General features: G+C 46.8%; 1 long non-coding RNA gene across 2 annotated transcripts; it reads right to left on the bottom strand.

The window, feature by feature from the left end:
* Positions 1-41931: 41931 nt before the first annotated feature.
* Positions 41932-55228, bottom strand: LOC144768076 (uncharacterized). 2 transcript variants are annotated; one of them, XR_013598466.1, is made up of 3 exons: positions 55108-55228; positions 42420-42581; positions 41932-42324 (listed from the first exon to the last, which is right to left on the bottom strand). It is a non-coding gene; the product is annotated as an uncharacterized LOC144768076 (long non-coding RNA). The 2 variants fall into 2 exon arrangements; XR_013598465.1 differs by having other exon boundaries at positions 41932-42581.
* Between the last annotated feature and the right edge of the window lie 16861 nt (positions 55229-72089).

A 72089-nucleotide genomic window follows, 5' to 3' on the forward strand; every position in this document is an offset into this window, starting at 1 on the left:
TCCTCAAAGGGAGCGGAAGAGAATTCCAGAGCCTGGCAGCGGAAAAGCTAAAAGAGCGACCTCCCATCCTTAACCTCTGAAATCTGGGAACCTTTACCAGACATCCAGAAGAAGAGCGCAGGGGTCAAGATGTAGAGTACCAGGAAAAAATATTCTGCAACAGAACAGGTCCCTGCCCATGCAAGGCTTTGAAAACCAAACATGATGCCTTAAAAAGAATACGTTGGTGAACAGGCAGCCAATGAAGATCAAGCAACGCTGAGGTAGAGGAGGCAGTACGTGGACGGGAAAGAGCCAACTTGGCTGCCATGTTTTGTATGCGTTGAAGCTTACCAACCAAGGTTTTAGGTGCTCCCAAGAGCAATTCGTTGCAATAATCCAACCTGCTTAAAATAATCCCCCGCACGACTTCAGGTCTAGCCTGTGCTGGGAGCATAGGAAGGACTTTGCGTAGCATCCAAAGCAGTAACATACATGTAGCCACGCTCTTTTTGGCGAATGCATCAAGTTGTAAATTTGGACCAAACATGACCCCCAAGTTGCGAGCAGACTCCGCTGCCGTCACTGCCCCCGAGAAGGTGGAGGGCCAGAAGCCCTCTGGCAGGGAACGTGGGACACGATCGTTCGAGCAGTATAGCACCTCAGTTTTGGACCCATTAAACTGGAGTGAGTTGGAACGCAACCAGTCCGCTGTTGCTGTCATGCAGCGGTGAAAGGTCTCTAAGGAAACGGCCTCTTTACCTTCCAAGGAGAAGACTAGCTGGGTATCATCGGCATAATTAAATACCGAGATACCAAAAGAGCTATCAATTGAATTAAGGGGCGGAGGTACAGGTTGAATAGTATTGGGCTGATGGCAGAGCCCTGGGGCACCCCCTGCCCTACCTTCCGAACACCAGATCTAAAAGGCGGCAGTGCCACCACCTGCTACCTATTGTAAAGGTACGAGACTAACCAGTCCCGTGTCAGCCCTGTTACCCCAGCCTCCTCCAGTCTCCTTATGAGGGTCGAGTGGCTGACCGTGTCGAACGCGGCCGACATGTCGAGCAGCACCAGAAAAGCTGCCCGACCAGTGTCGACCTGCGAACGAAGTTTGGCCAACACGACCACCAGAGCCGATTCCGTGCCGTGTGCTGGCCGGAAACCGAACTGGGCCACATCCAACCAGTTGTTATCTTCCAGGAATCTGGACAGAGACTGGGTAACCAACTTCTCCATGATTTTAACCGGAAAAGGGAGCAAAGAAATAGGCCTGTAGTTCGCCGAGCAGGTGGGATCTAGTGTAGATTTCTTCAGAAGGGGGGACACCACTGCTAGCTTCCAACACTCAGGAACCATCGTGGTTTCAAAGGACTGCAGACAGATGGAATACAGTGGGCGGAAGAGTTCCTTATGGAAATGTTTCCAGAACTTGTGAGGAAGAGGGTCCATAGGAGAGCCCGAAGACACAGTCTGTGCCAGTCTACAGAAATCATCGAAGTGCGGGACAGAGAAGCAGCTCAACTGAGGTCGATCAGATAGATCTTCCGGGTCACCCGGGATAGGTGGAAAAGCCGGGGGCACCAAGGACTGAGAGTCAGGCATGATAAGACCACTCAAGATGGTAGCTATCTTTTCTTCAAATGCAGCAGCCAAAGAGTCGCATAAAGGGTGAGAGGCCAGGATGTTATTCATGGTGCATGCAGGCCGAGAGAGGTCACTGACAATCCTAAACAAAGTCTGTGACTTGTTAGTCGCTCGATTCAGTGTTTCCTCAAGATAGATAGCCTTCGCACACTTAATCTGTGCTTTATATTCCATCAGAGCGAGCTTAAAGATGTTTTTTTCCGGGTCTAAATAATGCCTCCTCCAGGCCCTTTCCGCCCGCTTGCATCGCTGCTTCAATTGCCGGAGATCGTTGGAGTACCAAGGCTTGGCTCGTTTCTGTCTATCCCTTGACCTACAGAATGGAGCTACCTTGTCCAAGGAGTTCGAGATTTGCTGGCACAGACTGGCGTAGCTTTCTTCCGCATTAGCCCCTAATTCATAGTCGCCGGAAAGAAGAGTTGGCAACGCCGGGGTTTTTAAAAGTTTAGACCATGGTCTGCCCACTTTAGTAGGCTTTGACCCTAAAACTTTTAAAAAGTCCGCCGGTAGATAAAGAGAGAAGAAGACAAGTGCATGATCCGTCCGACACTGGGGGATTATATCCTTCACCGACACCTGCGTGGTATCTGCAAAGACTAAATCCAAAATATGGCCCCTCAGGTGGGTTGTAGAAAGTACCAGCTGTTGCAGCTGAATATTGCTACAGGCCTGGCATAGGTCATTATAGGCACTATGCAAAGGGCCATTCGGCCACAGGTTAAAATCTCCCAAAATTAGTAACTTAGTATGGGAATTAGAGAGATCATAGAAGAGATCAATCAGTTCTGACAGAGAAGATACTGTGTTACCCGGTGGTCTGTAACAAAGCACCCCTGATTGTAATACACCTTTCTGTCCTTTGAAGGAGAAGCCCATCAATTCAAAGCCCTGCACCTCCTTAATCTCCAACCGGGTAAGGACTAGAGTCTCTCTAAAAATGAAGCCTATTCCTCCACCTCTGTTCTTCAGGCGAGGAATGTGTGCCTAATTTTATAGCCCGATGGACATGCCAATCCCAGTTCTACATCGCTATCTGCCCGCGTCCAAGTCTCCGTCAGAAAGAGCACATCCAGTCCAAGAGACTCAATAAGTAGGGAAATCTCGGTATGATGCTTACAAAGGGACCGCGCGTTAAGTAGGCCGCAGGCAAGCACATCCGGCTTGCGGATAGCAATGTTCTGCTGTCCACCGAGCGATTGGTCCGACCTGAGCTGCATCAGTTCTAAACTGGAATAGACAGAGCGGTGGGAGGTGGAAAAGGCAGCATTCCCGGCGCCCGGCGCAACCATTTGCGCGAACGGGCGCAAACGGGCTTACCTCTGGCGCACCTTCGGCGCGCCTACGATGCGCCCGCTGCGCGCCAACGCTGTGCGCTTGGCCGACGTCAATCTTAAACATCGAATATCGAGAGAGTCCTGTGAGGGCAAGCCGCTGGCCCCACACCCAAGATGGCGCCTAGGAAAGATCACCACCTCGATGCCCAACCCAATATGGTGGCCAAAAACGGCGCGAAGCGCTCCAAGTGAGCCCCCGGTGTCCCTCTGTCCCGCAAAATGCGGGTGCCAAACAATTACAGTGCAGGTAAGCTGTGCCTAATGTTCCCACAGTTAAACTATCGATCTAAGGCGCCTGCATCCAATACTCGCGCAGCGCGATGTTTGTGAAAGCAAATTATATTTAAAAGAGTTTAAAATCAGGCAAAGTAGAAAAGCAGTAGCGGGTCACGCAGCGCGCAGCCAGCAAGTAAGTCTGCCTGGCGGAAGAGTACCTGCTTAAGTAGTCTCCTTCTTCTGGCGCGAGAGTCCTGTGAGGGCAAGCCGCTGGCCCCTCACCCAAGAGGGCGCCTAGGAAAGATCACCACCTCGATGCCCAACCCAATATGGTGGCCAAAAACGGCGCGAAGCGCTCCAAGTGAGCCCCCGGTGTCCCTCTGTCCCGCAAAATGCGGGTGCCAAACAATTACAGTGCAGGTAAGCTCTGCCTAATGTTCTCACAGTTAAACTATCGATCTAAGGCGCCTGCGTCCAATACTCGCGCAGCGCGATGTTTGTGAAAGCAAATTATATTTAAAAGAGTTTAAAATCAGGCAAAGTAGAAAAGCAGTAGCAGGTCACGCAGCGCGCAGCCAGCAAGTGATGTCATTACATTGTTATATTTTACCTGCCCCCTTGTTTTTGGTTTTCCTTTCCCTTTGAGACCTGGTCCTTGTCTATCTGTTCCTGTTTTCCTTGGTCACCTAGCTCTGGTTTCCATGGTCCTCTGGTCCCTTTTCTCCTCCTAGCCCTTGTCATCCTTTCCCTTACCCCGAGGATTTGCCCCCAAGCCTGTCACCAAAGTATTTTTTTGGGTTCCAGGTTTTAGCAGTCTACTACACAAAAAGAGGGACCGGCAGAGACCTCTCTCAATGCCTGTTCTTTCGCTTTTGGCAGTGGTCTACACCGGCATGGCCTGGTCCACTGCTAGGCTGTGATGTGGTGGTCACAAGGCCAACCAAACCAACATGCCTGATATCCTAATGAGATAACCAGGCTTCAGTCTATTGGCTGCCACCTCTTTTGTCTCTGTACATCTTCCAGCTAAATAAACATGACCTGCACGAAGTTGCAGTACCATGAGATCTGCATCTCATTAGCGATCTCCAAACACTGACTGAAATCAATAAACGTACATAATGAAACACATCAACTCAGCAAGCTGTCCTCTTACCCGACTGCTGGATTATCTAGCACAAGCCAGGATACAGATGTTTGTGCCAAGTCTGCCAGCATACCGCAATTTCCAAATATGAAGCTGGCATCAGACTACGGATTGGCATATATTTTCGTTTGGTTACAATTTTGTATTTGTTTCATTTGCTTGCATTTTACATTATTTGCATTTTTGCTTCATCGCTTGCTCCTCCCTACGTTGACACTAAGGAATAGCTTTCTTTATTGCAGCATGTTCAGTGGTACCAGGGCCGAGGCTGTGAGGGACCCACTGCTACCCACCTGTGGCCATCTTTTACTACCATACACTCTGGCAGCAGTTTCTAATTTACTTGCTTGCTTTAAGCTCATAATATGCAGCGGCCGCTTGAACTGCTGACTGACGGGAGATAAGTGCCTTCACGTCCACCTTGGATGTAAACCAACTCCTGAATGGGCTACCCTTTGCCCCAGAGGCTCCTGACTTGGTTGTTTGCTGTTTCCTCAGAGTTTTGCCACTTTGATGTATTCTATGCAGCTCTGTAGACTTCTGTTTACTATTACCCCTGCCCATCAGAGCAGGCTGGTCCCCTTCCTCACAGCTGCCCATATAGGAGCCAACCCAAACCTCGGTGTCAGGGGAAACCACAAATAGATCAGGGGAGGGGCTCATGGCCACATATCTGCATATCTAGGTCGCCAGACTGCCGCCGAAGCTCTAGCCGTGACCCCTGGCTGTTTAAACCCCCAAACACCACATCCTGGTCTGCAAAGGAATCTGAAACTGTACTCACAGGTTTGGTGATACAGTCCAATGCCTGGTGATCTGCTATAAGAATAGCATTTTCGTTTATGTGCAGGGGGCTAGAACACATCATGCTGTGCGATCATGATGGGGCTGGGAGCTGTTAACTTGACAAACCGAGGATAACTCCACAGGCTCTGTCCCGTAACCACCACCTTTATTGATAACTAAGGGACTGGAAGAGGCTACAGCATTCCCTCCGGCCAAGGCTGCTGCCATCAATGCATCAACTAATAGGGAGTTGCCGACAGCTGGCTGTTCTTTGGTACATGCTGTAGATCGTATTTCGCTGCTCCAGATTGCAACACTATTAGAATTTGGCGCCCTACATGCGATTTCACATGACCTGTTACCTTGAGCAGACCTCTTCCTCCTTATTGCTCTCCTGCTCTGGGGCATCCATATTGCTCCCCTTAGTAGCTCCACTGGCTCATCGCCCCCCACACAGCACAGTTTCCTTTTTTGTGCCATAAAGTTAGATAAACTTGAGCCACTCTGGAGCTGAAGATAGCAGGCAGCAGATCCTCGTGAACAGCCAGTCAGTCAGTCTCCAACCGCGCGAGCTGGGCCTGCAAAGCAGCAGGTAGACAAAGGTTCTATCTGCAGCAGTCTGGAGCGCAGCGAAGTGCACACCCTCGCAGGATCATGCAGCCATCCATAATGGAGTAGATACAGAGAAGGGGCCGGGCACCCACACGAATTCACACGCTCACGTCTCCCAGCTGGATGACTAGGCTGAGCCGATGGCTGGTAAGAACAGCGGCGGTCAGGTGCACGGCAGAGAACACACCCCCATCGGTGCGGTTCAACGCGCCATCTTCCTCCTCACGCCCACCTTCTTCCACAACTACCAAACTCTCTGGCAGCAGTTTCTAATGTCCTTGCTTGCTTTAAGCTCATAATATGTAGCTACAACGGTTGTCAGAAGGAAGGAAATGTCGCATCCAACTATTTCTATTCTGCTTCACAACTTTGACCTATCACTAAATGATTTCAAACACACAGGAGTCTGGTTTCCTACATATATTGTTAATCATATGCAGAGGTTTACAGGAAAATAATTTATCAAGGCTGTCTTTGAAAGTGACATTGAAGGGAAGTAATCATGCAGTATGATCAATTGACTTTGAACACAACAAAAAAATATATTAAAACAATTCATTCGATATAGTGCCTATTTTGTTCCGTAAGTCTATGAATAACAACGGCTAGTTTTAGAGTGAATACTTTGTGTTGTGTTTAGAATAAATACGGGGCACAACATATGTATATAGTTGAAGTTTTGACCCTTGTTAGTAGTGTTTTCTTAAAACATCAGATTGGGTCTTCCTCAGTTCTAAGTGATCCAAATCATTCCAGGACAATGTGTATTCATGCACTTAACTTTTAACGAAGGTGAAAAAGTACCAATACCTTACAAATCACATTTGTACACACAAGCAGAAATGAAATTCACTTCTACAGAAAAAATTCTGACAGCTGTTCAAACTGCTGCAGCGAAAGAGAGAGCTCTCGCACAGGGTAAGCGCATTATGGTCATTACACCTGTACCTGCCTTAGAGGCAGTGACAAAAGCGAGCATTCCTAATGCTAAAGCTTTACATCCGAGATGGATACAATGGGTTAATTCTCTTGCTGTGACAGACGTTGACTATATTTTTGAGCCTTATTTGAAAACACAAGCATTTTTACAATACGAACAAGAATGTCCTCTGCCTACTGAAATTCTGCCTCTAGAACAGTATGAATGTTTCATTTAAAGTGACGGATCAGCTCAACCCGCTATGGAGGGTAAACAAGCCTGTAGTGCTGCGTGCGCAATCGTTAAAGGTTGTTGGCACGATGGCAAATTTCGACCAATTGTCACTAAAACTCAATCTCTAGGAGATTGTACAGCTCAGCGAGCTGAACTACAAGCATTCAAGATGGCAGTTGAGAATACGGACCGCAAATTCCCCACACTCATAGTGTGCGATTCGTATTATTGTGTTCAATCTTACAATGAATACTTCGAAAACTGGATTCAAAATGGTTACAAAGATTCAAAGGGTGGCACAATTAAGCATAAGTTGCTTTGGGAACAAGTAGTTCAGTTACGACAAGAACTACAAAACACTCACATGATACATAGGCTGAGTCATCAACGTGATGGCGTTCATGTTGCAGGGAATTCATTGGCTGATGAGGCTGCGAAAGCAGCTGTGCAAATGGCTTCCCTAGCTGCAATTACTCGTTTAAAAACAAAAATAAACGGCAAAATAATGTTGGCTGTCAATGCTTCAAGCAAAGACCGTGGTAAAACATTACCAAAAGGGTTTCCACTCAAATACTCATACATAACTGATGCGAACAATGTTCCGTTTGCTCGAATCCCTGGAGTGGGGGATAGAGTAATTTCAAACATGAAACATAGATTAGGACTAATCTTCAGAAGCACATGAAGGGCTCGCCTCTGCACATGCAGGTGTTTCCGCCACAGTGTCATTATTAAAGCAGAGATACTGGTGGCCGCGCATGAGGAAACAAACCAGAAACTATGTTTTGGAATGTGAAATATGCCAAAAGATGAAAGTATCTACTGTGAAACGTCCTGCGCAGACGCCCCTGTTAATTTCAGATAAACCATTAGCTTGTGTTTACCTGGACCACTGCGGTCTCTTACAGAGGGATGGCAACTATAAATATATCATGATCGCAGTGGATTCGTGTTCAAGATTCATTTGGGTGTGGCCTCAGCGCTCGGCTGATGCTTGAACCGTTATAAAAGATTTGCGAGTCTTTATCGGCACATACGCAGTCGGCACGCTACATTCTGACCAGGGTCCTGCGTTTAGCTCTCGAGCTTACAAGGAGGCCATGGCCAATCTGGGCGTTGCATTGCGGTACTCTAGTCCATTCCATCCCGAGGGAAATTCAGTAGTGGAGAGAAAAAAACCGGGACGTAAAGCAATCTATAACAGCTAGGGTATTAGGTTCGGGTGACAGGTGGGTCAAACATCCAATAAGTGTCCACCGTAGTCTTAACAATATGCCAAGAAGTTCTCTAGGGGGTATCACTCCATATGAAGTCCTTTTTGGGACCAGAATGTTTGTAGCGGACCTCGATTGTTAGACTTCAATGGTAGACCAAAAAATATTTGATATCAAAGATCGTTTGACTGTCTTACAGGACTTAAATGAAATAAGAACGAAACAAAGTAACGTGTTCCTGAAGCCAACCACCACTGAAACCGACCGTCCCAGCAACGCATGTCTGGATCCCAAAGCTTGGTGATCTGGTCAGAGAAAAGATCGCGGACACGAAGGAATTTGGGCCTTCTTACTGACAACCAGTACCTGTCCTAGCAATCCACGGATCAAGAACAGTATTACTGCTGCCCCTTGCTGGAAAAAAGGAGAACAGGTTTGTGTCTATCAACCTGGTCAAACCACATCATGTGGCCGATCATAAGCAGTAGGCTAAGTGGACTCCGCCAATGTAGCAGATACCCAGCTCTGGCTACTATACAAGAGGTTCAAACTGAGAGACTCATCACCTTTGAAGAATCTGCAGTGCGAAATGAAGGACTAAGCAACAAAGCTATGAAACTTGTACCTCTTGAAACCCAAATAACAGTTCGTCAAGAAACGCCTGTCTACAATGAAGTAGCATCTGACTACACAAATGTTACAAGTAATCCTGAGGTTCCAGCGATTTCAATGAATCCTTATGCAATCCCAACAATTTTCAGAACAGCCTCTGGCTATTTTATTAACTTTGATACGTTTTCCGAGGATCCAAGCGAACCTGAAATTGAGCCAGTAAAAAGAGCTTTGAAAGAACAAGCAACAGACCTTTTTCATCACCTGGAAAAGACTTATCTGGTTTCACTATAGATTGAACTTTGGATTGTGTTGGGTAAGCTTTTTCTTCTACTTTGGTTGACTCTGGTAATAACTTTGGGAATGCTGATAAATGGAAGATATGTAAAAATGGAAACAGCAAGTAAGAACATCAACTTACTTCTCAAGCCACACAAATCATCCCATCGTGAACAAAGAGACTTGTCATCAGTGAACATCACAGCAGTTCCAGGGAGTATAGCTGGGGACAGAACTAATTATGACATTTTTTGCCCGTGAAGATTCCACACCAGTTCAAGATTTCCTTTGAATGACTTTGTTTCATCTAGTACCTTTTCTGATGATTGGGACTTCGAGACTGTTAATAATATGATGTCAGACTTTACAAATCATCAATACTTAGAAGGTTCATCAGATTATGAACAAATGTATTGTTATAATCACTAAGGTCATCATTTCTTGCACAAATCTGCAAATCCTAGAAATGTATTAACCACTTCCATGCTAATGACAAGGTCAGCTCGTCATGCAGTACACTGGAGCTGTGCTTATGACGAGCTGACCTTGTCATGAACAATGGGAATCCAGGAAGTTCAGCACCCAGCGGGAATTGCCTTAGCAGGCAAGGTGTTAATTAATGTATAACCAATGGGAACATTGTCCCACGCCATCAAAGGGTAGCTCAAAAACATTTTTTGGATAATTTCTGTACTTTTCAGGGTTCAATGTATCCAATCTGCAATCATATTACTTTAAAAATGTAAACAAAAACTGGAATCAAAATTATGTTAACAAATACCAAGCAAATTTATTCTACATCCTTTTATGCTCAACTGTCTTCACTAGGTTTCGAATCTTGGAAAGACAACATTGAGACAAAAACTGTCTGGGGCACAAAAGATTGGCAAGTACAGGGGATAGAAGCTTTATTTAGAGCCTGCATCATCCCTGAGCAAATTATGTTTTTGAATGACGCTGTCCAACAGACGTCTTGTCTTGGGTTAGCCAAGATAAAAGACTTGAACAATCTGTCCATACCTACACCTACACTTGTTAGTGATAATACTTCAGAGGGGGGTCGACGTACATACTATTTTGCCTCACAACAGAACAGATCCAGATTGGAGTAAATGGTTGATCTGGCCCACAGACACAAACAACTGTCAAGGTAGATTCCTGAATAAAACAAAGGGGTTCACATTCATTAGGCCAGAACCAAGATATGTTCAAAGAGGGAAACTTTGCCTTGATTGGCTACATAGATCTACACTTAAGGATGTAAAGCAACACTTATCTTTACTTAAAGATGGCGCTGATCTTAGGGAATTGTTGCTAGGACCAAGAACATAAACGTTTTATATGCCAGTATCTTTGCTGCTTATAATGAAGCATGGAAAATTACGCAAGCAAATACTGCAGAACGAATACGAGAAATTGATCGTATTAATTTAGAGAAATCTCGCTCTGTGGTTGACAATGGGTTAACAACTCTGTGGTCCAGGATATATTCTTTAGACAGCATAGTGTCTTCTGCCATAGTCATCATTGAACAGGACTTGGTCATGTTGCAACATGGTCAGTCACAATTACGTTCTATCATGCTATTAGGCTGGACGTTGCAAAACCTTCATTCAGGCTATGTGCCTTGATGTTTAATCAATACTACGTCACTGTTTTCAGGACTCAATCTCACTGATAAACAGATCAAATTGGCACCAAGGGGAGAAGACAATATGGTGCTGAGCATTGAAAAACTGGGAAGATTGCCATTTACTGTCGCTGAAAAGCCAGTTACGGAATGGATTATACATTGAACAATCACTCTGCCATTTTCAATATTGCCTACAACATATACCAGCAAGCACATATAAAAGGTTGGGTAAAGAATACATCAAGACATCCTGGGAATTGGCTTACACATACTGATGTTGGAGTGGGGGTCGTGAAGTGTTTCTTAGCGGGGAAAATTGTGAAAACGCACCAAGCGGTTCTCTCCTATGTCAGGGTCCTACAAGGGGCCTGCGATAGTTCCTCTAAAAACTTATCCTGCCACCTGCAAGGTTCACCAGCCGCGGTGATTGATCCAATTTTTGGACAACTCTCGAATGAGAGTTACCTTATGTTGAATGATCGCAGCTGCTATGGCATGTTGCCACGAATACCATATCTAGTAACTGTGTCAGCCAGGGTCACTTGCTCTATGCAAGTATTGTGTCCTAAAACCAAGACAGCCGGGAGTCGCCATTTTGGCTTTCACTGAACATCTCTTCTATACGTATTGATACTTTAAGCAGAATGAAAGCCATTCTTTTGCAAAAAACTGTGCCACTGACCTCGGCCAAAGAAACCTATGATCTGCAAGTCGCAAGGACTTCTGCAGAGTTACATGCCCTCTTAACTACAAATTGCCCTATATATTTCTCAGAAATGTTAAGTCGTATCTTAAACATATCTGATACAAGTGGTATTGTACATGTATTTAAGACCGTATTTTCTGGACTGTTAGCACCTTTTGAAGCAGTCCTAGTAATATTTCCAAACTTTGTGCACTCTGTGTTCGGCGGATTACCTCTCATTTTGGGACTTGCTGCAGGAATACTATGTGTGCTCCTATTGCTGCGATATGGCAAGTCATTTCACAAACGACACCTAGTTTTCCATGGAGACGACTCTACTGGCGAAGAAATGTCGTGAGCGCCTCGTCCAAATTTTGGGACTTCCTCGTGTAAGAAAATTAAATACCACATGGTTTCTGTCATTCAGACCAATTTGGCAAGATTGCATCTTCCCTGTTCTATGCTCCCTGCTATGCGGAGAAGAATGCGTCTTAGACACATGTCTCACACTCCCATCAGTCATGCCAACGAATGTTGATACTTTGCTTGAACCAGTAACGGCCCATGCACTGTGTTGTCCCTAGCGGCTACCGATTCTGATGACGGCATTCATTGAGATCTCACAGACGCAAAATGCTACTGCTGTATTTCATGAATTTTTATCTTGTGTTCTGATTAACTTGGACATATTATATTTATCAATCTGTAACTTGGAAGATGTTTTTCTTTTATAAAACTGAATAAAGTTTGTTGATAATAATCACTAGGGGATTCATTTACAGGGTAGCATGGTACCCTCACAATAACTCCAGGAGTCACAGTCCACACAATGTAAATGCTTTGTTCACGCTACTTCCAAACGTACATGTACCCCTTATCACCTGCCCAAACCTCTCCCTGCTGATGCCAATGTGGTCCTCCGTCATCCCACAGACCATATTTTTGGCCCCTTTGAAACTGCCCATACAATAAAAATGCTGCAGTTGTAAATACATATCAACTACCATTTGTTGTGTTTGAAACATTTTATTCAATAATAAAACCTAATAAACATAAGCTGATTATTAAAGCAAAACAAAACATCAGTTACCATACACATAAGAGACAAAAGTAGTACATAAAAATCAACATACTCTAACACACCAAAGTTATGTAGAGCACAATTCCTAATTTCGGGCAATCTTTAAAGTTCAACAATGGAAACGTTTATAAAGAACAGGAAAGGAAACAAAGAAGGTGGGATACAGTGATTTCATTAATGTAATGCTTCCTACATATAGAAAAACAAATACTAATTATTTTCCTTAAGCAATAAAGTCCTCACATTAAAATACTAAGAGAAATATATTGAACAATGAACATTTCATGTGTAATTAGAATTCAATTTGAATATTTTAACCTCCTCAGCATTATTTGACTCATGATTACAACCTGAAGGCTTTCTGGAAAGGAACCACCTCATGGGGTTCAAAATCACATCTTTTCCAACAATAGGATTCAAATGATAAACTTGAATTTCAATTCAATTTATTGATTTAGGCCATTTTGGAGATCAACAATTTGAAATATATACAAAATCCATACACTTTTGTAAAATTGTCTCCTAAACTTGAATTACATCCATTTTTTGATTAAACACTTTCCATTCCAGCAAGCATCACAAGACCACTTGTTGTTATCGTCCAAATTAGTGATAATGTTTCGGCTGGCAACAACAATAAATATGTTTAGAATTTTACCTCCGAAAGCAAAAACATGCCATTTCTGAATCATGGTGCACAATAAAATGTAGGAACACAAGGGCATCTTTTGGTATAGCATTCATTAAAGTTTGACCAGGCTTGAAAATAGAATTCCTGATTTTTTGGACATTTAAATGTCATATTTTAAAAGAGTTCTAACAGACCAGCATGAGCTCCGCGAAAAATAGAAGATGACTGAATTGTACTTAGAGAAAATGTGCTGATAAGTAATCTATTGATTTAAAATACAGTGGTCGGGCAATGCTTGTGGATCTAATCTATTCAGATTTTAACTCCATAGTTTGTTCAATAAATTGACTGAGCATAATACTTGAAGGTCCAAGTCTCAGATCAGTTCTATTACAGTTTTAGTTGCGATAACACTAATAGAGAGCATTGATAAATAGGTTTTAAAAGCCATGGGTGGAATTGATCCTTGGTCTAAATCTATATTATTGTCTGCAATAGAAACCAGTATAAACAGATCAAATCTAAAAGCATTGAATATGTTTATTTTAGTGGTTTAGAGTAAACCCAGAAGACACACATTGTTCCTGAAAGTCAGAAAATGTATGTAAAGATTATGATTACATCCTATTTTATGTCCAGAGACTGCTTTAGCTGCTTTCCTGTTCAAGTGACAACATTTGCAAATATATTTAACAAAACATTAATGATGGATGTCAAAAATTCTGTAAAATTATTGTGTAAGAGTTATGTGTAATGGTTTTTATTTGATCTGAAGCAACACTAACACTAAATAGGTACATGCACCGGTTATCATTCAACTAACATTATTAGCAAACCTAATTTGGAGGGAATTGAGAAAAATGGCCTCATGTTTTATTGTTAAAACAATCCACTGGTTCAGTAATTCACAGAGTTTGCAAATGCTAAACCCCTTTTTGAAATGTACTAAGCTCATTTAACAATTCATAATTTGGAAGGGTAATGTTAATAGTTTCCCTTCTGAATATTTAATACGTTGTTAAGGTATGTATTGAGCTTTGAAAGCATATGTGGGCTGAAAAACAGTAACAGGAGGTAGTAACCCAAGGGGACATTTGTGAATCTGAAAGTAAAATGAGGTACATTAAAAAATGCCTTTATTTAAAAGCTTTTTTTACAACAAGGGGTGGTGATGGACAGAGTCTCTGAATTAAGCGGTGATGGATCAAGCCCTGATCTTTGGACTGGGTAAGAGTGGTCTGCTTAATTCAGACACTCTGTTCATCACCACCCCCCTTTTCTGTATCGTTTTTGGCCACTATAGGTGTGGCAGGGTATACTCAGACATGAGTCCCTTTCTCACTGCTCCATCAGGATTCAAGCAAGCCAGGCCGAAGAGGCTGAAATGCCAGAAACCGGTCCCCGGTAGCTTGTCTCCTTTCTGGCGAAGAATTGGCTTGGTAGTTTGGTCTGCCCTGTTCCCATGATGCACTGGGCCAGGGACAGACTAATTTGCATATAGCCAGGTTCTGAGCTGGGATGGGGCAGTGAGATAAATAACGGTGATGGATCAAGCCCTGATCTTTGGACTGGGTAAGAGTGGTCTGCTTAATTCAGACACTCTGTTCATCACCACCCCCCTTTTCTGTATCGTTTTTGGCCACTATAGGTGTGGCAGGGTATACTCAGACATGAGTTCCTTTCTCACTGCTCCATCAGGATTCAAGCAAGCCGGGCCGAAGAGGCTGAAATGCCAGAAACCGGTCCCCGGTAGCTTGTCTCCTTTCTGGCGAAGAATTGGCTTGGTAGTTTGGTCTGCCCTGTTCCCATGATGCACTGGGCCAGGGACAGACTAATTTGCATATAGCCAGGTTCTGAGCTGGGATGGGGCAGTGAGATAAATAACGGTGATGGATCAAGCCCTGATCTTTGGACTGGGTAAGAGTGGTCTGCTTAATTCAGACACTCTGTTCATCACCACCCCCCCTTTTCTGTATCGTTTATTTAAAAGCTATCACAGACAAAGTAGTGTGCTGACTCTACAAGCAACCACTTTTTACCAAATCGATTATTAGTACATGAACCTAAGTATTTCCTATATTGCTGAAATTTAGTCTCTAATATTTTTGTAATGTTGTGTAAATATTTGTTCCTGTTAGTTCCCCTTTCAATATTGTCATGAAATGTACCTATTCTTTTTGTCAAACATATTGAAATATCTTCATCACAATTTTTGGGGCATTATAAAAAGTGTTTTCGCTCTCTAACTTGAAGCTTCCTAAGAAAAATACTGACTCCAGTTCCTGGTTTCTCCTAGATCATTTAGCTTTCTCACTAAAACAAGCACAATATTGATTTGAGAGAGGTGGGTATTGTAGTCATACGCACTGGGGTTAGTTTAGAAAAGACCAATTCCTTAATCTTTAGAAATAATACTTGGAAAAGTTTATGTCCAATAATTTACTGATAAAGATATCAGATAAAGATCCCCTAATTTCTTATACCTTGTGGTATCAAAAATATGATAGGATTAACAGACTTCTCTTCTAGATAAATCCAGGTATGAGAAGTTATTTAATGCGATTATCAACTTTCTGTCTTTTTAACACATTTTGTCAGTGCACAGAGTATTTTCCCTACATAGATCACAACATTTCATGCAATGGTCTGTGCTTGAACGAACATTGAAGGTGTAAAAATGCATTTCTACCACAATCAAGAAACCCTTGGGTCTCGGAGGATTACTGTTGCAAATGAAGACCTAGCTAAGATGAAATATCCCTTTAAAAGGAAGATTTCCCTCGCACACCATAGTTGGCATGCTTCCTTATTGGGAATCTCTTTGCACCATGAAACAACCCACTCACTGAGAGGGAGGAGTTCAGGCATATTTTGTTATAGAGAAAGGTATACTAAATATCACAATAATGAGCTCAGGGTAGTGGGGGCAGCAGAGTGAAAGTTAAAACTTGCTAAAGGGTATGTGTTTTTCATTATTTGTACGCCCGTGGGCCAGGATTAAAAACAGGACACTGTGGGAGACATATATATGCACTGTTAGAGTCAATAAGAGGTCAACATGTTTCAGTCTATTAACCCTCCAAAGAGGTGTTTGCGGCCTTCTTCCTGACTTAATCAAAATTTCTGCCGCTCAATTTACTCAATCAATAACAAGCATTGTCATAGCCAATAGGTCTCGCCTTTGGGACTTTATAAGTGTTTAGCCATGCATATTCAGTAACAATATGAAATAATTACTATTAAAAAAAAGAAGACTATAAACGAACTAAGCTAGACATGACTTTATAACTGTTTTATCAAACGTTTCTGGAGGTTTAGTATATATAAACAACTCCTTTTTTCTATGGTGTGTCATATAAAATTGATGCTCTAAATTTTGGTAAGAGCACTACGTCAAAAAATTCAATACTGCTTTTATATCAATTTACCTTTGAAAGCTTGAAGTGAAAGACAATTCTAAGTGGCATTTGGTTATGAGTAGGCGCTAATGACTATTTCCGGATGACAATGTAATTAGCATTTTTTGTATAAGATGTGTTAAAAGTATGGGTAGGGAAAATGGCTATTTTGGCCAAAGGCTGCCCTTTCTATATGCATGCGAGTTTTAATTTGTAAACAGAATCACAATTTGTTATATGGTACACTGCAATGTTAGATGAATCTGTTTTACCCTTCTGATAAGCAAGGGATGACAATGAACCGTTTTTTCGTCCCTGGTTTTAAATGGATTCAGGTTGGAACAGAAGAGGTGTTGGTTGACTTTACCTCGGAAAATGGTTGTTTCCCGCATGCTGCTTTCATGCGACTTAAATCCCTTCAGTGGAAGAGGCGGCTGCATGCCTGCATATATGGCCAGATCAGTACTTGGCTGTTCGTTTCTCCAGTGGGGCTAGAATAGAAGCTGTTAAGGGCAGGGGCTTAGCTTCCCTTTGGTGCAGCAGGTGCAGTGGCACCAGGTCCCAGATGCCTTAAAGGCCCACTGAACCCTGATAACTGCTGTTTGTCACAGGTCAAACCGAGGCCTGAGGGACCCACAGAACAATGATTATTGCTGTTTTCCACAGTCCAAACAGAGGGCAGGTGTCACATTTCCTTTCTTGCCTTGGGGCCAGGGCACACTGGCTAGGCTACTGGTTAAGGTTGCAGTGGGGCAGAGGTGGCGAGACAGGTGGATTATTTAAACAGCTCGACAATGACTTCATGCCTGTGTATTAAAGTATTCATTGCAATTAAAGACTGCAGCAGGAATAGATCTCATAATATAGGAAGGCCTATGTACTAATGCAGCTCGATTAGCGGCTGCCTTTTAACTTCTCACTTCTCACCTCTCCTAATTTACAGTTTTATTTTAGATGCAGACATAATCGTGACCTATGAATATGTCTATCTATCTTTAGGCTCCAAATGACCCATCGTTTCCATATGCAAGTATCAGACAGGTCGGGAACGCCTAATCAATCAATCAATCAATCAATCACTGCATTTATAAAGCGCGCTACATACTGGAGAGGGTCTCAAGGCGCTGGGGGAGAGGAGGGGGGGCCCGCTACTGATCGAAGAGCCAGGTCTTGAGGAGTTTTCTGAAGCCCAGCAGGTCCTTAGTCTGTCATAGGCTGGTGGGGAGAGCGTTCCAGGTCTTGGCAACAAGGTAGGAGAAGGATCTGCCACCGGAGGTGGTTTTCCGGATACGAGGAACTGTGGCGAGGGCCTAATGGCTTTGAACTTGATAAAGCCACATTAATCACTGGTCTTGAAATGCAAATAACAGCATTAGGCACGCAGAGGTGTAATTTATGTAATCTCATTATGTTCAGGGTACGGGAGAATGTTTAGGGAATAAAGCACTTTGACAAAAACATTTCCACCACCTTAGAAATTCAATCTTCCTAGTCCTACCCTAGTATACAAGTAGTACCACATTCTTTGTATACCTGAATTGAATAGGCACACAAAATAGTACCGTATTTAAAGGACCAGTTCAGAATTAAATGGAAGGTGCACTGTCCCAGACTACACAAAGCTGCAGTTTTCAGTGGGTGCTATCATCCCACACAAGGGGAGTACACCAGATTATGCTGGAAAAAATATGTAGTGCACCAACATAGGCGCAGTTGTAAACCACCAGTCTGCTTGCATAGTAAAGCGTCTGGCAGCTATTAAATGAGGTGGCACATTTCCCCTGCAGGTGGTTGGGGTCTGTCACCACCCTGTCAGTTGGGGGGTGTACAATCAGTGCGCCTCCTGACTGCTTTTTTGCCTTTTGGCCCGTGTCAATAATACAGTGCAGTCCTTGTAGGAGTAGTCAATTTGTATTCATGAAAGACACTGGTGATTCTCGGATGTGTAATTCCCAGATGATGCCTGAACTGGTCCCCAATGGGCTATTAGTACATGGTATTGAATTGTAAGGTCTTATGAGCACTGCTAATAATAAAAAAGATTTCCTCAAAAAAATTAAATAATACAGTGCAGTCGCAAGACTAAAGGTTTTCCCACATTTGAATGTGGCCATGCCCAATACAAAGGAAAGCATTCACGCTTAGAATCTCTCCTACATGATCCACACTATATAAAGGGCTATCGAAGTGTCTGCAGCCTCTTCTGTAAAACAAAAGCCAGAATGCCCATAGAACGCAGAGAGGGTGCACCCCGACGCTTCACTATGTACGAGGGCCTTTGGTGCTCGTCTCTACTAAGCGAGTTACAGAGTTAGTGGAGTGTTTATTGCCCTCTATGTCACTCTACTTCTAAGCACTTAATACAGCTTGTACAGTGGTTACTGTCATCTGTTCACCTTCGTTATAGTTAATATAAATAGTGCACAATTTAGGCATTTATGTCCGCCTACAACGTGGACCTGATACGAATAGCAGTACCTACAAGGTGGATGGTATAATTCAACAAGAGTCTAAGATACTCCAGCACAACTGACTTTGCATCAACATTACAAGGGCATCAGTCTTGCTGGCAAGCCAACTTAAAACTTATCAGTATTGTATACATTATTATCAGAGACTATACTTGCCTCTTGGATACAATTTTACAACAGAATTGTATTAATTTTCGTACAGTTGTGTGTATATAATAAAACAACCTACCCACCATAATTGATCTATCTATTTATCTTTTTGGGTTCTGGAGTAGCATGCAACTCGCCGAAAAGTGCTTCAACACTTCATCAGGGGTAGCAAGCACTATATAAAAGCAAACCCTTCCCTCTTCTATCTTTTTCAACCCAACTAACAGACCAACATGTCCAGTTCTCAAATTAATTTTATATTTCCCTATACTAATTCATCACTAACCATTTTTGGATCCTGGAGTAGCGTGCTACTCGCCGAAAAAGCGCTTCAATGTTCGTCAGGGGTAGTAAGCGTTATATAAATGCAAATACATTACAATTGCTGTTTACATCGAGCTGCACTAACACGAGGATAGAAGTAGAGAGGGGCTTAGAGTTGATCTGCCCAGAACGAAGCATACTACAGAAAGTGTGTGAACAGTCTATATGTTGTGTACCTGGCATAGAAAAACACAGCATACAATATCTATCGAAGAGTCTATTGGCTCAGTCAAGGCTTCTATTTTTAATACAATTCATCTTCGCAAGCACAAGGATAGGAAAAAAGCTTTCTAAATATACAAAAGAAAATTGGATGATTTTGAAAAACGCTCCGGCCCACACCCATCTCCCATGTAGCAGGAAGGATACACAATGAATGCAATATCCTCTGTGGAAATGTGCGTTTCTACAGGAGTTACATTTGAATTATCAAAAACATACCTCCTCCCAAAAAGAAAATGTTACTGGGCCAACTGGAATGTAAATGTAAAGGAATAAATAGGCACTATATCAATACTGAAGGCATTTTTGACAAAGCAGGGTTAAATGTTGTTTCAGAAGGCAACAATTCGGTGAACCAGGATACCAACGTACAGAAATGCGGCTGGAGCCTCCAGCTCTGGGTCGGATTCCTGGAATGATGCACGCGCTTCAGGGAACAGATGCAAGGGGCACGCAGCATTCTCGCAAACAACCCTGACTTATATCGTTCAAAAATCTAGGCGCTTTCATTATTTGGTATTAAAACGCATAGATATATAAGACAGACCCCATGCTCCGGACCTAAAAAAAATGGATTCTTAGGCATTTTGAAATGTTTTGTATAAGGAAGGATTTAAAATGAACTATGTCGACTGCAAAATGTCAGAGGGCACGGCGTGCATGATTTGGTTCCCATAACTCCTTGCAAGAAGGAGCTTGTGAACTTGAGTCTCCACAAAGCTGCCATGGGATCTCTTACGGGTCAGTTCATCTCTCCAAGCTAGCAAGCAATACATTTCTCCTTGGTTAATGCTCAGAAACCAGCAGACAAGGTCCATTTTTCAGGGGTTTTCGTACTCCTATCTGCCATAGCTTCCAGGCACAGGGTGATAAAAAAAACGCCTTATTAAAAGAACAAAGATCGGTCAGCAGGTTTTACAGCTCTTTATTAAACATTGAAAAGGTCCCAAAGCAACCGAGGGAAAGGCAGAAAAGGGGAATAAAGAGAGACAGCAAGGATAAACAAGCACACGCACAAGCGTGTGTTCAGAGTTTAAAGCCCTTACTAAAAGCCTTGCAGGGCAGCGCATGCGCGCTGGCTCAAGCGAGACCTAAAAATGGTGTACGAACCAATATAAGTATAAAGAAGGGTTTTAACCCCTTCCAGGCTGATGATGAGCTGAGCTCGTCATGAACCGCGGGTTTTTTAAAACCGCCGCGCACAGCGGGAAAAGCCGCCGCAGCGATGCGGTTAATATACAAAACCATCCAGTGATCATATTAATCTTCATAGAGTGGTGAATTCACTGGTGGTACCTAAAAGAATACATACATAGGAAATATAAGAATGGTTTGAAAAAATCTAGGTCAGACATTTGAACAACTGTGCAAGCGTTACATTTCAAAGCTATTCAGTCCAGGACATACAAACCTATCTGAACGGGACACAACCATATACTGTATAGTCAACGTCTGTTTATCTTAGTATAGGTGAAAAATAAAATAATTTTTAGGCAACAAGATTCACTACAATAACAATATACTGTAGAAAGGTTAATCCGCTGATGTCGGGAAATATGCCTCAACTCACCGTGGCTTGCGGTTCATTGTGACTCTCCGCCCAATAAAAGAATTATAGGAAGTGGAGTATGGTAAGAAAATAGGTCTTCTGGAAGGCTGTAACAGTTCTAGGCATTTCAGAACAAGTTTAAAGATAAAGTGTGCCCATGTAGATTAAAAACTGTCCAAATACTCATAGGCGGTGTCCGCAATAGTGACAGAGGTATTTTCGTATGGCTGTGAAGTACCTAATCGGTTCCCCAAGCATGTATTCAGATGTCACTAAGGTTAATCGAGACAAGCGGGCAGCGTAATGGTGTTAAATACTAGGGGGAGACACGCCAAGACCATGGAGGCATTAGTGTGTCTGCCTTGAAGTTTGTGTATCAATGCTTTTTTAGGCTCGTGCCTCATAACAGGCGTGTGTTGCGGCAGAACAGGGTGAACAAAGGCAGAACCTAGTGCAGTAACTTCCATAGCAAACATGTGGTGTTATACACTTTGGACCAAGTAGGTCACTGGGTCTCACACGTTTCCTTTTTGAAGAGTTGTCAGTGACTAGTATGAAATCCGATCCACATATTTTTCCTCTTTGACTAAGAGGTGCTGTGGTAGGAAAGAAGGAGATCCAGATGATGACACTGGCCACGAAGGCCACGAAGGGCAGTTGATGGAAATCCAACTCTTTTCATAGCAGTCACTTTCCTATATATTAGACTGACCATATGAATGAATGGTTGATTGGTGTTATACACATGTTGTGGGCTATTAAATCAGTGACTGTACCTGTGCTTGTAGCTTAGATCACCAGATTGTGTTGTTTATGTATTCAAATGTATTTGGGGATTAAATCTGTTGTTGGTCGGTAAACAGTCCCTTGGACCCTTGTTCCCGAGTGGAATTGTGTGTAGTGCATCCCTCGTGCTACCAGAAGTCGAAGACTCAAAAAAAGAGGTCCTGCACAGAATATATGTAACAGGGCCACGACTGGTCCAGATGGGAAAGACAGAGTGCAGAGTGTAAAAGAGGGTGTGGAGAACCAGGGACGTTCCTCCACATACAGTGGGACTGTCAATATATACAATCATACTGGAGATACATACATGACACCTTGCGGGAGGTATTTGGGGTAAACTTGCAGCCAGAGGCGCGAAGGTGTATCCTCAATGTCTGGGAACCCACAGATTTAAATACCAACACGACGCAATGGATAACCCTGGCATACATGATCGCGAAAAGAAATATTGCACAGCAGTGGGGGGTACTCCAGCCACCCCAATTAAGGAAATGGGAGGAAGATCTAGACTGGAGTATGTATAGGGAAAAGTCGGTCAATGTGGCTAGAGGATGCCCTGGGAAATGGAGTAGGGTGTGGGGAGCGTGGAATCACTATAGAGGCGACATTTGCACCCCACCAAATCGACAGGTAGTTAGGGACACTCCAGAATCCCCTTGATTTATTCAGCTCATTTATTTTTGTTGCAATATCAATGTCAACAATGTAAAATGATGATGTTGCTTGCCTGACTGTAATTGCTGTGATGTATGTCGAAATTGTTTAATTAAAAGAAATATGTAAAAAAAAAATTAAAAAAAAAGAGGTCGACATAAGTCGACAAAGGGTTTAGTCAAAAACTGACTAAGAGGCACGCTCTCTCCGGATCTGGGCAGGCTGGCGTGGAAAAAGAAAGAACGGACGTCAGCGCACAAGTGTGGCGTCTAAGTAGACACCACGACGTCATCTCGCTGACTACGAAGCCGGACACGGAGTCGACCGACCCCACCTACTGCAGCGCAAGGGTACTGCTAAGAAAAAAATTCTCTGGATCCAGTCTGAAGCCTGGGGGTAATTCTAAGGTAACGAATCTATAACTAATATTCTCTTTCAGATACAAGCATCCTGGGACCGGTTTCGGCGTAAGGGCCCTCATCGGCCAGGCTATTTTGAATCCAGTGGCAAAGTAAGCAAGGGACCCATGTCTGGGCGTACCCCGCCAACTTAGGGTAAAGAAAGCAAACACAAGTAGATGATGGACGGACGGCTGAAACTTTTCAGACACTCACTGCCAGTCACAGATCTGGGATGAATCCATCATCATTCTTAAGCTCACTTCTCCACCCCAGTTAAGGCCCAGCCATATAAAAATCAGTCTTGACCCTGTGCCTCATGGGAACAGTCCTGACCGAACTGCCAAGTCAGTTCTCAATTCGACCGGAAACAAGTATCCTGGGATTCAAGCTAGCCTGGCTGATAAGGGGTATTAATCTGAAAAAGGTGCCAGGATGCTGGTTTCCGATCCTGGGAAGACCTGGCTTGGCAGAACGGTCTGAACTGTTCCCATGAGGCACAGGGTCAAGACTGATTTGCATATGGACTGGTCTGAACTGGGGGTGGCGAAGTGAGCTAAAGAACGATGATGGACTCAACCCAGATCTGTGACTGGGGATGAGTGTCTGAAAAGTTTCAGCGCTCCGTCCATCATCTCCTTGTGTTTGGTGGTAAAACTTATTTAAAAAAGCAACCAAGTCTGCTCTAAGGTACGTGCAAAAAAAAAAGAAAAAAAGCAACAGAAATGAAATCACAATGTAAAACTTTACACAGAGAAAGGAAAAAAGGGCAAGATCAACCACCTGCAAAGAAAGGAAAACCAAAAAGGTTTGAAGCAAATTTGTACAAACCAAGTTTAAATATAGCTGCATAGAAGTCCATTGTAGTCAGGAAAAAAAACAGAATAAGATCAGGTGACAAGGGAAAGATGAATTTCAAATACAAAGTCTGCCTTATGTTAACCCAATGTGATTAGGAAAAAGTCAGAGTAAAAGTGCGCAAGGAAAGTCCGAATTCATACCAATCACCCGCAGCAAAAAAGGGAAATAAATACTGAAACCTATGTACTATGCAACACTGGTAGTGCCAAAGAATGGAAAAAATTGAACAGTTTGCAAAAAATACACAAAGGAGGGCAAAAACATATCAACTGAGAGAAAAAAAATGAAACCTCGTCAATTCACATTCTTAGAAAAGGTTTTTAAAAACATTTAAAAAAAAAGGAATACTGTGTAAACATGAATACAGTGGTCACATAAGAACTCAAGATGTAACACGCATTGGCATAGCCAATAGGTCTCGCTTTTGGGACCTTATAAGTGTTTAACCATGCAACAGTTGTTGTTGTTGCACAAAGGATATTGTGCTGCATAACTAAATACTTTAAAGGTCCCAAAAGCGAGACCTATTGGCTATGCCAATGCTTGTTATTATAGTAATTTGGCAATTCAACTGGCCTCAATTAAACAAGCAGTAGAATAGCTCCAAAAATCTACTGCTAGCGAAATGTAACTGTCTTATAAATGCAACTGTAAATTCCTTACTAACGATGTAATACAATGTGATGTTTATTTTTTCAAAGGCTGATTAAGAGATTTGTTTTAAAAATGAAACACTATGTTCTGGTATTAAAGAATTGTGAGATTAAATAATCAGGTTATGGATTAAAAAAGCAACTCCACAATATTTAATAAACTTTAATAGACTTTAGCGGGGTGGGGGAGGAGCGAGATGGGGTGAAAGTTCTTGAGGTCAGTAGGGTCCGCGGTGGGTTTTTTCAGGAGGGCGCTGATCTCTGCGTGCTTCCAGCTCTAGCTCTCCTGGAAGGTGGCAGATGCAAAGGAGTTGTTGATGATGTTCCGCAGTTAGGGTGCGATGATAGAGTCGGCTTTGTTGAAGATGTGGTGTGGACAGGGGTCGGATGGGGAGCCGGAGTGTATGGTGTTCATCATGCGGGTGGTGTCTTCCGTGCTCACGGGGGTCCAGCTTGGTCCCTGCAGTGGACAAGATGGAGGGTACTGCGCATTATCATAATAGATCCCGGGAGGTGCTGGTCGATTTAATTGCAGAAGGTGACTTGGTGGATGGCTGGAGACGACTGCACTCAAATGATAGAGAAGGAACACACTTTACATCATATACCGGGTCATGGGCATGGCTAGACTATTGTTTGCTGTCTAGGGGGTTGGTGGAGGGGTTGCTGCGGGTCGTACACCTTCCCTGCACATATTCCGACCACTGTCCAGTGAAATTCACAATCAAGTTACCTGGACTCGATAGACCAAGGCCTGCATGGAGGTTACAACCGAGGGCATTAATGGATTTAGTGTTTCGCACAGAATTAGAGGAGGAGATTAAGGATTTTTTCATGAAGAATAAGGGATCTGTGGATATCATCGAAATTATCTGGGAGTTTTTTTTTTTTTTTTAAATTTTTATTTTGTAATATGCAAGTGAATCGGAAAGGGGGAAGGGAAATAGAGCAAGAGGAGAAGAAAGAGGAAAGGAAAAACAGGCGACATAGCACCACAAATCCCCACACAGGGGGAGCAAAAAATTCGGGGAGGTAAGCATTCGCAAAGGGGGGGGCAGTAGAACTCCAAGTCCACCACAAGACGTCAGCAGCCAGGCAAAGCAACAGGGTTCGGGCCAGAAGGCCGCCCAGCACAACGTTCAGATCAGTCCCGATGCCCCAGCCGTGGATGCAGTGGTCGTGATTAATAAAGGCAGCCCCAACCTCAGCCGAGGTCTAATGACCAACCCCAGAGCCAGGCAAGTCGTAACAGGAGAATGAACCCAAAATTAACTACCCCAACTACCCCCCCTCCCACAACCACCCCTCACACCCTCCCCCCCAGTGGTGGCGACAGTCAAGCTCACAGACCAACACAGTGACTCCCGCAATGCACGGATGACCACCCTTAAATGCTCAAATTTGAAAGAGATGGAGGGACCTCAGCGCTGATGGGCAGACCGCCGAAGGCAGGCCTCGGGACAGAAATCTCACGAGTGGGCCCCAATTGCACATAAAATTCTTAAAGTTCCCCCGAAATATGTCAGATAGACGTTCCATGCTCAATAAACGCCATAACCGGGCATGCCACAGGGAAACAGCCGGGGTAGATGGGGACTTCCAAGCAGCTGCCAAAGTCATCTTAGCCGCACCCAAACACAACCACATGACACGCTTATCCGCCCTAGTTTGGTGTTCAAGCATCGGATCTCTTAGGCCCAATAGGACAAAGGCCATGGAATCAGGGATCGGATAGCCCAGAATATCCTTCAAATGGGAGAGGATCTCGGCCCAGAACGGCCGAATGGTGGGACAGTCCCACCATATATGGCTAAAGTCTCCCAACATCCCACAACCCCGCCAGCATCTATCTGAGGTGGTTGGAAATATGCGGTGTAGTTTAGACGGATATAAGTACCAGTCAAAGATGAGTTTCATGTGGGCCTCCCTGAGGTCAGTTGAGTGGTTATGAGCCGTTACATCCCGCCATAATCCCTGCCACTCGGTGACGGAGATGTCCCTCCCCAGGGCGGACTCCCAGTGTTCCTGATAGCGCGGCCGCGGGGACACAGTAGTGTCCAAGAGTAATCTATACAGAAAAGAGATCGCCCCTCTCATGGTGGAAGTGCGGAGAAGAAAGGACTCAAATTTCGTCAGAGGTCTGGTGGCGGCGTCTACAACTGCAGGCGACGTCGCCCAGTGCAGGAGCTGGAGATGTCTATAGCGCTCCGTAGGTAGAACTCCATAGTCCCTCATACAGTTGTGGAAAGTGAGGGGAGCGGTGCCATGGAATAGGTGGGTGAGGGCCCTGCAGCCACCCTCCCTCCAAGTCTCAAACGGACCCTCCGACAGAGCAGGGGGGAAGGCCGGGTTAAAATGGATGGGGGTGAATGGCGATGGGAATGTGGTCCAACGGTCGTCGCCGCTTATCGTATCCCAAACCTTCAAAACCGTGCTCGTGGGGGTGCTAATGTACGCATTTCTTGGTCGGTCCATCCTGGGTTTCCAGGCCAAATCCCAGATGGAGCGTCCCGCGACACTCCGGTCCATATGGAGCCAATGTTTCTCCGAAAGCTGTTGGGACCATTCCACCAAAATTCTCAATTGGGCAGCTTTGTAATACAGATGCATATCTGGAAAGCCCACTCCACCCTCCAATCGCGGACGTCGAAGAACCACAAACGGAAGTCGCGCTCGGCCACCCTGCCAAACAAATTTCAGCATCATGGACTTCAATCGGCGAAAGAAGTCCATCCCTATCGGGATGGGTAACGCCTGAAACAGATATAAGAGCTTGGGGAGGAGAACCATTTTGAGTGCATGGATCCTGCCCAGCCATGAAATAAATTTGGGCTTCCATCGCTCCAGTTCAGCTCGAGTCGAAGACAGGATGGATGGGAAGTTAGCTTGGAACAGGGCACCTATGGTGGGAGTCAGTCGCACTCCCAGATAGAGCAAGGATGAAGACGCCCATAAAAGCGGGGTAAGCGGCCGGATCCGCTGTACCTCCTCCGGTGACAGGGTCAAATTCAAGAGGTAGGATTTATCAAGATTAACCCGAAATCCTGCAACACCCTCGTAGGCGGAGAGTACCGAGTGAACAAAGGGGAGTGACAACGCTGGGTCACGAACGGACAACAAGATATCGTCGGCAAAGAGCGAGATCTTATGCTGTTCTCCCGCAAAAGGAAGCCCCAGAATCCGCTCATTCTCCCGCACCGCCAACGCCAACGGCTCTATGCTAAGAGCGAAGAGGAGAGGCGAGAGGGGACATCCCTGGCGAGTCCCCCTGGAGTGGCGGAAGCTTCCGGATCTATGGCCGTTGACCAACACTCGGGAAGTAGGGCTACTGTAGTTAGCTTCGATCATCCGCACGAAGTGGGGCGAAAACCCAAAGGCCATCAGAGTCTTGTGTAAAAACCCCCAATCGACACGATCGAAGGCCTTTTCCGCGTCAAGTCCGATCAATACCGCAGGCACGCGGAACCGCTCCGCTTTTTCAATGAGGTGGACAACGCGGCGCAGATTATCGTGAGTCTGCCTACCCTTAATGAACCCAGATTGATCAGGGTGGATCAGGGCAGGCATCAGGTCCTGCAGTCTGCCCGCCAATATGGAGGAGTACAATTTAGCGTCAAGATTGAGCAGCGCAATTGGGCGATAAGATGTACAAGAAGTGGGATCTTTCCCTGGCTTGGGGATAACAGTAATTAACGCCTCGGCCATAGAGTCCGCGGTCCTACCATCAGTCGCCATGGCATTGAAGAGAGAGACTAAATAGTCGCAAACGTCAGTCGCGAACGTCTTGTAGAAGAGGGCCGTGTAGCCGTCAGGCCCAGGGGCCTTATGCAGCTTCAAACCTTTGATGGCATCCAGTACCTCCTCTCGCGTGAAGGGGGAGGACAACAAGTCGTTCCACTCCGTAGAGACTTTCGGAAGAGGCAAACCCTCCAGAAACTCGGATTGAGCCTCCGGATCGAGAGCATCACCCGCGTAAAGTTCCGAGTAGAAGCGCCCAAAGACGGCTGCCTTGTCCGCGTCCCTATGTTGAACAGAGCCCGCGTGGTCACGTATACCCCCTATATAATCTCGCTCGCGTTTGTCACGAAGTTGCCGTGCAAGATGGCGCCCAATTTTGTTGCCTTGGGAGTAGGAGGCACGTCGCAGACGCAAAAGAGTAAACTCCGCCCTGTTGTTATAATGGGCCCTCAGCTTCCCGCGCACCGCCGTCAGGGGGCGCAGAGTCACCCTGGAAGGGTTCGCCTTATGGGCCTGTTCCAGGGTGGCAAGTTCCGATTCGAGGGCCTCCCGCTCCTCGCGTCGCAGCTTGTTCAGGTTCGCGTTAAGAGCAAGGCACGTGCCCCTCAAGGAGGCCTTGCACGCGTCCCACGTGTTATATACCGAGGTATCCGAAGGAGGATTGAGGAGAAAGAAGTCGCCAATAGCCTTGCGCAGGGCCTTACAAGACAGCTCGTCTCTGACAAGAGCGGCCGGAAAGTACCACTTACGCCAACCGTCCCCCCCAGCGGCCCAATGTAGCCCCAGAACCACCAGGCTATGGTCGGACACTGAGAGTGGGAAGACAGCGGACAGTCGTATATCCCCCCGAAGAGCCTGACTAACCAAGATATAGTCAATGCGGGAGTACGAGCGATGAACGCTAGAAAAGAAGGTGTAGTCCCTAGCCTGCGTATGAATAAAGCGCCAGCTGTCTATGAGCCCCAGATCACTCACCTGGCGTTTAGTTCCTTCCGTGAAAACGCCAGTGTCCGCTCTACGCGCACCAGAGCTATCCCAGTCCCTGTCCCACACCATATTGAAGTCTCCCAGCAAAAACAAATGCCCCTCCACAAAGTCCCCAACCTTGTCCAGCAAACCTTGCAAAAAGCTATTCTGGCCTGTATTTGGAGCATATAGCACTGCAAAAGTACAGAGGCGGCCGTGTAACATCCCCTTCACCATAAGCCAGCGGCCCTCCCTATCAGCACTCACCCCCACAGGTTGAAAATGTAGGGAAGCCCGGAAGAGAAGGGCCACCCCTCTATGCTTCGTGGCCGCGGAAGCCCTATAGATAAGAGGGAACTGTCTATGACGAAGTCGCAGTTCGTCCCTCCTAGCTAAGTGGGTTTCTTGGAGAGCAACCACATCCAAATGATGGTCCAAAATGTACTTCCAAAGCTTCTGTCGCTTTTGCGGGGAGTTAAGGCCTTTGACATTCCAAGTGCCTATGCTAACAGGCATAATGGTAAATTGAAATCCCACGCCATGCACACTCTAGAAAATCACTCAGCCCAGGCAACCCTTCGCCATACTGTGGAGCCCAAGACCATCGAGGACAATCAAGCAAGGGAAACCAGGGGCAAGACTCCAGCCCGAACCACAGGAAGGGGGCCGCCCGCCTACTCCTCGAACCCCCCAGGACGGACACTCCTCCAAGAAGAATAAGAGCTGAGGGAGTTATCAGGCAGATCAAAACAAGAGCAGCGGAAGCAAACACCGTTGAAGTCACCATCATCATACAATCAACACTCAAGGTCGCCACCACCACCCCCCCCAACCCCCCTCTCAACCCAAAGCGCACTGTCATTACAACTACTTGCACTTGCAGAGCACCAACCCACCCGCCCCCTGGAAACAACCCCAACACAGAAAACAGAGAGCACCAGGCCCATAACCTGAAACGAAGGTTCGGCAGTTCCAATGGGCCACAGGGCACAGGGTCCACATCAGACTGGTATCGGGGTGGGGGCTCCAGAACAAGGGCCCCCAGGGCCAAGCCCCGGGGTGTCTTCTCCAAAAGTACCATAGTACCCCAGGGCAGGGACAGAGGCGCTCCGGCGCCCGAACATCAAAGAAGGCAGGGATCACGCCGCACCAGAGGACCGCTGAGAGTCCGCAAGAGTGGCCGAGGCCACCGACTCCACCGCCGCTCCCCTTTCCAGGAGGCTAACAGAATGATCCGGTCTCAGCCGTTCTGGGGAAGCTCCAACTCGGTGCCAGGATGAAGAGCGGCGTCGGCGCCGCGAAGAGGAGGACTGTGTCGCCTGAGAAGCCGAATCTTCCTCCAGACCCAACAGATCCCTTGCGGCTTTCAGAGAGCGGAGCTGCACCAACCTGTTCTGCCAGCGGAAGATAATCCTAAAAGGGTGACCCCAGGAGTAGGAGATGCCCTGTTCCCTCAAATAGGCAGTCACAGGCCGGAAGTCCCTCCGCTTTTGCAGCGTGGATGCCGCCAAATCCTGGAAGAGCTGAGGCTGATGGTCTCGGAAGCTTAGGGAACCGAGGGCCCTGGCGTTCCGGAGGATGCGTTCTTTAATCTGAAAGTCGTGGACACACACAAGAATGTCCGGGGGGGGGGGCGCCCCGCCTGGGTAGGCCAACTCTGTGCACTCGATCCAACTTAATTTCCCGCACATCTTCCTCGTCCAGCACCTGGAGGAAGAGGGCATGTACATACCCCCTCAGGTCACCAGCCTCGCCATCCCAGGGGACCGCTCTGACACGGATGTTGTTCCTTCTGGAGCGATTCTCCAGGTCCTCGGTATATGCCTGCAGGTTCAGGTTTTGATCCGTAAGGCGAAGGACATCCTGCTGTAACTGGTGAACGTCGTTTGCCATAGTTAAGTCGTGATCCTCCAGCACGGCCACCCGCTCTCCAATGCCGTCCACATCTCTCCGGACCTCACGCAGGTCCGACGCCAACTGAGCACGGAGCTCAGAAATGTCCTCCTTGATCGAGGCAAAGAGTTCCGCCATGAAGGCCTTGGTGGCTGGTGCCTCATCATCTGATTGTCTGGTCGAGCCACTCGCTCCAGGGGAGTTCGGCGGTTGCGATCCCTTCGAGGCCCCTTCTTTCACTGTCCTCCCTTTGCGTGGCAAGTTCGCCATTGCGGCAGAGCCCCGGACACTAGGCCGCCGGGAGATAGGCCACGCAAGGTTCCACGGTAAAGGCGAATCCCAGATGCTCCGCACACACCGATAGTCCCAGATAGTCCCAGATCACAGGCTCGGGGGGCCCCCCCGCGCGGTCTCGGAAGGCCAAGGATAGAGGAAACACCCTAGGCCGCAAGTACGCCCGATGACGCCCGGGCACCAAGGTGCAGGGTCTCTCCAGTCGGCCCAAGCTCACCTGCACCCCTCGAGGAGCTCGCTGCTGTGTCGGGCCCCCGCCCACTCCTCTTCCCCAGTCCGCACTGTGCAGCGGCAGCCGGTAATAGGGTAAGTCGGCCCTGCGCGCCACTACAACTCCAGGGTCCGACGCCGTCACAGGCAGAGCAATGTCCTCGTTTGGCGGGTAGGGTCCGCACTAAGCCACAGTGCTCGGCAGATCACCGCACGCCGCAGGTATCATCCTCGGGCCTCGGGTGGGCTCCGCTGGTCCTGCGCTACTGGGGGCCGCTGGCCGGCTCCCCGCCGGTCCACAGGCCGTCACCTTCCACTCGGGTGGGCTCCGACGCGTTACCGCTGAGCATGGGTGATGCGGGCGGGCATCGGTAGTCCGCCCCTCCCCCGCACGGCCCCACCGGGGCAGCCGCGCTCCGGCACTCGAGGCACAGGGTGGGCTCCTGGTCGCCTCGGGTCACACTGCAGCTCCGTCGGCCCTGCTCGGCGGGGGCCACTATGGGTGGACCCGGGCGGGCTCTGCTTGTGTAGCCCGAAGGAAGGGGGCCGCCGCTCCGCTAAGCCCCGCCCAGTCGACGCCGAGCCGCTGCACTCTCCGGCGGCCTCGCTTCTACTCCAGGCCGGTGCTCAATGGGCCTGGCTCGGAAGGACACCGGGTGGCGCCGTATGGCCGCTCCGGGATGTGATGAGAGCACCGGACCCCTCAGCTCAGCACCGCCGACCTCCGTGAACGTTGCAGAGCGGCTCTAGGTCCCGCTGGTACCGCTACTCAATGCTAAGAAAATCGGGCGCCGGAGCGACTCAGAAGTGCGTCTTACTCCGACGCCATCTTGGCCACGCCCCCCTATCTGGGAGTTTTTAAAGTCACCATTCGCGGCTACTGAATCTCTAAGAATTTTGGGGTCCTGCGGGATATCCGACGTAAATTAAATGATCTGGAACGCGATTTGAAGAAGCTTAAGGATCGTATGGTGGGAAGAGAAGGGAGGACACTGTGGAGCAATTTCAGAGGCAGGTTGTCTGCATATGAGGAGGAGGCCACCAGGGAAGGTAAGTTTAGAGGGCGACATTGGGTGGCACGCCGGTATGGAGAAGGGGATTGTCCGGGGAGGGCTCTAGCAGAGATTACTAGATGCCCCATATTCAACAACACTATCCTGGAGATAGAAACGCAACAGGGCAGGTTGAGACACGATACGGGAGGGATACTAGCTGTTTTTAAGGCGCATTACGATGCTCTTTACACTACACAAGGGTCAGGAGAGGCACTCTGTTGGGTAAGTTATGTTCATAGGCAGTTCGCTCCATTAGAGACTGACGAGATCCGGGAAGCTATATTGTCCTTGCAAAATGGGAAAGCGCCGGGATTGGATGGCATACCAGCCAAATTTTATAAATGCTATGTGGACATCATGGCGCCGGTAATGCGCGAGCTATTTGAGGAATCTATTGAGGCAGGGATCTTGCCCTCCTCGATGAGAGATGTGGTGATTACATCACTGTGGAAACCTGGGAAAACCCCCCAGAAGCCTGACTCTTATTGGCCTCTATCGCTCATTAATTGCAACATCAAAATTCTCGAGAAAGTTTTGGCTACCCGGTTAACATTATTGATGGATAAGATAGTCCTCCCTGATCAATCGGGATTTGTCCCAGGGCGCGCCACGACTCATAATTTACGCACTCTATTTTCCCTGATACAGACGGTTGCGCCTGACTTCCCGGTTGTGGCAGCTTTCTTGGATGCCACAAAGGCATTCGACTCTGTGGAATGGAGCTATTTATTTAAAGTGCTGCAGAGGATGGGTATCCCGCCCATGTTTGTGACATGGCTCAAATTGGTGTATTATAAACCGTCAGATAAAATAGTGATCAGTGGGCATATGTCTTCGGCTATGGAACTCACCAGGGGCACACGCCAAGGATGCACGCTCTCACCGTTGCTTTTTGCAATAGCGATCGAGCCACTAGCGGCCAGACTGCGCCAGCTTCATAATGACAAAGCATTCCAGTGTTATCAGCGACAACTGTTGATATCGCTTTATGCGGATGACATTACGCTGCATGTGAGGGACCCAGAGCAAAACCTGAACCCTCTACTTAGAGAGTTCTCGGTGTTCGGACAACTCTCGGGGGTTAACATTAACTAGGGAAAATCACAATTCTTCCCCCTTACGAATGCAGTTACTAAATTTCCCTTAGACTTCCCCTTAGAATGGTGTGAAGGTGACCTGAGGTATTTGGGAATACAGGTATCCAGAGATCGAGAGGAGACGCTGCGATTGAATTATGGTACAGCAATCATTAAATTGGAGGCTAGAGTCACCCGGTGGCTATCACTACCAATATCGCTGGCAGGTAGAGTGTCTCTTGTGAAGATGGTGGTACTACCCCAATTTTTATATTTATTCCTCAATATCCCTTATTACCCTGGTGCCTTCATCTTTAAGACACTACGGACTGCGCTGCTCCGGCTGGTGCGGGGTGGTAGACAGCCTCGCCTCCGGTGGGCAATTATTACGCAACCATATGATAAAGGCAGATTCGATATTCCTGACTTTGAAATATATTACTTGAATGCACAAGCTCACTACGTATATCATTGGATGACGCCAACGCCGTTCATGCCCCAGCTAGCGGTTGAAGATTGGGTGGCCCGTCCGCTCCCCCTTAGCAGAGAGGTTCATAGGCCCACTGGGTGCCGTAGAGACTCCCTTCACAACGAGTACCTGTACAGTAGATGCTTGGAGGCGTATAGCACGCATCCTGGGAGTACAACTATTGTACTCGTCGCGCCTGCCCCTCACATTTCACCCGAGCATGGTCGTACTGCAGGAGGCGGGATTTCATGCCATGTGTAAATGGCTACGGATTACTACATGGGGCGACCTGTTTTCTGACGTTCAGTTCCGGACGCGGGAGCATATATTTCATGATATTCACCCCAAGCACTTGGAGATATTCTTATATGTCCGTCTCCGACAGGGAATGCGGATGTTACTCCCGGAGTTTCCTTCGGAACCGGAGACCTTTGCACCATTGCACCTTCTCCTAAGCTCCCCTGATGGGAAACACCTAGAGTCGAAATTGTACAAAACAATAAAGGAGGGCAGGACAGGCATTGTAACCAGTGGTCGGCAGACTTGGGGCAGGAGATATCGGATGACCAATGGAGATATTGCTGCAGCATCACGGAAAATATATCAGCTAGCTATAGATTCAAAGTCATACACTATAAGTTCCTGCAACGTATAGATTATACTCCCGCCAAGAATTACCGCTTTCACTTATCAGACAATGACAGGTGTGCAAGGTGCCAGAGGCCTGGGGCGGGATTCTTACATCTGGCGTGGGAATGTCCAGCTATAAACGAGTATTGGTCACAGGTTCATAAGGCACTCGAGCCCATGGTGGGCCCTATTATTGAAATGGAATCTTTAATGATGCTGCTGGGATACACTATGAATATTCTTAAACAGGCGAATTTTTTTTTTATATTGCTCTTCTGTTGGCAAAACGTAGATTTGCTTTCCTGCATGATCTTGTATATTGTCAGGAGCAGTCTTCTGTATATGCGGAACTGTTACCAATGTCCTCTAGGCCGAGGGATGTATGGGGCCCGTTAATGAGCAACGAGGAGAGAGCGGATGCGGAGGTCACGGAGCCTGGTACTCATGGGCCGGATGACCTTCCCATGTAAAGCTCTTTTTGGAATAGGGAGCGTGACTACTCAGATATTGACGCTATTGAAGAATTATGCAAATGTGAAATTGGTGCTTACCCTGCTATATTGCTGACTAGTTATATACTGCTGTAGAGAACGCTAGTATTGCAAATTAATGTCCTGATGTACTGTTCTGATAGACGATGATCATTTGATGTCACTTACGCCGGAAAATTGTGACCCCCCTTACATGATGGACTGCTTTTCTACAAAAACTGCTAATTGGATAGACTTGTTCTCGTTCCATTGCCCTATTATTGCATGCACTATGCCTTGTTGTATGGTATTCAATAATTATGTACATGACGCACTGAGTCGGATGAATCTGGTATGCTGATGCTGTATGTCCAACAGCATAAAATTTAAAAAATTAAGTTTTAAAAAATAAAAAGGTCCTGAACCAGAGTGATAGGGGGTTGGTAGCTAGAGGGTCTTTAACAACTGCTATAGCCCGAGGCTGAAGGTCTAGTCCATCCACTGAAGGGAAAATGTTATATATTAAAAATGGAGAAAAAGAAAGGCAAACCTTGGAATGTCTGAGCAGAAGGTCTATACCAGTCACTATTGGCCCCGAGCAACTCCACTGTCTCCAGCTCTTAGCATTTCAATATTCTGATGTTTATTTTCTAATATGTCACCATCTACCAGAACATGAGCACCGTTGGCATCGCCTGCTGTCAAAGACCCCCCTCGCTCTGTCATAATCCTTTAAAAAAAATCTTGCTATCGAAGTGTTCTCAGTAAACAACATAAATTAGCAGGATGAAAGAGAAAAAATATCAAAGCAAGATTTAAATGTAGAAATTGAAAAATCGGACATTAGACGCCTAGTTCTTGAGTAAAACTGTGTTAATGCTATAGTTTTATATAATGGACTAGAAGCATTCAAAACCCGCAGCCTGTTTGTCTCAGGTAATACCAGAAAGGACCCAGGAGAGTCTACTGTGGCTGACCTGGGAAGTACACTAAAATAGTCAGTACACTGCTAGAGTTGTGGATTGTGATCCTCCTTAAGAGATCTCGGAAGAGGTTTCCATGACCCCCTCACACCTCTGGACTTTAATCTGTAATTTAATCCAGTGAACACTAGCTTCTGCCTCAAACGCAGGATGGATTTACATTGCAGGCTTCCTGAGGACATGTTTCTAAAGATACCTAAGCATCGTTAATGGACAAGCTATTCGATGGCTCTCACCTTTTAAGCAAGAAAGTGGACTAGGCATCAGACAGATTCCTTGGGTCTGTCTGCCTCCGCCACGCAATTTCATCACAAATCTCATCCCCTTTTGGCTAAGTAGGGTTTTTCAACACTGCCAGTGCCAGACCCTGCTGCAAACCCAGCAGGTCTCCCAGTTCTTTCATGGCCATGGCACACAAAGGTAAAGTCCAGGACATTATGCCACTGAGTGACCTGCTGCTACAGCTGGCACAGCCGCAAAACCTCTTCGTGTCCTTCCAGACACTGACTCACCCTATTGTAGGCAGTATCCAACATTTTCTCTGGTGAATTCGATTGTGCCAGTGGCAGACCACTCTCCCTATTGCACCCAGACTTAACAGTGGCGATGGATGTATCACTTCTGGGATGGGAAGGCCATATGGGAGACATAGATTAGGGAACCCTTGTCACCGGTAGAGACCCAACTCCACATCAAGCTGTTGGAGTTAAGAGCATTTCACTTGGGCGATGAAGGTCTTCCGGCCCACCATCACAGGAGGGCTGGTGCAGCTTCTCACAGACATGACAGTCAATGACGATGGTCTAATCAGGAAGTGTCACACAAACGTGTTTGACAGCGAACTGAGGATTCACTGGCTGCAGTTGTTTGGTCCGACGAACGGGCGCTGGAACTGCTTAGTTGAACGTGAGTTCCTCCCAGGTACGCTGCCCCGAGATACAGAAGAATCCTTACTAGGTTGTATTGAATATAGTTGAGAAGCATATTGGAGAGGCGGCGATCTACAGTCCTGATGAGACCACGGTAATTAACTGGAACGGTCATAACATTGACTATACAGGGACTATTTCATATAATTATGTCTTCTAAGAAAAGCCTTTGCTTAACTTGTATTGTACGAAAGTATTTACAGCCCATTGTGTACAAAATGTGGATCGGACGGTTTTATCATCATATCACTTTCATCTAAGCCCTGCGCAGTCATCACTCAACGATTTATATATACACTTGCTGCTGAGAATACAATTACATTTTTTGGAAATGAAAAGGCCTCATCTGAATTCTAATCATGATAAAAAGGGTGAATTAATATCTGCCTAGGGCCTGCATATGTGATACAGACCAGTGAGATAATGAACTCATAGACCTCTGTAGTTGTTCACAGTGCGCATGGGAAGTGCTTCCATGCGTCTACGCTTGTCACTTCTGGAGCAGGATGATGTCAACCCTGAGATGCAGGATGTCTCCTACTGCATGCAGCAGGACTGCTTTAAAGTTTGAGGATCCAGTCTGGTGTGTGGGGAATATTCACAAGGTAAGGAATCTGCAGGTAAAGGAGTAGCCACCAGAAATACCTGTATAGAAGGCAAGCAACTGGTTTGTTATGTTTTCTTGCTGTTGTATATTATCTCATTCTGGGTGGTGAACTTTGCTCGTGGAGTTTTCTGTACTTCGCGGAGCTCGCATAGTTCCTAAAAAGCACGTTTTTTTTCTACGCTCGCGCTCTTCAACGTCATGTGCCAGAGCCGGGAAAATCCACCTCCTGATGAGATTTTTCCTTGCTCGTGCTCGCCGAGGTCTAGTTGGTGAGCAAAATCAACCTCCTGGTGCGATTTCTCTAGCCGGGTCGTCGGATTTCTCAATGCGAGTGGTCGCAGCATGTCACAACCACCTCACGTTGAGAAACCTTCCTTCGCATTGACAAAGCTGCGCTCGACTAGAAGCAGCTGCACCCTCTTGTATGGCACAAGGTGCTATTTACGATTATTTTTACAGGGCGGGACAAACACCAGGAGATCAAAATCACCACGAACAGTATGACCCTTGCGCACTCCGCTGCTTGCGGAACTCCGCGTAGACCGCCAGAGTTTTCTTCTCACTTCACTGAGTTCCTCACTGAGGAACTCCGCCTAGGCTTAAACTTATCATGAAAATATAGATATCAGTCATATGTTAAGGAACAAGGGTGAGTAGAAACCTTTTAGGTGGAGTAAAATTTAAGACATTATTATTGCGATTTTTTGGCAATTCGTTGATTTTTGCAAGTACTAACACTTCTCTGTGTAAAGTAAAGACCTTGAGAGTTTTTAACTTTCAGATACTCTAATTGTGGTTTCTGTTGCAATTAAAAAAAATTCCAGGCCTGAAATTTCTTTGGAGGTAGCATGCGGGCAGCCTAAGTTATCCTGCAAGAATTTCTTGATGAATCCTATTGCAACTGCAATATGTGCTCTCTCATGGAAAGTCAGGTTGTTAGAAGATTTCTGCAACTCAAGATACACCTTACTTTTCACCTGGTTTGGATGCAGTTCTCATGTTTAGTGAGATCTCCTTTCTGAGTAAAACGTTTCTGGCTTTCCCCTCCTGTACAAGGCTTTAGTCCAGTGTGAATTCTCTCATGTGAAGTGACATTGTATTCGTAATTAAACCTTATCTGACATTCAGAACACACATAAGGCTTTTTTCCCCGTGTGAGTTTGCTCATGTCAAGTGAGAAGTAATTTGTAACCAAAACTTTGCTTGAATTTGGAGCACTCATAAGGTTTTTCCCCAGAGTGGGATCTCTCATGAAACATTACACTGTCTTTCAGATTCAAGCTTTTATGGCATAACGATTTTCTCTAGTGTGGAGTTTCTCATAGTGAGATATCGTTTTTCTCAGCAGATTTTCTGGCATTCAGAGCACTCATAAGGTTTTTTAACAGTATGGAGTCGCTTATGGTTAGTGAGGCTGTGCCTGTCAAACAGGAATTTCTGGCATTCACAGCATTGATGATGTTTTTCCCCTGCGTGCGTCTGCTCATGTAGAGTGAGATTGCGTTTAAAATTGAAGCTTTTCTGGCATTCGGAGCACTGAATTATTTTGACAGTATGTTTTCTTATGGCGCTTGTAACCATCTCTACCTCTGAATCTTTTCTGACATTTAGAGCACTGATATTTTTTTTCACCAGTGTGGATTCTCACATGTCCAGTGAGATGAGATTTTTGGCTGAAACATTTTTGGCATTCGGAGCACTGATAAGGTTTTTCCCCAGTGTGGACTCTTATATGGTAAGTGAGACTGTTTTTTGCATTGAAACATTTGTGGCATTCAGAGCACTGATAAGGTTTTTCCCCAGTGTGGGTTCTTAGATGATGAATGAGATTGATTTTTTGACTGAAACATTTGTGGCATTCAGGGCACTGATAAGGTTTTTCCCCAGTGTGGGTTCTTATATGTTGAGTGAGACTGCTTTTTTCACTGAAACATTTGTCGCATTCAGTGCACTGATAACGTTTTATCCAAGTGTGGGTCCTTGTATGTTTAGTGAGTCTTTTTTTGTCACTAAAACATCTCTGGCATTCAGAGCACTGATAAGGTTTTTCCCCAGTGTGGAATCTCACATGTGCAGTTAGAAGTGATTTAAGTTTGAAATATTTTGGACATTCAGAGCACTGATAAGGTTTTTCCCCAGTGTGGGTTATTGTATGTTGAGAAAGACTTGTTTTGTCTTGGAAATATTTCTGGCATTCAGAGCACTGATAGGGTTTTTCCCCAGTGTGGGTTATTATATGCAGCGTGAGATGTCTTTTTTCACTGAAACATTTCTGGCCTTCAGGGCACTGATAAGGTTTTTCCCCGGTGTGGGTTTTTATATGCTGCGTGAGATGGCTTTTTTCACTGAAACATTTCTGGCATTCCGAGCACTGATAAGGTTTTTCCCCAGTGTGGAATCTCACATGTGCAGTTAGAAGTGATTTAAGTTTGAAATCTTTTGGGCATTCAGAGCACTGATAAGGTTTTTCCCCAGTGTGGGTTCTTGTATGGTGAGTGAGATAGCTTCTTTCACTGAAAAATTTGTGGCATTCAGTGCACTGATAACGCTTTTCCCCAGTGTGGATTCTTATGTGCCGTGTGAGACTACTTTTTACACTGAAAAATTTCTGGCATTCAGAGCACTGATAAGGTTGTTCCACAGAATGGGTTATTGCATGTCGAGAAAGATTTTGTTTGTTACAAAACCTTTCCTGGCATTCAGAGCACTGATAAGGTTTTTCCCCAGTGTGGAATCTCAAATGTGCAGTTAGAAGTGATTTACGATTGAAATGTTTTGGGCATTCAGAGCACTGATAAGGGTTTTCCCCAGAGTGGATTCTTGTATGTTCAATGAGTTTGCTTTTTTCAATGAAACATTTCTGGCATTGAGAGCACTGAAAAGGTTTATTCCCAGTGTGGGTTCTTCTATGCCGAGTGAGACTGTTTTTGTCAATGAAACATTTCTGGCAATCCGTGCACTGATAAGGTTTATCCCCAGTGTGGGTTCTTATATGCCGAGTGAGACTGTTTTTGTCACCGAAACATTTCTGGCATTCAGAGCACTGGTAAGGTTTTTCGCCAGAGTGGGTTATTACATGTCGAGACAGACTTTGTTTGTTACAAAACCTTTCCTTGCATTCAGAGCACTGATAAGGGTTTTCCCCAGAGTGGATTCTCATATGTTCAGTGAAATAAGATTTACGGACGAAACTTTTTTGGCATTCAGCGCACTGGTATGGTTTTTCCACAGAGTGGGTTAATGCATGTAGATCTAGACTCGCTTTGATACTAAACCTTTTCTGGCATTCAGAGCACTGATAAGGTTTTTCCCCAGTGTGGATTCTCATATGCTCAGTGAGATAAGATTTACGCCTGAAACTTTTTTGGCATACTTTGCACGGAGAGTTGATTTCCCCAGTGTGGATTCTCATATGCTCAGTGAGATAAGATTTACGCCTGAAACTTTTTTGGCATACATTGCACTGAGAGTGGTTTCCCCCAGTGTGCATTCTGTCAAATTCTGTGAGATGAGATTTATGGCTGTATCTTTTTTGGTACAGGTAACTTTTTTCCCCAACTTCGGTTATTTTGCCTTGATTGAGGCGGGTTTGAACACTGAATTTGTTCTCAAAGTCCGTGGTTTTATAAGGTGTATTCCTAGAGATAGTATCTCTACATTTAGCTTTCTCTTGCTTATATGCCACAGTAAGAGTGAACCCGATTTTAGAGTTGGTCTTGTTTAGATATTGTTCAGCATTTATCTCTAAAAGAAATTGTGTGTAATCTTCTTAACACTTGAATTGAGCAAAATATGTCTGGAAGCAGCCCTGTAACACCTGTCGAAATGTTATTAGCAGATAATAGTCTTTAGGTTAAAGCCTATCCGGCAGAAACTTTTTTTGTGACTGAAGATTTTCTCAAATCTATTTGTATAGGTTCTTAGCAATGCAGTGATAAGGTGTTAGTCTGATATTTAATAATTAAACTGATAAGTACCTTTTTGCACTGACGTAATGGCAGTAACTGAAGGCGTTAGAGCGTGCACAGTACTATTGTGGATCACCAGTCGCAGAACATCAGTTCCTTTTACCCTTTCTTTGTTTGGTGTAAGGTTAATGTTTTTAGTTCTGAAGACGAGGATTTATTTACATTACCTATAGCGCAACTGTGCTCATTTATTCCATTTTTATATTTAACAGTTTTACATATCACTCATGCACAGCAGATAATGGTGAGGCGATTTACATAGAATTACAGAACAGTATACAATAAAAAGGAAACAATCTGAGATGGTTATGAACACAATAAAGTTGTGAATTTTTAAGGTTTTCGCAAGAGTAAGCAGACTGGGTCGTGGTTTTCTACCCACAGGCAGATAGTCTCAAACTTGTGTAACTGGTTAAAAACGGTTGTTGAACAAAGGTGATTTTCCAATCTTTTGGTTGCTAATTGTCAGCTTCCGAAGTCTTCTCTCAGCGTCTTTTCTTTGATGGTCTGCAGAAGAAACCTTTTGTTATAACTTTCTTTTATGCAGTGTGTGCTTCCTCTCTGGAATTACATAATGTTTTAGATGAAGGTTATTCTGTGCACAGATATGGCTTTGCTCTGGGTTAATGAAATGCTAAATTAGGGACTTCACTTACAGTAGTGTACTTTCCTCAGCTCCCACTTCCTCGCCACACCTAGATTTTGGAAATTGTTTAAACGTAGAATGCTGGATGTCCTTCAGTTTTTCAAAATAATCCTTCTTATGGCACTGACTTCTGGTGCTAAATCTTGCTTTCTTCGTCAGTAATTTCAATCACCTATAGTATTAAAAATAAATAGTTAATACATGAAAATTTCCAAAAATATCATTTACAAGCCAAATCAATGCAGAGCTGCAGTATTTTGAAAATGTTGAGCTGTTTTTCAGACAGAGCAGAGTGTAGAATTGTAGCCTGAGAGTACTTGGATGTAGGAGTGAGGATTTGTAGAATTTTCAACATTTTATTAAGCTCACAAAGGATACATGTACCCTATGGACTTGTAACATAGAATCCCAAAGGCAGAAATTAAAGTCATATTCACTGGCACCAAACAGATATTTAAAAAAGGATACTATTAATTAATTTTTAATGTAGATTTCTGGGACGGGAATTTTCCCTCCATGGACAACAGGCGTTTCCCCATGCCCTGAGTTACCACCTACATGTATCTGGTATCCTGACTTTTGAGTTTTGGCCTCTGCCTCAAGCAAATCTATTGTGTGCTGCGAGGACTATGCCTAGACATATCCCTCGACTATGGTCCAGAGTATGAATCAAGGGCAATTAAGTTAAGGCGTACTTTCATGTGCTCATTTTATTTCACCTGATTATCAGTTGTTAGGTTTTTCTGCACCTGGATGTACCGGGTGCAGAAAAACAGGACACCATTTTTTTCCAGACAGGAAAATTAGACTGAAAAGACGCACAAGACTCTGGGTGCAGCAGAAGCAGCCAAGACTTATGCTGGTTTTTTTACAAACTGGGGCAAACGCACAATTCTTCCCTTTGTCAGACATTTCTTTACCCTTCCCTCCCCTGCTTCACCCATCGCCCTCCAACCAACCACATGCATTTATCTACCACCTGCTTAAAACTAGTGGTAAATAAAAGCAGAAACACACTATGAAATAGTGAATGGCAGGTGGATTGACAAGCAAGCAGAAGAATCTGTTCCTCGTGGCAACTCCCCTGTCCATGGCGTCAAACTTGTGACTGCACGTTACTGGGGTAAATATATCACAAAGTTTTTAAAAAACAATTACATGAGATTTTTCTGCCATCCCAGTACTATGCAACTTCTAACAAGGGACTATGAGAGGTCTTGGACCGGTCCTGTGACCTGGAGGGTCACACCAATTGTGCCCTTATTTAAGGCAGAGGACTGTCATGGGTTTAACAGCTAGAGCGGTGGTGGCAATGCACCCTGCTGTAAGGATCAATAGCCTGATGAGATCTTTGCATCATGGTCAGTGAAGTGGGGTCCTGCTGACACACCTATGTAATGCTCCATTTCTATGCCTATGCACAGACTTTGCACTAACATCAAGTGCGTGTTTAGGGTGTTGGTGTGCATAGGATGAATGCAATGTGAGACAGAGTAACCCGCTAGTCTGAGGGACACCCCCCACCCTCAAGACTCTCCCAACAGTTCAAGGCAGAAAATAATACTCTACGACAATGTGATTGTTGAGGCCCAGTTGGACAATTGTGTGCTGCCAACCGGCCCGTTCATGGTTGCATTTGCTAGATTCCTAGCACAACAGGGTCTGAATCTACTGGCTTATTGGAAAGCCTGCGTTGGGCTTTTAGCAGGTGAATTCCTGACTACTCTGTGTCAGAGGCCCATGAGTGACTACAACTACTCCAGTGTCGAACACCTGTCTGAGCTTACGCCTGTGGTCCAGCCGGCCACAGTGTGGGCTCAATTGCTGACAGTCAGGCCTCCAAAGGGGATGCACTTACCGACAGGCCAGGTGTGACTGCTACCTTGGGACTGGTGATCTTCAGGCAAAGGCAAAGAAAAGAGAGTGGGTGCCCTATTGAATGCAGCTCTACATCCAGGACAAAAGCGCTCCACAAAAGCTTGCAGGTGGGTCACTTCTCTCTCGAGTGTTCGGGCGTGCCATTCAAGTGCCGGGAAACAGGAAAGAGACCCAGACAAGACTGACTCATCTTGTGAAAAGGTAAGACGCTTACGACAGAGCATATACGCATTGGGGTGACTGGAGTGACATAACTTCACCTATACTATATTCATGATACTCCTAAATGCCCCTAGAGGGGAAGAAGGTATCAGAACCGGACGCACCTGTCTATTGCACATGGTAGTCTGGCATGCCTGCACCATCTTTTCACCCAGACTGTCCATAAAGTTGATTTTAGAGCTGCTATGCACATAGCAGGGGGAATCTCAGACCATTCGCTGGTGGAGGTGCAACTCGATGGTCCGGTTGTGGACTTCATCCTACCCACAAGGGTTGATCTGGGATATTTATAAGACAAGATGTTCAAAGCTCGTATGAGAGATGAAGCAGACTTCTATTTTAATGAGAACGGGCGGCCTGTTGAATCAACTTGCGTGCTATAGGATGAATTCAAGGCAGTGATTCGAGGCCAGACACAAGCCTTGATTGGGGGAATGCCGAAGGAACGTAAATTGAAGTGCGAGGCTCAGGACAGGGAATATGCTTTCCTGGAGGCACGCTTGGCAAGTGGGGAATCAGTTTCTCTCCCATTACACCATAAACTGAAGCAGCACACATTAAGAGCACTAATGGAAAATAGCGGGCACTCATGCGCTGGCTACCCAGCATTGTCTCTATGATATGGGTGATAAAGCCAATGATTTGCTTACATGGTTAGAGAGACAAGACAAAGGACAGAACTGGATCCTTGAGGACACTGACAACAAGGGGACGGAAATACTGGGAGAGACTTCCTGAAAGACCTGACCCTGCCAATGCTAACGAATGAGGACCGAGACGCACTAGACCAAGACCTGACAGTAGACTAAATGAATAAGTCAATAGGAACCTTGCAAACAGGGCAAGTGACGGGGTCCAATGAGCTCCCCTTAGAATTATATAAAAGCATGATGGATAAAATCAGGGAGTGCCTCCAGAGGAGGTGTCAGACTGCCTGAAAATAAGGGTGTCTCCCAGAGGAACAAAGAGCATCTGAGGTGGTGGTCATCCCAAAAAAGGACGTACCAGCAACTGAGTGTGGGTCTTATAGACCTCTCTACCTGCTTAATTTGGAGACTAAGGTCCTTGCGTACGCCCTGGCAATCTGCCTGCTGACAGTAATTGCAACAGTGGATCATCCTGATCAATCGGGCGTTATGCCACACCAGGGAACGCGCTTAAATCTCCGACACCTTAGTGGAGTACCACATGCGACAGGGGATTCCTTTGCTGAACCAGTGGCGCTGCAATCAAGCTCTTGTATGTGGACCCTCTAGCGCGCATATGCGTCAATAATACAGTTTCCCGAGTCTTTGCCGTCCAACAGGGATGTTCCTTGTCTCCTATGCTCTTCACACATGCGTGGGTTCGCCAGGACCTCTCATATGGGGTGTTCCAGTTGATTAGGAGTGGGATGAAAGAATCTCCCTCTACGCTGACGTTTTGCTGTAGGACACGTAATCAGCCTTCTTGAGTGAACGAATCCTACACATTTTTCACATATTTAGAGATTATTCAGGATATAAGATCAACTGGAAGAAGTCCTTAATATTCCTGCTGGTGGCAGGGACCCTGCGGCTGCACAGTTCGGGTGGCACTACATGGCATTAAATATTTGGGCGTGTTTATTACAAGAGGGCCACAGTCAGGAACATACTCCCGAAATTAGATCGTCTTCGCAGGGATGCCCCACACTAGTGGGCACTCCCGCTCTCCTTACTGGGCCGGGTCGCCCTATTTTAAGTGATCACCCTCCAGGGCCTCTAGTACATCGTGCAAAAAAAGTCCTTTAAGATCCCACTAGAGATTTTCTTTCAAAAGGTAGTCTGAGAACTTTGGCTGCTGTTGTGGGATGGTGGCACTTCATGCTGAGTAAGCTGCAGAGGGGAGTTCATTAAGGTGGACTGGCGGTCCGGAGCATTCAGAAGTATTACTGGGTCACGCAGCTGGTGGCAGTCAACAACTGGGTTTTTGCGGACCGTAAGGATCCTGCTTACCAGGTAGATAGATTGGCCATGGGCAAGAGAGGTTACCCCACCCCGGTGCTCTATCGAAGAAAGCTTGAGAGCACCCTACCTACTCGTAGCCAAACAGTGGTAAGTGTGTGGAGAGAGGCTACCAAGTGTTTAGGCTGAGAAGGTAAATGGACTGAAATGACTCCACTCTATGATAGTGATCTCTTAAGTGCAGTGGGAGGATTGCAGGGCTTCACAAAATGGGGATTGATTAGCTTAGAACGCTGGGCGATGTGTGGAGGGGACAGGTGCGTGTGTCCTTCACGATCCTACAACAAAAGTATAAATTAGGTGACTAAAAACGGTTCTGACATTTGCAGGTGGGTCACGCTCTGCAAAGTCACATCCGGGAAGGGGGCAGTTGCCTGATGCATCCCCACTGGAGGACCAGCTACTAACTAATCCCCTGACTGAAAAAGCCCATCTATAGGAAGTTGATCTACAGTTCTCCGAATCCCTTGGGGACGCGGAGAGCTGTGTGGCAGAGGGATCTAGGCACACTTGGCGATGGCGATTGGGTTGAGGCCATTCAGGGTGCCAGGGAGGTGGCAATTAGAACTCGTTTTGGTCTAATTTAACTACAGATCTACATAGGACCTACTACTCCAGAGCTTTGTGCACCGAATAGGGTGGGCGACAACCTTTCTGAGTAAGGGAATGTGAGGGGGGGCTTTTTTAATGTGGTGTGGAGTTGTCCGGTAATTCAATGAATATCACGAGTGAGGTGACATGGCAAAGTTTTAGCAGAATATGACTGGCCCTGGCTTCGGCGGTTGGCAAGCGTAATATTGCAGCGGTTGGGGAGCCAGCCAGCCCGCCCCCCACCCCCAGGGTGGAGGATTGGGAAGCAGATCTTGATTGGTGTCAACAGGTGGACACAGGTTGTATCTCAGCAGGGGCTGCCCTTGTAAATGGTAAAAGATATGGGAGGGATGGTAGAGCTACCGGGCCATGTGACGCGCCATGAAGTAGTGAAAGTTAAATATGTACCATCTTTGCGATCTAGTTTTATGTAGTGGGATTTGGCCAGGGAGTTTCAGGACAAGCCAAGCTATGTTACTCACTCCATTTTTTCAGACTTTGCCTTTTTGGTCTAATTACTCTCGCTAATGTGCACCGTACTTTCGTTGTCAACACCATCGATTCAGCACAAGTTCAATAAAAAGAGCTTTTAAAAGTACCTGTGTCTTGGCAAGATAAGCAGTGTGCTGGTCATTTATTAAATCGAGTCTGTTGATCTATTGTTGAGCTCGGAGTTCAAGCTGGTCGACATTACACAGCTGAGAATATTGTGACTGCGCGCCCTCGCTAACTTGAGAGTCAAGTACAAAAAAGGGTTTACTTGGTCAGTTTGCGCAGCATTACTAGGATAGGTCACATGACATCAAAGGAAAGTGATCTCAACCCAGTAGCCGCTACCTATCCCGTTGCCCCGGAACTAGACTGAACAGAGAGGCGGCACTGAAACTCCCTTGCTTTGTCAAGCTGAAGCGTTTGGTCCTTGTATGTTTTCTAGACAGCAATCCAGTATGACATAATTTAACATAACCAGTAACTTGTTCAGCTGAACTTGCAGAGATAAACCAATGCGACATATATAGCAGGTTTTTAAAAAAAGGCTGCGTTAAGGTAAGGAACACAGCAGCGTCTTGTCATTTACTTATTCACATACAAGAAATCACATATCGGCAGCATTCTAATTAACTCTCTCTTTTCTTCACTCTTCTATTTGTCAATCATCAAGTCTATGGGTTTGATTTAAAGTCCAAAGGGTCACCTGACTTGTTAGAGATCTCTGCTGGCCCTGTGGCGCTCTCTGTCCCTTCAGAGGAGCAGCAGCCATGGTGGCTCCTCTGAAGGCACTGCAGGGGTGGTGAGCGGCTGCCATGTTTCAGGCGGCCATTCACCAACTTGTGTGTTTTTCTAAAACAAGCTTCGAAAGCCGTAGTTTGTTTTTAAAAAACAATAACTAATCACCCTCGCACCTTAGGAACTTTCTCCCTGATTATTTTTCTCCCAGGAAGTGGGGTTCATTTAAAAAAAAGATTCTCATCACGACTGCCAGGTATTCCCTGGTGGTGCTGAATAAGAGAAAAATACATCAGACTGCTTGATCTAAAAAGGAATGGCCGTCCGATGTATTTACACCGACGGCACCCAAGAAAGGCTGGACATATGACAATCCACCTGACTTGCACTAGGTCAGGCAGACCATCTGTTTGTTGGACAGGGTACTCCCAACACGCTTGTGAAGGAGTACCCTGCTCACCAAACTCTAAATCAAGACCTCTATATTTTCTGTGTTATGCATATATCTCTAGGTCCGCTTCAATATGTCCATCAGTCTTTCTATGATGTACCTGTTGTACGAGTTACTTACCTTCGGTAACGATGTATCTGGTAGAGACGATTCTAGCCGCAGACTCCTTAACGTAGAATTATCCTCAGGCGTGAAACTGGATCTGGAAAACTTTTTGCCACAGCATCCCTGTGCGCCGGGGGTACAGCATCACGCGACTCCGACCAGGCGTCGTCCGCGTACGTGATGTCAGCGAGGTCACATAAGTCCCACCCCGGCGCGCCTACGTCAGTTTTGTTCGGAGAACTTTTCCGCACCACAACGTGGAGCCAGCAGAGAAACTGTGGGAGCATGGGACCAGTGTGTGAAACAGCAGAAAAATGGAAAAGAAGGAATGGTGATGAAGAACACCATAAGGATCAGTGCCAACACTGCAGTACCCAAAAGCAGGGAAAGAAGAAAGAACAGAGCACAGCCCTGAGCAGCCACCCTGCCAGTATGAAAACAGTACCCCCTTAAGACAAGGAACATATGCAAAATGTCATGACAACATGCAGCAGGACTTCAACCCCGACCAAGACCCATGAAGGGGAGCAAGTTCCAAGAAAAAAAGGGAACGACAGACGTCCAAGGCAACCCCAGCACAGAGTGCGACAACCCCCCCCCAAAGGAGGCAGGGCACGGCCAAATTACCCAAACCCAGAGGGTAGCAGAGGGGCCAGGACTCTCAGGAACAAGAGGGACAAAAGAACGCCAGCCTCAATCCTGGAGCAACCAGAACAGAGGGGCACAGGAGTACCTATAGACCCAGTCTCTACATTGCCAAGGAAGAGGAAGGAACAAAGCAAGACAATGTCTTGGCGAGAGAGCGAAATAATGCACTCACTCATCATAGCCATCCACCGGGAGGCGAGTGCAGAAGGGCAAGCCAAAGGGTCCTCGCAGAACGGGGAGGAAGGGCGGGCCGTGAAGGAATCTGGGGCTAGAATCGTCTCTACCAGATACATCGTTACCAAAGGAAAGTAACTCGTACATCTGATAGAGACTACTAGCCACAGATTCCTTAACGTAGAATAGATACCCTAGCCATACCCAAGGGAAAGGAGAGTCTGCGGAAGGACCCCACCAGCCTGGACAAGACAGAGGGTCCCACAGGGGACTAATCCAATGGACAGGGCGAAGAGCCCCGTCTTCCTAGCCCCCCACAAGCAGAACACCACAGAACCCAAGAGTGGTGTGGGAAGAAGAAAAAAGAAGAAGAAACACAGAACCAACCCAGCCTCCAGGACAGGAGCATGAAGGAAAGGAAATGCCCGGACACACTACTACGAGGGGTCCACGCACACGACCTAAAGAAGCATCAGCAACATACAGAAACGCCATGGAGAGCAGAGGCCCGAAGGCGACCATAACTCCCTAGTAGAGCGCAAGCTATATAACAGCTACTACTACTCCACATAGGGTACGTTAAGTCCCAAGACATGGGATCCCTCTTTGGAAGAAACTTCCGCAGCAGAGGAAAAAACGAGGGGAAAAGAAAAACCCGCAGAAGGCTTGTCAAGCAGCCCAAGAGAGAAACCGAAGGCCTAATCTCAGGGCCAATTCTGTGCAGATAACTCAAGCAAAAACACACACAGTCAACACAGGGCAGTCCAGCAGCCAACAAAGCCACAGTCTCAGCAAGGAGGACTCGAGTGGCCATAAAACCCACCTCACAGCCAGGGCAACCTGCCCAAAAGTAAGTCCAAGAACCAGATCAACTCAGCAGTCACTGAGGGGGAGAAGGAGAAGGAGGAGGAGAAGGAGGAGGAGGAGGAGAAGGAGGAGGAGGAGGATGGAGCCCTGCCAAGAACCTCTGGATGGCGGAGTCTGCCGGGGCATGGAATAACAGAGTGCCATTGAATGGAAGATCAACCAGCCGCTCCCGAACATTTTCAGGGAACACACTGTCCTGAAGCCAAGCATGCCGACGGAGGGCGACCGAGGTAGCCATGGCATGGCCCAGCACTTCCGAGATGTCCAGAGCGGAGCGGAGAATAAACGCTGCTAGCTCCCGGCCATCAAACGCATGATGCCGTAAGTCGACCTAAACAGTCTCCTGTGACGCGGCGAATCCCATGGACTCAGCCGAGTCCCAAAAAGAAGAGGTGGCCCTAGCCAACACGCATAAGGTGTTAAGGGCCCGCAAAGCATCGCTGGTCGAGACGAACATGTTGTGTCCCCAAGAGTCCAGCCAGCGGGCCTCCCGCGATGGCGGAGACAACAGCGGCGGCAAGGAGGGAAAAGAAGTCCGCAAAAGTGGACTGGAAGCAGAGGGTTGGAGGGAAAGACATGCTAGGTCACGTGGCGCTGGAAGGTGCCGGTGCAGGAGGTGTTGGAGCACCGGATCGCCTGTGGCGGGACGCCCCCAGGTGTCCATCAGGGAAGAAACGAGCGAACCCTCAAAGGGTAGCAATAGCTCCCTCCCACCAGAGCCCTGGTGGAGAACCTCCAAAAGATGGTCTGCCGGGAAATGAGCAACCGGGTCCCCATGCGCAGAAAACCCAGAGCCGTGGACACTGCGTGAGCGAAGGCCGCACCCGCCTCCGTAGGGCCCCACAGTGGAGAAAACAGGTCCTCTGTGGGCGACGGCTGTAAACTAAGGCGGCCGTCACCGAAGCCAAGCGGGGCGGGCAAAGGCCAGACCTGGAAGTTAGAAGCAGGAACCGAAGAGTGGGGGACCTGTTGCACCTCCGGCAAACACCACTGCCTCAGGAATGGTGGGGAGCCAAAGAGGTTTGACCTAAACTTCTCAAGGGACCAACCCACAGCAAAGGCGTCCATCTAAATGGCACTTCAACGCTGTTACCTGGGGATTAGCCTTCTACTGATGAAAGCCAGTGGCTGATCTTGACCGTGGTCATGTTTTTGGGATAGCACTGCTCCTATACCATGTTCAGAGGCATCGGTCTGCACAATGAATTACTTGACATAATCCAGGGAAGCCAAGGAAGGCCCTCACTTGAGTCTGGGTAGTTGGAGCCATCCAGTCCAGAATGGTCTAGATCTTGGGTTGCCAAGGTTGAACCTGGCCTCCACTAACAAAGTGACCCAAGTATGCAACCTTTCCCTGCCTTATCTGGCACTTGAATGCCTTGATAACGAGGCCTGCACTTCTCAGAGCCCCCGGTGCTTTCCTAAGGTGATCAGGTGATCCTGTCAGGTGGAGCTAAAGACAGCAATATTGTGTAGATATGCTGCACTCAAGGATTCCAATCCAGCAAGGGCTTAGTTCACCAACCTTTGAAAAGTGGCAGATGCATTTTTCAAACCAAAGGGCATTACAGTCAACTGATAATACCAATCTGTGGTTGGAAATGCGATATTTATTTTGCTCCTGGAGTCGTCAGACCTATCAGCCAGTACTCTGATGTGTGATCAAACTAGCTGTCGAAGAAATAGTGCATGCCACACAACTAAGAATTGAGCTGACACCCAAATGCTTTTTATTAGACCTGTTTAGATGTCAGAAGGGCGCAAGATAACCTATACATTTGGTCAGTCGCCTATGGTAATGGTATGACGTAGAATTGCAATCACATGGCTGCCCCAGCATGCGATTGCGCTCTAGCATAGAGATGGGCCTCTTCTTCTACGGCGGACGCTTCTATCTCGTCTTGGTCAGATTCTTCCCCGAAGATATCCAGAGTGTGTTGAATGCTTTGACGCTGTCTCTCTCATCATCGAGCCTGATAATCGTGTAGAGTCCTCTTGGACCGAAACGACTTACAAGCGTCGCAGTCTTCCTTCTTGTGCCCCGGAGAGATGCACAAGTTACAAACTTGATCTACACAGCAAGGCCCGACGGTTGCCCACAAAATGGAGAGTTTGCCAATTGATTTGAAATGCGGAGAACAGGGAAACGTGTACTGAAACAATACAGTTGAGGGTAGCTTGGACTGCGCACTGAGGGGAACCTGAAGAGCGGTTTCGGAGTGCAGTAATACACATCCAAACCCGTTTGGGGTAAAAAACAATCTAACAATGCAGTCGATGCCCATGCGCACTATCACCGAAAGGTGGAGTCACCTTACCTCGTGACTGGAAAGACTTCTTCAAAGGAAAATAACTTGCAAACATCCGCACCCAACACAAGATGGCAGGAGTATGTAAAGCATGTGCATCTACAGCACACAAGCCTCGAAAAGAGGATTAATGGCCCCGAATCCCAGCCGTGGTATCTTGTCATGTTGTGGCTGAGTGTGCCATGTGATGTGGCAGGCTATAGTGCTTGGTGTGATTTGGTCATTTTTGACATGGTGGAGTGCTGAACAATTAGGCAAATTGTGATTTTCTTTGTTTTTGGGATCGTGTGAAAAAGTGCGGTACCTACCGTATGATGTAAGTAAATAAATTACATTGCTATTATACGGTAAGGATGTGGGGGTGAGTGTTTTTAGGGCCAAAGCCTTGCTGATTATATGCAGAATAACAGGTCTGGGAGGACATTACTGACTAGGGCAGGTTAGCAGCTGCACAGGCCTTGGGCATTGATCCTATTGAGGATAATATGTGACGGGCCACTGGTGACTGGAGCTGGCTAGCAACAACGCTGGCCTCTGGAATTCATTACAGGCAGGGTAACAATATATGTCAATATTGACCGGAACTGGTTGGCAGTAGAGTTGACCTCTGGTTTTGAATATTTGCAGGATTTAAGGTACAGGGGTCACTACTGACTGGAGTTACTTAGCAGGATAATAGGTCTCAGGTAGCCAATACTGACTGAAGCTGGTTAGTATGATCACTAGTCCCAAGGTGCTACTAATGGCTCAAGTCGGATAGAATGATAACCTGCAAAGTTACATGATTCTATTAGGGCCCAGAACCCTTTTATTTAGTGATGTCCATCTGCACACTTTCCTGCATCTTGTAATGAATTGAATATTGACAAACAGAAGTGTTATTTCCAGAAACAGTGAATTCTGCAGCTTGTCTGTGTATCTTTTATCTGCAACTCACAGACTCCTCACATTCCTCTCGAGAGAAGATCCTGCCTCCTACTCATTAGTGTCGTTTCAGTAACTGTTTCCATCATGTGTTCAGGTTTCATTGACTTGTATTAGGAGAAAAGTGTATAAAAAATACATTGTGTAGCATTAGCATTATATACTCCAACTTGCTTTAGGGTGGATGCTCTCGTCCATTGCAAAGACAATTGTGACTTGTTAGTTTGCTTGGCCTTTTGCTATTTTTGCATTAAATTCATAATAGATTTGTTGGCCTCCAGGTGTGTTGTGTTTTATTTTACATATCACAAGAGATGACGAGGAAAATGACAGTCCAATATACACATTCTTCATATAATTCAACTCACAGTATACTATTCTGGAGGTTCAGTCCCATAGACATTATCTCTAACTGAACACAGGCACCCTAGGAAGCATGTGCTTTTCAAACCAGTTGCCCTCTGATGCGGCGTCCTTGCTATTGGATGAGTCAATATGCCCTGAATTTTAGGAGGGTTACAGTATCTAGTGCACCCTGTTAGACAGCGCTCACCTGTGGTAGTACGATGGTAATAGGCACCTTATCACCTATGCATGGTGCAGGGCTTTGAGTTACAGAGCTCCTCACGCTGTGGAGAAGATTAGGTCACATTTACCCATTTTCCAATATTTGGTCCTGATGAAATGCCAACAGATTGCTCCATGACTACACAAGGCATGTAAAACGTTGACCTAAAGTATAGACCCCAGCTTACCAGCAGGTCCATAGGTGATCGACACTTTCACACAGTGATAGGGGACATTAGTTCCTCAATTTCTCTGCCACTGTTTTTAATCTCAACATAGACCAGGAAGATCACATTAACTATATTGCGGCAACTGGTCAATAGTTGATCTTTTATTCAGACTTCACCAATCTCACATCTTATGACACAACACCCTCTGTCCTACTATACTCATCCGGCGTACTTATTAAAAGATCTGCGACAAAGTGCCTTCTGGTGGTGCCCACCAGGCATTGTAGCGAGGGCCTGGTGAAGAGTAGAGCCCAATGATGAAGCATGTCACCTTCAAGTGAGTGAACGCAACTTGTCTTAAAAGCACCTGCTTCCTAGGGTGTCTGCGTTCAGTTACAGATAATGTCTCTGGGACGAACCTCCGGAACAATATACTGTGATTTGACTGTTTTATTTTAACAAATGTACATAGCAGATATTCGCGCTTGCTTGTTTCACAAAAATGATCGGACACCTGCCTTCTAGTGCACTTCTTACAGACGAGTATGGGGTTATCACGTTGCTGCTACAAGCTCCTTACCTGTGCGAGTTATCGGGAACGATGCAGGGGCAGACCCAAACCAGTCACATATGGAGATCAATGACAAATACTGAAGAATTACCAGAGCTTCCAAGCTGGTGACCATTACTTAATTGACCCTGAAAATAAAAGACAGGTTTTTAGTATTCTGGTGACTCATGACCATAAAAAACAAAGGTTATAAATTCAATAGTGTCTCAAATACTTAAAAAATGGAACTGGAAGTGCTGAATCGGATGTTGTCCCAGGTCATGCATGACACCTTCCACCACTATTGCTTATGGGACTTGTAGTTTTGTTTTTCTCATTAAAAGGATGGTCTCTAAAGTCTCAGTGTTCTAAGCGATGTTGGTCAAAATCAGAGGCCTGACGGAGGATGAAGCATGACACTGCTCTGCTTAGCAGTGGGATGAATGACAGTTCCCCAGCCCTTCCATTCTTTGACCCACAGAGCGCTGTCCTCTGGAATTCATTACAGGCAGGGTAACAATATATGTCAATATTGACCGGAACTGGTTGGCAGTAGAGTTGACCTCTGGTTTTGAATATTTGCAGGATTTAAGGTACAGGGGTCACTACTGACTGGAGTTACTTAGCAGGATAATAGGTCTCAGGTAGCCAATACTGACTGAAGCTGGTTAGTATGATCACTAGTCCCAAGGTGCTACTAATGGCTCAAGTCGGATAGAATGATAACCTGCAAAGTTACATGATTCTATTAGGGCCCAGAACCCTTTTATTTAGTGATGTCCATCTGCACACTTTCCTGCATCTTGTAATGAATTGAATATTGACAAACAGAAGTGTTATTTCCAGAAACAGTGAATTCTGCAGCTTGTCTGTGTATCTTTTATCTGCAACTCACAGACTCCTCACATTCCTCTCGAGAGAAGATCCTGCCTCCTACTCATTAGTGTCGTTTCAGTAACTGTTTCCATCATGTGTTCAGGTTTCATTGACTTGTATTAGGAGAAAAGTGTATAAAAAATACATTGTGTAGCATTAGCATTATATACTCCAACTTGCTTTAGGGTGGATGCTCTCGTCCATTGCAAAGACAATTGTGACTTGTTAGTTTGCTTGGCCTTTTGCTATTTTTGCATTAAATTCATAATAGATTTGTTGGCCTCCAGGTGTGTTGTGTTTTATTTTACATATCACAAGAGATGACGAGGAAAATGACAGTCCAATATACACATTCTTCATATAATTCAACTCACAGTATACTATTCTGGAGGTTCAGTCCCATAGACATTATCTCTAACTGAACACAGGCACCCTAGGAAGCATGTGCTTTTCAAACCAGTTGCCCTCTGATGCGGCGTCCTTGCTATTGGATGAGTCAATATGCCCTGAATTTTAGGAGGGTTACAGTATCTAGTGCACCCTGTTAGACAGCGCTCACCTGTGGTAGTACGATGATAATAGGCACCTTATCACCTATGCATGGTGCAGGGCTTTGAGTTACAGAGCTCCTCACGCTGTGGAGAAGATTAGGTCACATTTACCCATTTTCCAATATTTGGTCCTGATGAAATGCCAACAGATTGCTCCATGACTACACAAGGCATGTAAAACGTTGACCTAAAGTATAGACCCCAGCTTACCAGCAGGTCCATAGGTGATCGACACTTTCACACAGTGATAGGGGACATTAGTTCCTCAATTTCTCTGCCACTGTTTTTAATCTCAACATAGACCAGGAAGATCACATTAACTATATTGCGGCAACTGGTCAATAGTTGATCTTTTATTCAGACTTCACCAATCTCACATCTTATGACACAACACCCTCTGTCCTACTATACTCATCCGGCGTACTTATTAAAAGATCTGCGACAAAGTGCCTTCTGGTGGTGCCCACCAGGCATTGTAGCGAGGGCCTGGTGAAGAGTAGAGCCCAATGATGAAGCATGTCACCTTCAAGTGAGTGAACGCAACTTGTCTTAAAAGCACCTGCTTCCTAGGGTGTCTGCGTTCAGTTACAGATAATGTCTCTGGGACGAACCTCCGGAACAATATACTGTGATTTGACTGTTTTATTTTAACAAATGTACATAGCAGATATTCGCGCTTGCTTGTTTCACAAAAATGATCGGACACCTGCCTTCTAGTGCACTTCTTACAGACGAGTATGGGGTTATCACGTTGCTGCTACAAGCTCCTTACCTGTGCGAGTTATCGGGAACGATGCAGGGGCAGACCCAAACCAGTCACATATGGAGATCAATGACAAATACTGAAGAATTACCAGAGCTTCCAAGCTGGTGACCATTACTTAATTGACCCTGAAAATAAAAGACAGGTTTTTAGTATTCTGGTGACTCATGACCATAAAAAACAAAGGTTATAAATTCAATAGTGTCTCAAATACTTAAAAAATGGAACTGGAAGTGCTGAATCGGATGTTGTCCCAGGTCATGCATGACACCTTCCACCACTATTGCTTATGGGACTTGTAGTTTTGTTTTTCTCATTAAAAGGATGGTCTCTAAAGTCTCAGTGTTCTAAGCGATGTTGGTCAAAATCAGAGGCCTGACGGAGGATGAAGCATGACACTGCTCTGCTTAGCAGTGGGATGAATGACAGTTCCCCAGCCCTTCCATTCTTTGACCCACAGAGGCTCGTCGGCCATTCATATTTTTTTGCAATGACAAATAAACTTTTATTGCAGCTTGTGCCAACTGAAGAGATAAAACACCTGGGCGTGTTTAATTAACTACTGACAAACATGAACAATCAAGAACATGAGAAAACTGGAAAACTATCAAGCACCCAATCAGAATCAGCCGCCCTTCACACCCAGGAATTCTTGAGGCTTTGGAGAGGATGAATTGCACGTGGTATAAGAGAAACACTACATCGACTCAAAGCTCACTTCTCAGGGATGTACTGAAATGCCAGCCTCATGGCACACTTAGCCAGCTCTTCACCTCCTCCTCCTCAAACTGTTAACCAGCTATCAGGCCAATTGAGCCTGCAGCAAAGCATCGCTGGCTTGGTTCCACACCGGACCAGGCAAGGTGGTCAACTCCATACTCTTCCAAGACAGCAAGCACTCTGGTCGAGCCAGTCCTAACCCCACACAAATGTTCCCCATCACAACTATTTTAATGGTCCTAAGTTATGTTTCTGCCAAATGACTGAGTCAAAATGTGAAAGGCTTTACATGAAGTGCTGAAAGAAAATCATTAAGTTTTTCAATATTTCTGAGTCTGCCACAGTACACAGGAGCATTATTTCTCTACAGCAGCAAATCATGTGTGTGGCCTTTAGAAAGCACGTTTGAATGAAACATGGAATGCATTGCAGCCAACATACTATGCAACATCATAGCAGAGTGCAAGATAACTTGTGTTATTATTCCAGCAGACCGAAATGCCATTCCTAATGTGTACGTCATTTTAAAGACAAACCCAGAAAAATGTACGGTCAGTGTTGGTCTTCTGCCTGTTAAAAAACAATCTCCATTAATGTGTCAGGAAATAAAATACTATGAGAAACCCTACTCTATGGCAGGGTGCTGCCTGCCACTATATTGCAGGTTACTTCCAACATAATCTGATTTATACATACATACTCCAGGGTGCTACCAGCTATCGGGTCTGCACACAGCAGTCTTGAGCCACTCAGGAAGGAGGTAAGCTCTACATTTCATCTTAAGCCCTTAGGTTACATTCACAGCCTGATGGGTCCGGAGAACTATATCCACGCTCTAACTGCGCCGAGCAGATAGACGTAGCCCATCATAGGCTGTGGTGTGTGCTGGGTGATGCCTGGCATCTTATTATCGTTGGCGGGAGGATGGAGCTCTGATAAGAGCTATTACAAGAAGAGCAGAGAAACAGGATCACAGATCCCCACAGAGCAACAACTGCCCAGAAGCTCAAGAAAGAACTCTGAAACAGCAAACCTCCTGCACCCCGGAGATTCTCCAGGGTAAGCAAATGATGGTAATGAAATGCAAACTGCAGCATTAAGGTCACACACTACAACACCATTCCCTTTAAACTGAAGATAACAGCCTACAATAAAAACTACAAAACTAGAAAATGCATTTCCAAATGCTTCAAAAGAGAAACAGTTAATACAAATGAACAATATTAAACTATGTTGGTACCTTAGTAATGTGCTTACTTCTGGGCTTCACTCCATCTCCAGCAATAACGCTCTGAAAGGAGAAATTACTGCTGTGAGTCTCAGAGTCTTCAGTATTACTGGTCTCAGTGACGAAGACTGTGGTGTCGGAAGATAACTTTCTCTTATTTGGCTTCATAGATCCACCAGTCACGCCATCGCTATTAGCAGACAGGCCACTGTCAGCAGCATCATAACTTCAGGCAGATCAGCAAAGCGGATATCACCACTCACATTGGGTGAACAGACTCGCCTCTGCTACATACATCCACTCTGTTCTCAAATTTGCTTGGGGCTGCCAAAATGCAAAGAGCTGCAATATATACGCCAATCTTTCCTGACTACCTTGTTTTAAAAAGTTGTGATATTCAAGCGTGATTCTTGGTTCATATCCAAGCTGAATTTTTTTAGAGGTTCTATTGCCAGACAATACTATTCCCATATTCCAGTTTGTCCACAGGGTGCTTCAAGCCTGGTAGGTTATCAACTGCCTGTTTTGCAGATAATTTCACATCGTTTCTGTAAGAAACTGAATTATTATTTACGGTAGATGAGGAACAATCACAACCGTTGTCAGAGTGAACTTTCAAAGCCATTCAATTAACCTAGGATCAACCCCCTGGTACCTAAGCACGGAACAGGCAGGCTTACCTTAAGGTAATATGTAAAATATGTATGTAGAAACCAAAAAAGTAAAAGTCAAAATGAAAAACAATAAAAAACCCAAACCAAAATAGAAAAAAAAAAGTAAAATGTATTGAACAAAATGACACTAAAATGACAAAATCCAATAAGGGGAATGAGATATGAACTGTAACGCTGTAAGAATCACAAGGTGGCAATGGATGAGGGGCCCGGGCATGGATTAGTCTCTGTGAGAAGTTGGCCTGATAGGTGATGTTTCCAATTCTGGAACCACCTATTATCAGACCAAACAATCCCATATGGTGTCAGGTTGTAAGTCAACCTTGTTAGACAAGCTATCCTAGGGGTAGCATGGACTAAGCAGCCTAAAGGCTTAACTTAAGAGGTCGTGTTAAGCGAGCTGTTTTACCACATACAATCCTGTAATATCAAATGAAAGGACACCACACAAGTATATATTATAAAAATATATGTATTTATTACTAAAAACAATCCCCAGTATCCTTTATGAATAAAGGGGCACAAGCGTTAAATCAAAAGCACAGTATAACATACACAAGTTGCACAATTATGGATGAGGGCGGGGGGCCACTCAAACCATATACTAAACAAGTGGTATAAGAGATACCAATCGAACAGTGGTTAGGCCTAGGGCCTAGGGAATCGCTGGGAGCAGTCAGGACAAGCAGTGCTGAAGTCGGGAAAAGCCCGCGGGATTCGGGTGCAGTGCGGAAAGCGCACGCATGCACCAATGTTAACCAATGGTGCGTAAAAGTTGTAAAGTTAAAGTTTAAGGACACTTCCGCTAAACCTAGAGGAACAAAACTTAAGACACAGACCCTAGAGATGAGTACCAGTGTGGGAACACCGGCGGAGCAAAGTTACCTCACCCACAGGAAGCGGGTGCACAGGGTCGAAGTTGAGTCGGGTTTCGTCACGCAGGCTCTTGGTGCTTGGAGCTGAAAGGGCTGCAGGCGGGGTGAAAGAGAAGTGTCCGGTGGAGTCCAAGGGTGGACTCAAGTCGAAAAGTACCTGAAAGCAGAGGGGACAGAGTCTGGGTCACTCAGCAGTGACCAGGGTGGAACCAGGACGGAACCAGGCAATTTTGGGCGCAATCAGGTGGTCGTCGAGGAGCTTCTCTCCGCTGTCACGTGGGCTCTGGGGCATCTGCGACGTCCAGGAGCGGGTCACGATCTGTCCCACGAGGGCTCTCACCGTCGGCGCAGTCGGCTTCAAGTTTGGAGCAAACAACACTTGGCAAGAGCAATCCACGCGGAACCGGGAGATTGCTTCTCACTCGAACCAGGAGGGTCAGAGTGAGGGCTCCTTTTCAGGGGAGCTGGTGCAGATCTGGAGCAACCAGATTTGCAGGTCGAATTTCAAAGTTCGTCGGCACAGGGGCCACTAGCCGGCTGGCAAGTGACCGGGCCAACGCGTTGAGCCAAAAGTAGCAGAAGGGCCCCACGCAGCACTCGATGAGTGTAGAGGGGTGAGCTTCGGTGCAAGAGTTGCTCAGGGTTGGGGCTTCTCAAACCCCGGTGTACAGCTTCGAGGGTCACTCGTGGGCTGCACGGTCAGCGTCTCGTGGTCTTTTCAAGATGGCGTGCCCCACGCTTCCGGTCGCCTCCACGGGTCTCAGCTCTGCAGGGACTGTGGATCGGGCTGTTGGAAGGCAGGCAAGCTTAATCTCGTCGATCTCTGTCGCTCGAGTTCCGGCGGGAACTGCGACAAAGCAGACGTCGATGGCTGGATGGTGCCTGTTTGCACAGGGTGGTCACTCCTTGACCACAAGGGAGATTCTTCAGTCTTCTACGTTGAGTAGGATGTCGAAGGGTCCAGAGTTTCGTTTCTTATGTTTCATCAGGATAATCTGAAGTGCATTGGCACTGCTCCCAGTCTTATACTAATTTTGGGGGCTGGATTACCTGCTAGGTCCCCTCCTATGGGTGGGACCCAGGAAGTGGGTGGATACACCCCCTTCCTTTGATCCAGGCCGCCCTGGCACGAGGGCTGGAGTGCCCCAGAACCGGTTTGGCCGGATTATGCAAGGGGCAGCCTTGTGCGCCCCAGGCAGTGTCTGGTTTCTTTCAGACCTCCCTGCTACAATCCACTATCTCCTGTCTGGAGGGTGGTAACACCCTCCTGCGACAGGAAACCCTTTGTCCAGGCCCCATTTGGCTGAGTTTTAGTCAGCTTCAGGGGGTCAGACTCTTGTCTGTGGCAGAGGCATCCATTTTGTGGATCTAAGGCCCTTTTAGAAATTAACCGCATTTAAGTAAAGTAACATGTCTTACCCCTCTAGAGGGGTGGAATGCTATCCCCGTCGCCAGAACTGGCGAGGGGATAGTATTCCAAATCGTATGACACCTTACACGACATGTTTTGATAAAGCCAAACCAGAGTTGCTATATAACCGCGAGGATTATAATGCACTTAAGAGTATATGGTATGGCATTATCCTGAAACAGCTTAGGGAGTTGTTCCCGACAGCTGCAGACAGGCTCAGCTCATGCTAGAGCTCCATCTCACATTAAACCACGCACTCTGCCTCCAGGATTGATGAGGCCTTCCATAGGAGTGGCTCACAGGTTTATATGTGTCCAGATATAGGTTTAGATATAGGTATACTATATCTAAGTAAGGGGTGATTACACCACCTTACCCCAGCTGAGTGATCAGCCAGTTGTGTCAATTTAAGAACCAGCCAGGGGTGGCAAAAGATATGCTGCAGCCCCTGGTAGGCCTTGGTGGCTCCTATGCCCTGGGCACCTATAGTGCATTATACAGGGGCTGACAAGGAGTCAATTTCCAATTGTGGTATGTACCTAGGGTACATGGAATCCATTTTACAGAGAGAGCAGATGGCCTGGGGCCCTGATTAGCAGGGAACCAGGTCAACTAAGTCAAAAAACCAGCTAAACACAGGCAAAAAATCTGGGGTAACCATAGTCAGGTAGCCACCTTCCTACAGTCTCTCTGGAGCTGACTGCCAAGTCTGAGTGAACTTGTTCTCCCAGTTCAGCAGGAAGTCACTATACCGGAGAAAGGGCTTTAAGTGAAATGAAAAACCTTGTGATGGCTCCCAGAGGGACGTGGTCGGTGTAATGAAGGGCATGGCTTAAAAACCCAAACTGAAAATACATGCTCGGCATAGTGTGTCGCCTCACTGGTATTTTGCTGCTTCGCCATTCCATCCATATATAACAAGTAACATTACATCTACTACAAGCCAGGACTATTGGCTTTGTCAATGGTTGTTAGTTGCATAAGATAAATATGCAACAGCGATGGCTTCAAAGCTTGAGGGGGGCTGCTAAGAGTGAGAGGGGGCTGCGAGAGGTGAGAGAACTGTAGCTGGTGTGAGAGCGGTGCTGCAAGGGTGTAATGGGTGCTGCGAGGGTGTGATGGGCACTGCGAGGGTGTGATGGGCGCTGCGAGGATGTGAGAGGCGCTGCGAGGATGTGAGAGGCGCTGTGGGGTGGTGAGAGGACGCTGTGAGGGGTGCTGCTGGGGATGAGAGTGGCACTACTAAGGGTGAGAGGTGTTCTGCTAGAGGTGAGAAAGAACTCCAGGTGGTGTGAAAGCTGCACTGCTTGAGCCTGGTGGGGGTAACAGATGTGCTGAAGAGGGAGCTAAAGGGCACTGTAGTAGACAAGCAGTAATTCGGGGGTTAAAAGGGTAACACAGGGTTCGGGGACGGGGGCTGCAGAGGGCAAGGGATGCCCTGCAAGGAGGGAGAGGGGACATTGCTGGTGGGAGAAGGACACTGACGTGTACCTGGGAGCTGTGCACGAGAGGGGATCGCTGCAGACTTCATCGAGGGCATTGAAGAGCGGAGGCTGGGGGCTCTACCACAGTGAGGAGTGCCATGGCAGTGGCTAACAACAACAAAAGGATGGAGCAGATAGTGTGATAAGTGTGTAAACGGGCTCTGTTCTGTATTATTATATGTGTGGTATACGAGGCTCCTTATCCACCACCACCACCACGTCCACCACCACCACATCCACCACCACAATGTCCACCACATCCACCAATACCACCATGTCCACCACCACCATGTCCATCATCACCACCATGTCCATCATCACCACCACGAGGCCACCACCACGTCTACCACCACCACCACATCTACGTCCACCACCACGTCCACCCCCACATCCACCACCGCATCCACCACCACCGCGTTCAACACCACTGCGTTCAACACCACTGCGTCCATCACCACCACGTCCACCACCACCACATCCACCACCACCACATCCACCACCACCAACTCCACCACAACCACCACCATGTCCATCACCACCACATCCATCACCACCACGTCCACATCGTCCACCCCCACCATGTCCACCACCACCACGTCCACCACCACCATCTCCACCACCACGTCCACCACCATGTCCACCACCACCATGTCCACCACCATCACCACCACCACCATCACCACATCCACCACCACCATGTCCACCACATCCACCACCACCACCACCACCATGTCCACCACCATCACCATGTACACCACCACCACGTCCACCACCATCACCACGTCCACCACCATGTCCACCACCACCACATCTACCACCACATCCACCACCACCATTTCCACCACCACCTCGTGCACCACCACCACATCCACCACGTTCACCACCACCATGTCCACCACCACCACCACCACGACACCCACCTCCACCACCACGTCAACCAGCACCACACCCACCACGTCCACCACCACTACCACCACATCCACCACCACCACGTCCTTCATCACGTCCACTACCACCACATCCACTACCACCACCACGTCCACCACCACATCCACCACCACCACGTCCACCACCACCACGTTCACTACTACCACGTCCACCACCACCATGTCCACCACCATCACGTACACCACCACTACCACGTCCACCACCACCACGTCCACCACCACGTCCATCACCACTACGTCCACCACCACTACGTCCACCACCACCGCATCCACCACCACTGCGTCCACCACCTCCACCACCACCACGTCCACCACCACCATGTCCACCACCACGTCCACTAACAACACCATGTCCACCACCACGTCCACCACTACATCCACCACCATCACGTCCACCACCATAACATCCACCACCACCATGTCCACAACAACCACATCCACCACCACCACCACATCCACAACCACCACCACCACCACCATCACATTCACCACGAGGCCACCACCACGTCTACCACCACCACGTCCATCACCACCACATCCACCATGTCCACCACCACGTCCACCCCCACATCCACCACCACCACACCACCACCGCGTCCACCACCACTGTGTCCAACACCACCGCGTCCATCACCACCTCGTCAATCACCACCACGTCCACCACCACCATGTCCACCACAATGTCCACCACCACGCCCACCACCAGCATATCCACCACCACCAAGTCTACCACCACCACTATGTCCACCACCACCACCATGTCCACCACCACCGCATCCACCACCACCATGTCCACCACCTTAATTTCCTATGCAATGAATAACATTAACAGATTTTTCAGTGGCGCATCTGCAGAAAAGTCCTCTTCCTGTTTGAAATTTAGAGAAACTTAACCCCTCACCCAAACAATACATTTACGAAAAAAATGGACTGAATGAGAGCCGTGGCCTGCGGCCTTGGTGCTACAGTAATATTACACCTGGAGGCCAAGAAACCAAGCGCGTAGAAGCCCTGAGAGCACGGCCGCCGCGCCGCAGATGCACGCACCGCGGCGGCCATCTGTGGGTTCTGCCCCGGTAGCTCGCGTGGTTTAATTTAACAGGCCATTGGCTTTCAATAGATCCCACGGGCTTCCCAGGGGCGGGATACACTTACAGGGGCAGATTTAATCTTCCATGAAAAATCAGTGGGATGCCAGTGGAGCATGGGACAAAGAGGCGCGAGTGGTTTATAGCCGCTGCCAAAAGGACCACTGGACATAACTTCTTCAAACAGTATATGTCCATCTTCACCTTTGACCCAGTAATGCACACCAGAACCGGAGTCCTCAAGGACAACTGTGGCAATCAAACCACACACACAGGTATCTAGGTAATCCATAGGATTGGTTCTGTTGTGGGGTGGGAAGGGGGAATTCCATAAATCTAATGCCATTTGAATATAATTAAATTGGGGACTTTACTATAAGGACAATAGTACTTCAAAGAAGTAAGCGGCCACTGAGGCATTTATGCCACACACATGTTTATTTGTTGACAGGAAAATACACTATGCAAAATGTTTCAGTAACTGACAGCTTTTGGTTAAACCTGGGCAGAATCATTCAAATTCAAACTTTGTTGACAACGAATTAGAAATGTATGGTTGTGTGTACAGCGCCCTAGGCCATAAGAGCCCACACAAAAGCTTCAAATTTAAGTTTTCTAATGTTACTAAAAAGACCATGAGACTGAATATAGCAAGCATTTGCAATGCAACAGGTTGCGCATTTACACGAGTTTAAGCTATTGGGATTGTAAATGACAAAGCATTTTATTTATGTTTTGAAACCCAAAACATAAATAAAAGGCATTGTCATTTACAATGCCAATAGCCCAAACTTACGTAAATGTGAGACCAAATGCATTGCAAATGCTTGTTCCAGTTTGTTGTGGGTCCAAACACCCATTTGGTAGCAAGTAGCAGGTTTACCCCAACTGCCTGGTATTTAGTAAACATCAAATGAATCGCTAGTGGGCTGCCAACTACCAGAGTCGCACTGAGATAGAGAATATTTACGGGCAACAAAATAAAAATGCTCACCATTAGTGAATAGGTGAAGAAGTGGCATCTATAAGCTAACTGTAATAAACGCTATCATGCAAAAGGAAAATAATAATAGACTACTGCATAGAATATCTGTGCAATGCAGTAAAAAAAGTACATAGATATGCAAGTCAGATTCAGAGAGCACTATATTCATTCTATATCATGCATTACAATATTTTAGCTTTCTCCCACTGGAAACTTGCTCTGCCCAATAAAAGTCAATGTTAACATGTTCCCCCACGTTTCATTAAAACTCTCCCACATTGTTGTACCAAAATACATTTAAGCCTTCTTTATTTATGTACATGAGGGTATACACTGCTCAAGTGCGTGCTTATAATACGTGAATCACGGTTCATTACCATTAAAGAGAGGCATATTAGACTTGCAATGTCCCTCTCTGTGACATTACTGCACACTGCCTATGCTAATTTGCAAACCCTGCCCCTCTGGAACCTATTTTTTGTTTTGTTTACAGCTCGTGCCCCCTGTACTTTTCATTTTTGTACTTGCGGTTTGCTGTTTTCAGTATCTGTATGGACTTAAATATACAAAAGTGATGTTATTACAATCCTTAAAATAGCAAATGTGTCACAAATTGTGACTTACGTGAGGACGGAGAGACAGGAGACTGATTAGTTAAGTGGTGAATAAATACACCAGCCTCGTCACACTCACACTTCCTTGTAGACTTGACGAGCCTGTCTGCTCAACTGCAACCCCTTTTTGAAGAACATGGAAATACACATGTAGCTGGGGCGGTCGCCGGGAGGATCTAGATCAGTGATACTCAAAGTACGGCCCGGGGGCCGCTTAAAGCCCTTCAGGTCTTTACTTGCGGACCCCTGGGCAGCAGCAGCACTGGGCTGATGTTTACTCGACTCAGAACTAACATGAAAAAGAAACGTACATATACAGCAAACACTTATTTAAAGGTTAATTGCAGTTAGGAAAATGAAGTAACTAGGCCTTTAACTTTAGGAACATCTTCCTTCTTAAAGGCAGCCACTAGATATACATGCTTTGTTTCCCCATCCCAGACTTTACACCCCGCTGGCATCAATGCGGGCCCCGGTCACACCATAGACCAAACTTTGCGGCCCCGAGAAAATGTTTATGAGTACCCATGACCTAGATCAACAAAATGCGGGAGTAGTTAGACTCGATGACGAAACAGAAGCTTGCATCTCTAAAAGGCACAAACAGGAACCAATAAAAACAAGCATTGGCATAGCTAATAGGTAGCGCCTTTGGGACCTTATACATGTTTCGCCATGCAACAGTTGATGTTGTTGCACCAAGGATATTGTGCTGGATAACTAAACACTTATAAGGTCCCAAAGGCGAGATCTACTGGCTATGCCAATGCTTGTTTACCTGATGGGCATTGGCTGACCGCTGCCTGGTCACTGAGGCCCTAGTGAGGTTGAGACATATTTGGGGGAGTTTTAGCCTCATCAGATGATGCTGTGCAGGCCCAGGTGCAATGAGGCGCAGTCGGTGCTGACTGGGAGTGTGTTCTTTCACTTTCAGTTGACGGGGCTGCCCCCCTTCACTCTGGGGAAAGACAAAAACGGAATTCAAGTCGATCTTCTCATCACACAGACAAAATATCACCGTTTGCTGAGGCCTTGAAAAGAGTGACCCAACTCCAGCAGTGAGGGCCAATGAGCATTGTTGAAACAAAATAATCATCCATCGATGCAACAACAACAAATGAACCCCGGAGAGCAGGCTCGAGACCCTCCAGCAGCAGACAATCTTTCCACCTCATGACCTCACCTGGTCGGGCCTCACCTGGGGTTTCATGTGGGTGTTGTGCTCTCTGCTGAGCCCGAGTGCAGGACTGAACTATGAGCGCGGGGTAAAGTGGCCTTGGATTAACTGCGCATGCGCGGAGGACAGACACCTCTCCCACCAAGGACCACGAGGCGCCTCGCGACACAGCAAACGCTGCGATTCTATGTCAGGACGGAGGCGAGGATTATGCAGTCCTTTCTTCTCTTTATTAAAATCAGCAATTCAAAGAAAAACCAATCAACACAAACTTCTTAAACCACAACTCCCATGAGCACATGGGGCATAGTGTCCATAGTAACTGTCATCCAATCATGGAGCCGTCCGCCGTAATATTAGCCATGACGTCCTATCCTCTTCCTCTTTCTTCTCTGCTCGTCAGTTAAGTCAACTTCTTTATCCTTCCTGACGCATTGTGTTTGTTGTGACTTTTACTTAATATATAGTTGCCTGTGCGATAGCGCTTGCTTGTGGTGCGCTTTTCTCGCTTATTAGGCATTTTTTCAGGCTCGGCAGCTCGACGCGCGTCAGGCTCTGCTTGCGCCGTCCCTGCCGGTTGAACGCGGGCTTTGTGGCAAGCGGCCCCGCTTTCCCTTGCTCCGTGGGGCGCCACCGCTGGGAGTCAGGCTGCGCTCGCGGTGCTCTGCTCCCTGCGACGGCGCGCTGAGTCAGAGCTTTCACTGACTCACCAACCCTCGCCCGACGCCGGTATCGGTGGATTTGTGCACTGCGCACAGCGCCATCTAGTGGCGGTTTCAGGTCACCGCACCCTTAAATTTTCAGTCAGCAGCACTGAACGAGCACTGGCGAGGGGGCTACCTTTGGGGAGTTTTACAAGGTGTTTTGTGCTCACGCCCTCGCATCTAGCATGCAGTCTTCGGCTCAAATTGACCCCCTTTCTCAGGAGGCGGTGGAAGTGACTGGCACCTCACTCTTGCCACCTGAGGTGAGTCGCGTTTTCTCGCAGGCACTTGACACGGTACTGGCACCTTTGAGGAAGCGAGTGGATGCCCTTACCCAGAGTATCCCCGGGGTGTTCGGTGGCGCGGGGCCTGCGGATCGCGAACCCAAAGGCGCGCAGGGTGGGGGTAAGCGGTCTGCGAAGCGTCACGCGGGGCACTTGGAGGAGTTTGATCGCTTGAGAGACTCCTTTCGTAAAAGTGCGCGTACGCTGAGGACTTTACCCTGCCGGGAGGGATTCTACCCCGGAGAGGATGGCGACGAGGTCGCCCCGGACTCGGACCAAGAGTATGGTTTCCCCTTGGAGGGAGAGGGCGTTACTGATGATGATGATGCCTCCTCGGACGATGAGGATGGGTATTCGGGGCGCCCTTGGCGACCGGCACCTCATTCCTCGGGGACGGGCGAAGGCGATGTTAAGATCCCAGATATGTTTGACCCGACAAAGATCTACCACCCAAGATCTTCGGAGTGGACCCCGGATCCCAAAGTTGCAGCGTACGTGGCTGGTAAAGTGCGCCAGCCTCTAGAGAAGGAGGTTAGAACCCGCATGCGGGGTGAATGCCCACGCCCAAAGCTGGAAGGCAGAGTGTCGGCCACTCCTGACATCGACGACAAGCTCTACGCGTTCTTCGCAAAGTTTATGAAGGACCCTAGGAGGGGCATAGACCGCTCCTGGCGCAGCTGTCAGGACAAACTCCTGGACGTCGTCGGTCCTGTGACACAGATTATCCAGCTAGCCGAGAGGGCGAAGGAGTCAGGGACGGCGATGTCCACGGAGGTCGTGGCAGGTTGGGCGCAGAGGGCCCTATGCTTTCTAGGTAACGCAAACTGCGCGTTGGCGGCAGAGCGGAGGAGGTCTCTCCTCATTAAAATTGATCCTAAACTTGGAGATCTGGCCACCTCGGAGGCGGGGCCTATCGCACAAGGCAAACTTTTTGGAGAACCTTTTATTAAGGAGTTAAATAAATTTGTCACAACCTTCTCTGCCCTGGACAGAGCACAATCGTCCATCAAGAAAATTTTTCCGGGTCGGGTTTTTGCAGGGGCCGGAAGAGGACGGGGTCGCTCCTCCGGCCGCCAACAACAGCAGCAAGGCCCTAACAACAAAAACCAGCAGCGCCGGAATAACGGCTGGAACGACGGCCGTCAGGGGAACTTCTACCCTAGCCGAGGCGCCGGCAAAGGGCGCGGCAGAGGCTACCACGGCGGTGCCAATGCGCCGGGAGGTCCATCCGGTGAGTGTTACCCTTTTTTCCCCATCCGTGCTGGGAGGGAGGTTAAGGGATCACCTCCCCAACTGGTGCAAAATCTCATCAGACCCTTGGGTGTTACAGACGGTCAGGGGCTTCCGGATAGAGTTTTACGGCACCCCTCGTCAGAGGGTTCGCCCTCGTCCATTGGTTTTTTCGGTAGAAGACAGTCTTCTGATCGAACGCGAGGTTTCAGACCTCCTCAGGAAAGGTGCGATTCGCAGAACACACCTTCACCCTGCGGGGTTCTTGAGCAATATTTTCCTAGTCCAGAAGAAGGACAAGGGATTCCGACCGGTGATCAACTTACGGGAGTTCAACGAATGGCTGGTGTACCGCCATTTCAAGATGGAGGGAATCCATCTCCTACGCGATATTCTTCTGCAAGGGGATTGGATGGTTCGTCTGGACCTGAAGGATGCGTACCTCACGGTACCGATCTTTCCCCCTCACAGGCGCTTCTTGCAGTTCCTATGGAACGGGGAGGTCTTCGAATTCCAAGCTCTCCCCTTTGGCCTCTCGTCGGCCCCATGGTGCTTTACGAAGCTCCTACGGCCAGTGGTGGAAACGCTACGCGAGAGGGGTGTTCGGATGATCATCTACCTCGACGACATCCTGATTATGGATCAGTCGCAGGACCGTCTTCGTTCCAACTTGACCATGACTATTGCCCTGCTCCAGGATCTGGGGTTTGTAGTGAATGCTCAGAAGTCGGAGCTCCTTCCGGGGAGACAGATGACCTTTCTGGGATTCCTTATAGATTCGGAGGCGGCCTGCCTCAGTCTCCCGCAGCAGAAGGTGAACAAGATTCGCAAGGAACTCTCCCACACGCTGCGGAGAGACAGAATCTCCCTTCGTCAGCTGGCGCGAATCGTGGGTCTTCTCTCATCCTCGATTCAGGCGATCTTTCCGGGTCCGTTACACTACAGGGCCCTTCAACGTCTGAAGGCGCAACACCTTCGGAAAGGTCTAACTTACTCCGAAATCATCTCCCTTACGGAGGAGACGAGGACGGAGTTGCGATGGTGGATAGAGCACATGAGTGCGTGGAACGGGAGAGCGATCTTCGGCTCAAGCCCGGATCTGATTATCGAATCAGATGCCAGCAGAGCGGGTTGGGGAGCCCGGTGCGGCGATGTCACGATGGGGGGCCGTTGGTCGGAGACGGAGCTACAGCTCCACATCAACTGCCTGGAGCTACTGGCGGGCTCTTTCGCGGTGAAGTCCTTGACACAGAACCAGGTTTCGTGTTGCATCCTGCTACGAATGGACAACGTATCGGCGGTGCAATACATCAATCGCCTGGGCGGGCCTCGGTCCAAGGCACTGGCGAACTTGGCAAAGGACTTCTGGCACTATTGCCTGGAGAAGCGAATTTCGGTGTC

Source organism: Lissotriton helveticus, chromosome 1_1 (assembly GCF_964261635.1).
Source record: "Lissotriton helveticus chromosome 1_1, aLisHel1.1, whole genome shotgun sequence".
In the NCBI taxonomy this organism is placed as follows: domain Eukaryota; kingdom Metazoa; phylum Chordata; class Amphibia; order Caudata; family Salamandridae; genus Lissotriton; species Lissotriton helveticus.